Below are 72,089 nucleotides of genomic sequence, written 5' to 3'. Positions count from 1 at the left end.
TCGTATCGTCCTAGGTGCTTTTGTTGTGTCTCGCGAAGTCGTACTCGCGACCACGGTCACAGTCCACTCACGCTCTGAGTGACGTGTCGCGCGAGACACATTACATTAGTTATTACTACGCAGCTTTACTCTAACAGCCGTATTAATCTTGTTAACTGCTGCACTATTAAATACACGCTACGAAAAAAAGAAAAAAAAACAAAAGAAAGACACTCCATGAAGAAATTATCCGAATGGGACGGAAATCCGTAGATCTCATGTTTCAGGTACAGGTAAAGCAGAGATCACAGTTTCAGAAATACTAAATGATTTATTCAAGAGAAAGAGCATCAAAAATTGAGCAAGTCGGTCACGCATTGGTCCACTTCTGGTTCCCTGTGCAAGCACTTATTCGACTTGCGATTGTTTGACAGAGTTGTTGGATCTCCTCGTGCGGAGTATCGTGCCAGATTCTGTACAAGTCGAGCGTTAGACCGTCTAGATCCAGAGCAGGTTGGTGGGCCGTGACCTTAACCTCAAAGTGACCTTGCTGGCCAAGGAAGGGTTTGGAAAGAACGAAGACAAACAGTAGGAACTCTTTCCGTGTGTGGGTGGACAATATTCTGCTGTAATGTAAACCCAGAATAGATTGCTATGAACGGCAACAAAATGGAACATGAATATCGTCGACGTACTACGGTGCTGTGAAGGTACTGCGGATGACAACCAAAGTGGTCCTGTTACGAAATGAAATGGCGCCGCAGACCATCACTCCAGGTTGTCGGGCCAAATGGTGGCCGACAGTCACGTCTTCGGTCTGGAACCTCACTGACTGCAGTCCCACCTCTGAGTCACGATGAGCAGCAAAGGCATGTCTGGAGACACTTCGGACACCAGTGGCCTACCAACCTGAGTTGTGCGGTGCCTAACCGCACATGGCCAGAGTTTCTACAGCTTGTCTTCGTGCTTGCCGAACCCTACCTTGGCCAGCAAAGTCGGTGGATATCTCCCCAACTGAGAAAGTTGGGAGCATTATAGCCAGGGACCCCTAATCAGCTCTGGATTTTGACGAACTAAAGCGCCAATTGGACATAATTTGCCACGATTTCACTCATGAGTACTTCCAACAACTCTATCGACCAGTGCCAAGCCCTATAATTGCTTGCATAACGACCAGAGATGGACCAATGCGTTATTGACTTAGTTAATTTTTGAAGGTCTTTCTCGTAGAGTATAGGTCTAGAAAAGTGCCACCAGTCTCGTTCTGACCTGCGAGACCTTCAAGGACGTCGGTTACCCGCACCAACTCCTTTCACAAGCGCGCAACCGTGCCAGGCGTCGCTCTTCGTCTTGCTTGCCGAAGTACTGTACTTCTGCCTGGCTAAATGTGGCAGACCTTTCAGTGTGGCCGCGGATGTAACGTCTCGTGGGATTCAAGGACTTCGTACTGCCACAACCAATCAAGCGCTTCCAGTGAAAATTTCATCTTGAGACATCGTGATCGGACAGAAAACCACTCTTGGCCCTGCTCTCGTGTGGTGTTGTAGATCTGGTCCCTGTTTTCACATGGATGACGCAGGTTTTCAGTTCCAATATGCTGTTTCGTAAACGTGGGTAGGGTTGCTGCATGAATTTGGAGTAATATGCGCATTTCACGCGTATCACTTTCGTTTATTGTAGATCGTACCATAATTGAGTACTGTCTGTAGTTGCGTCATGTATACGCTAAAACTGTAACAAAAGGGAGCCTTCCTCAAGATAATTTCAGATCCGCGTGGCCAAGCAGGTGCCGATACCCATTTCTGATTATCACATTCGTGAACACCAGCAAATTCTCTGTCTCTCCGAGCTAAATGTTGGAAAGGCGATTTTATTCTATTATTTTTTGTCATGTTTTTTCACAGACATTATTCGTAATTATTGTATGATATTTTAGCCAAATATGTCATTAACCGCATGAGGTAATCTATCTTGTAAAGAACATTTTAGAGCATAAGAATCTTTCTAGCACAATTTGCATGGGTCTTCTCATTGTATTAAAATCTTACCTGCGTCTTAGCTGGCATCAAAATACTTGCGCTAGTGTTTGATTCTTCATGGTCCATTTTTGTTGCTTCACTTCACTAAGAAATGCGTTTACTTTACTTGACAACGCACTCTTCTGCTGCCTTTTCTAATATTTACAGTTAACAGGCAAGTCGATAAGTTGCAATTCACTGATGTACGCAGTTCGGATCAAATGGTTAAAATGGCTCTGAGCACTATGAGACTTAACTTCTGAGGTCATCAGTCCCCTAGAACTTAGAACTACTTAAACCTAACTAACCTAAGGACATGACACACATCCATGCCCGAGGCAGGATTCGAACCTGCGACCGTAGTGGTCACGAGGGTCCGCAGTTCGGATCAACGACATCGTTCGATCAGTCTCTTCAAGATACATTTCGACACTATATGTTAGGATTTTAAAGTTCATATTCTGAGCGCTTAATTTCTGAGTATACACTGAAAAACTTAGCCATGAATTAGTCATCACTGCGACACTAACTTGTTTCTGGCTTCTCTCTCGTATTATCAGCCCCAGCAGTATCTAGCATCGAAATTAGTCACGGAAAGCACAAAATAATAGTTAAAGCAGAAATAACTTTAATTGGGTCAATTTTATTCCCTCCATACGTTGCCAAACACCAGTTCTTGCTAACTGATGGCGCCACCTACTGACATCCCTTGCACGGAAATGTTCTTTAGAAATCTTATAGGCTTCCTTACCAGCAGAGCAACTTCATCCACCATTGCAGATCATTCACTCCGATCTTCGTACATTTAACACATCAACTCTGCCTTACAGAGCAAGCAGTTTCTGGAGTATGGATTTACATCCTGGCCTTTCAGTTAAGCATATTAAAGAACAGGCACCAGGTCGTTTCATTGTCCGTTTCCTGCTCCCCCTAATATCATTCCCCAGCGAAGAGCAGCCCCCAACAGGTGACAGAATACACCAGGGGTAAAATGAAAATGTCCGCCTTAAGCCAGCATAGTAAGCGCCGAGCACAGTCATTTTAAATGAATTATGGGGAGACCAATTCATCACTCCCCTTTCCGCAAAGCCACTTTCCTCTCGATACCAGAACTCTGCACTGGCGTCCTCAATTGCGAAGAGAGTGAGCCGCTGAGCGTGGCCAGGGCATATGTTACAGTATTACAATAAATTACAGATATGTTAAACACAGCAGTTGCTTACCTACAGTTCAGCGCCTCTTCTGTTGAATAAGGCTGTTCTTCGTGCTGACAGTATGAAAGTGCTTTGTCTAGGACGCAAAAGTCTCACAAACCACCAGGACCATTGAAACTGGGCCATAGATTCTTATATTATTACGTATCATATCCGAGACGGGTTGTCACTGCAGTAAATTATCCGACCTCGATTTTACATCAGAGTGTGGTTTTAGATGTGGTTCACAACACCAACGAAACATGCTCGTAGTTTTCTTGTAACTGAGACCAACGGCAAGTTTAAATGGGTTTCCATGCGAAAGGGGTCCAGTACTCCCCGTGTGCTGAAATTGCCATGTAGAAATGGTCTCATTTCTGTGACTATAATTTGGCCCTTGGAAGAAGTTTATCTGTGTTGGCATTAATTGTTAAGATTCTCGACTGTGCTAGGAAGAACCTTTCAAGCGCAACTGATAAGATCAGCATGGAGTACCCAGCGGAAAAAGAAATAAAGAACATTCTTCCTTCGCCGACAATGGAACATTTCCTTCGCGAAGTATGGGGTATAGGAACTGTGGATTAAGTGTGTGTTTCAACTGTGATTGTCTATCAGCTCCTGTATATTGTCTAAGGGTACAGACATATACGCTGCACGTTGCATATTGAATATACCCTTACCTGTCTTGCCCGATCCGGAGCAGCACTGATGGCAAAGGGATGCCGCATCATAGGAGATGTGTTCGATTTTGGCGCCTGCCTATTTTGGTGCATGGAAGTGAGTTTGTCTACTCTAGGCGAGCCTGCGGAGAAAGTCGTGAGTGCACCCTACGTGCCTGATCGCGCATCGAAGTAAGGAAAGTTTCGTGACAACAGTGATAGTTACATATTATTGTCAGCTCTGTACTAATCGAGGCAAGATAGAATATTAAGCAGTGATAGCAGTGATTCCTGTTCTACTTACAGGTAGTGTTTTACAGCTGCTGGATCTTCATGGTGTCTGTTCTTTCGAAGGAACAGACACTGTGCATTCAAATAATATTTAGTTAGCTGGTAGCACCCAACTACTCAATCGAGTGTGGGTGAGCTTAGTTATCAGGTCGATGGTGAGAGCTGTAACAGACCAAGATTATGGGATTCCTATAGTAATTATATTTTGCAGTGCTAACTACAGTTTAATGAAAAGTGCGATCTTATATCTTTTTTTATCAGTGTTCATTCTAATTGCTGGACTAACACGTTATACTGAAGTTTTTAAGAAATTTCTATTCTTTTGCAGATTACTTAGCAATGTATTGAGACATTGTTTCTTTCAATGCAAAAATCTTGGTCATGCAAATTAATTATCCTATAGGTTTCACTTTACATGAGATATTACAAATGCCACATGGATCTAACATTTTTCCAAATATAATTGACATAATATTCATGGAAATTTATTGTTTACTAAATAGAAAGCTATTATTGTGTTCACAGGCCTTCACTTTATCGTAAATAATTCAGAATTTTGTACAAGCTAAATATATAGTGTCCCTCATACATGCTATATTTAGGAATCCCAAAATTTCTATTTTGCAACTTTATAAGAAAACTTTTACTATTATTTTGTTTCTTTGACTTTTGCAAGATTTAAAATGTGTGTACATAAAATTATTAATAACACAAAACCGGATATTTAAATTTCTAATTTCATGCACAGAAGCTTCTAGAAGGTGCCGAAATCAGTATTGTTTTATATACAAACTGAAATTGGAGCCAAAGCACTCATTTCACTTAAGATACTTCCAGTTAACTCTCCATTTGTGAGTCGGTCAGATTACATATTACTGCGCATATAGAATGTTTCTTGTTACTATGAGAAACTGGGCACGTAAGTGTTCATTTTTTGTGCTAAATGTATGTGTGTGCGTGTGTGTGTGTGTGTGTGTCTGTGTGTCTGTGTCTTCTTACGTGAACCACGCTGCTTGTTAACAATCTTCTGATGATAAAAAAAGAAATAATGGCTGTTAAGTCAACTAAGTGCTTTAGTCTAATATAACCAAAAGCTCTAATGAAATGTATTTTAATCAAGATAAACACTCATTGTGCATTTTGTCTTCGAACATTAAAAAGACGATGCAGTATCAGTGATTTTCACTCTAAATAAATGTCTAATGTATTATTAGGCTACTCATAAGGGGTGTTACAGAGCGATGTGCGCAGTTTGTCACCAGCGTGTAATCTTGTGAATTAACGGCAGTTTCGTAGTTTTTGAAAGAACGTTAAACATCTTTACGGCGGTTACAACAAATATAGAAGTCATGGCTAACTCGTGTTACAGTGAAAGCGCGTAAGTGGTGCTGTGGTGTAAACGAAATTAAGACATCATAAGAATATTACCTCTGAATTCAAAGTACTCATTTTGAAACTTTACTCATTTCTAAGGACTGTTTCTTAATTTTGTGTGTCTTGAAAGGTATTTATGTTAAAAGTTTAACAGGAAAGGATTCACTTAGGCACACGATTAGAAACGTTAACAACGTGATACATGTACATTGAGAGGAAATCTGTTCAACAGCGCTGCTCAAAAATTTCTAGTGCACTACCCCTAACTACGACGGCAAAATATTCGGAAGTAACATTGAATAACAAAAAAAAAAAAAAAAAAAAAAAAAAAAAAAAAAAAAAAAAGAAAAGGTTCATATATGAAGGCAGTATCTGTTCCCGAAAGAACAGTTACCGTTGATGACCATGCAGCTTCGCTAGAATGAAATGGTAATTAAATGGACACCCTAGCTGCAAACAGGCGTTGATATACTTCATTGGGGACATGTTGAAAATCTGTGCCCCGACCTGGACTCGAATTCGGGATCTCCCGCTTACATGGCAGGCGCTCTATCAATCTGAGCCACCGAGGGCACAGAGGATAGTGCGCCTTCAGGGACTTATCCCGTGCACGCTCCCCGTGAGACCCACATTCCCAACATGTCCACACCACTACAGTCGTAGTGTGTCTAATAGATGTTTGCCCACATTTTCAACATGTCCCCAATAAAGTATATCAACGCCTGTTTGCAGCTAGGGTGTCCATTTAATTGTCATTTCATTCTAACGAAGCTGCATGGTCATCAATGGTAACTGTTCTTTCGGGAACAGATACTACCTTCATATATAGTTAGAATATGGCTTCCTGGCCATTGACCTTCTTGTGCGAACGCCCACGCTATGCCCTAATTCATACGGGACTTGGTAGATTAATCTGCCACGACTAATGAGTATGATGGGCAAACATCTATTAAACGCACTACGAGTTTAGTGGTGTGGACACGTTGGGAATATGGGTCTCACGGGGAGCGTGAAAGGTATACGTCCCTGCGGGCGCACTATCTTCTGCGCCCTCGGTGGCTCAGATGGACGCCGGCACGGTAGCCTAGCGTGTTCGGTCAGAGGGTTTAGCTCCCCTCTGTAATAAAAAACTGAGTGAGCGGATCAACGAACTGCCGGAGCGGATGTCATTTGACGTCCACCACGAACAAATTCAACGAACAATATAGAACAAAATGAGACCAACAAGAAAAAAAATGGATAGAGCTTCTGCCATGTAAGCAGGAGATCTCGGGTTCGAGTCCCGGTCGGGGCACACATTTTTAACAAGTCCCCATGCCTGTTTGCACCTAGGGTGTCCATTTAATTATCATTTCAAAAATGGTTCAAATGGCTCTGAGCACTATGGGACTGAGGTCATCAGTCCCATAGAACTTAGAACTACTTAAACCTGACTAACCTAAGGACATCACACACATCCATGCCTGAGGCAGGATTCGAACCTGCGACCGTAGTAGTCACGTGGTTCCGGACTGAAGCGCCTAGAACCGCTAGGCCACCGCGGCCAGCTCTTCGAATAACTAATAGCACGTAAAAAGCTTACAATTTCAGTATTGCGTTTGTATTGCTTAAGATGCGAGAACGGAGAGAGTAAAAACCAGTGCTAGCACAATAGTCTAGTAGCACCAAGAGGGCCGCAGAGCTTAACATTCCCACTCGACTGACTGATGACCGTCAATAGAGCCACGTGCCCCCACTTTGAGACATGATATAGAGGTTTAAAGGTAAGAGAGGGGGCAGTGTCAGGTTTAACGTCCAGTCGACACTGAGTCCATTAGAGACAGAGCACAGGCTGAGGTTGGAGCAGAAATGAGTTCGGTCTCCTTCAAAGAAAACATCACAGCATCCGCCCACAGATTACCTAAATATAGGTCACCCTATGGGGTGAAACCTGCCATCCTGCAGAATACAAGTCAAAGTGTAAACCTGGGACTTGTCCCCGATGTTTCACAAAGAGGCGGGTAGGTGTCAGTGATCGAGCAGGTGACCTGGTTTAAAAAATAGTTGTGTCCCACAGGGACAGTGCGTGGTTTCTGAGGTAGAATAAAGGGAATGAGAGAATACGAGCACTGAGAAATGATCATATTACACTATAACTCCAATACAGTGACTCCTTGATGAATTCCGGGTATAAGTCCTTGACAAGTCTGATAAAGCCAGGCAATTCAACTGTTTACAATTAACACATAAACTTAAGTGGTGAGGGCAGTCCTGAAGTATTACTTTCGTAAAAAAAAAAAAAAAAAAAAAAAGCCATGACTACGCTATGTCGACAATAGATTGATCTAGACTGGAGCTACACAACAATTCAGCAAGAACTCGTCTACCACTCCGTAAGAACTGGATGCAACTGCTGTCGGGCGGTCACTTTATCCTCGTGACCCACGGCGCTGATGTTCCTCAGCTCAGGGGGCGTGGTAGTCGGGCGGCTGGCTAGTGGTTGGGCGGCGCGGTTCACTGCCGCTGCCGCTATCGGACGATGGTGCAACTTTCATTGCCAAACTCTGAACCTGAACGATTGGCTCCTACGTGGTATCGACTGGCTACTATTCCACAATCAGTAATTCTTTCGTCCTACCCTGACAAAGGAAGATTATCTAATTATTCAGTTAATAGTAATTCTAGTCACGAATTCATGCAAGAGGGAAAATCAAAATCTGATGACGGCAATAATGGGTCTATTGCATGAATATTTACAACATCAGAAAACTTAAGAAGCAAAATTAAAGCATAATGTAAATTTTTCTTCCGGTATGTTGCTCAGATGCAGGACCGTTGGTTGGTCCTCGCTCACGAGCTGCAAGCAGAGCTATCGTTTTTTAGCATCGTTCGCACGAACGATCGCTGTCCTCTCGTTTGTATCTGAGTGGAAATCTTAATCTAGAGGCCCAGACGATTCTGTGACGCCGGCTGGAGTGGCCGAGCGGTTCTAGGCGCTACAGTCTGGAACCGCGCGACCGCTATGGTCGCAGGTTCGAATCCTGCCTCGGGCATGGATGTGTGAGATGTCCTTAGGTTTGTTAGGTTTAAGTAGTTCTAAGTTCTAGGGGACTGATGACCTCAGAAGTTAAGTCCCATAGTGCTCAGAGCCATTTGAACCATTTAATTCTGTGACGATTTCTCGACCACCGCTATCGGGTGAAGAAATGTAGCACCCCCCCACCCCCCTCCTCTAAAGGTCACATGAGCACTATACGTAGCTAGCAGTTTAGTCCAGTCAATGGTCGCTCAAAAGAGGTGTACAGAGTGCATGGATTGTGCAAAATTTTTTTTACATCAGGACTTTTTTAGGAAAAGTTAGGAGGTAAACACGCAAAAAATCTCTAAGGGTGGGAAGGGGACGTGAAAGGTCCTATTATTTGTCGTTTCTCTTATATCTTGGAAAGGAACTGTTGAAAAAACATGTGCCAGATAAAATGAAAGATTATTAAATATCCTATAAGATTGTTCTGATACATATTTGTCTAATTCCCAATGGTTCTCGACATATACGTTATTGAAAATCGATGATTTTCGAAAAAATCGTTTTTACCTCAGTTTTCTTTCTCAAAAATTTGCTTCAAGTGCCTCCCACGATTGTTTCTCAGAAACGTTTTCGGCGACGAAGTTGTATAGCATTAAATTTCCTTGTTTTTGATATGCACTTTAGCCACTTTATTTTTAAACACTCAGAAGATATAGAACTTCTGATATGTACCCTCAATTTCAATGAGTGTATTGAAGCCTGTTGCATTTGACTGCTGTAACTTGCTATCTTATGGAATAACAACACTCTGACAATGGAAATCAGGGAATTGCAATTAAGGCACAACTTGTTTTTTAGTGATTATGGCTTTATTATATTACTATGAATCACTTCATGAAAATATTTACATGGAATGATGGTAATTCAAAAATGAAAAAAAAAACCTGTGCGTTCAAGGCAACATCTTGGGTTTTTCGAGGCATAAGGGTCGATGCTCATCCGTCTTGGTCAGCTGTGGAGACGTCATAAGGGTCTTCGTTACCTCACGCCTGGGAAAGGGTTAACAATGGTGAGGCCCCTCTAAGCACAGCAAAGATCGGCATCCTGGCTTCTTCCAAAAGACCGGGTGGGGGGGAGGGGCTGCTTACTGACTTCCTTTCATTATCTTCAGTTCACGTAAAACGCCCGTCTAGCTTTGTAGAGACAATGTGAGACCTTAACTTTTCCCGGCGAATTCAATGTTCAAATAACTTACGGGTTTGCAGCCGGGTGACGTCGTTGACCACAGCCGATGTTTCGACAGGAGCACACGCTGCCATTCTCAAGGCTTGAGAATGGCAGGGTGTGCTCCTGTCGAAATATCGGAGGTGGTCGACGACGTCACGCGGCAGCAAACCCGTAAGTTATTTGAACTTTGTAGAGACAGTTTTTGTGTCGAAGTTATGCGTCGGTGTTTCGTAATTTTTTTTAATTTATGCAGTAATTCACAGTGCAGAACGCACAATAATTATTCCGACTTTTGGGTGTGACGAAACAATCACTGCACCGGGTGACGGTGTTTCCACAGTGACAAAAAAAGGAACAACATGACTCGTCAAAGCAAGCAGGGAAGAAGAGTTGGCAATAGTTCCTCTTTAGAGGGTTTGGACACCCTTCATATTCATACAGAATCTAGAAAAAATAACACCAGACCGCAATCCGTCAAGACTCATTCAAAGAGAGAGGTAACTTCACGTCTTGTGAACCACCTGAGGCTGCAACTTTGAGATCCATCAACTCAAATTCATTTGCAAAATAAAGTGTTTCTTTTGTGCCGAAAGTATTTAGGATGAGCACAAGAAGCCCAAGGAGTGGCTTAGGAAGCTATTTTCAGTTACAATCACAAAGGATAGGACAGAACTGACATACAAATACCGAGTTTGCATGATATTGGAGGTAGAAATGATCACTGGGGAGATGAAGTGATGGGTTGTCTTTCCTCCTTAAATGATTTAGTAGCAGAGGAGGCTATGCAACACGGTAAATTTCAGTTGGACTTTATGAGGCCATTATACCAGAAACCTTCAAAATCCACGTATGCTGAATGCATTTCATACGCAATGGAACAGGTTAATGATGGAGGGAAATAGTTCAAATGGTTCAAATGGCTCTGAGCACTATGGGACTTAACTTCTGTGGTCATCAGTCCCCTAGAACTTAGAACTACTTAAACCTAACTAACCTAAGGACATCACACACATCCATGCCCAAGGCAGGATTCGAACCTGCGACCGTAGCAGCCCCGCGGTTCCGGACTGCGCGCCTAGAACCACTAGACCACCGCGGCCGGCGAGGGAAATAGTATTATCAGTTTACTGTAAACGAAATTACGGACGCTATTATTGGATGTAAAACTGAGTGGAAAACTTTCTAAACCGAGTAGTTGAGGACGTAACACTTGGTATGGTAACAAGGAAAATAATGAGAAAGGACGAGTCAGCATTGACCAAAAAGCTGCTGAGATAATAAGGCAAGATATTTAGTGAAGTGTACAAATATGACACCCGGCAAGAGATATCTCCTTGAAGGATGCAGAATCCCCCCCCCCCCCGCAAAAAAAATCACTGTCTTTTTTGAGGAGGTACACAGAAAAAAACATAAAAACACTGAGAACTCAAGAAAGAAGTGTATTGCTATTGCAGATACCATCAAATCAGTTGTCAGGCCTTTTACCTCCTTGTCACCAATACTGACTGACATCTCACTTCTTTTCCACAGGAAATACGCCTCAACGAACTTGACTAATCAATTAGCAAGTCTTTTTTTACTACATTCATTTTAATGCTTGCGCCATTTTTTGTCTTCAATCTTCTGACTGGTGGGGCCCGCCATGAATTCCTCTCCTGTGCCAACCTCTTCATATTAGAGTGGCACTTGCAACCAAAGTCCTCTCTGTCTTCCTCTACAGTTTGTATCCTCTGCAGCTCCCTATGGTATCATGGAAATTATTCCTTGGCAGATGCCCTACTATTCTGTCTCTTCCTCTTGTCACTGATTTCATACATTCCTTTCCTCGCCGATTCTGCAAAGAACTTCCTCATTCGTTACATTATCGGTCTACCTGATTCTCAACATTCTTCTGTAGCACAACATCTCCAATGCATAGATTTTCTTCTGTTCCGATTCTCCCACAGTTCATGTTTCACTACCACACAATGCTGCGCTCCAAAGGTACACCAAAATCTACATGATTACTCTTCAATTCACATTTAAGTGCTTGGCAGAGGGTTCATCGAACCACAATCATGCTATCTCTCTACCATTCCACTTCCTAACAGCGCGCGGGAAAAACGAACACCTAAACCTTTCTGTTCGAGCTCTGATTTCTCTTATTTTATTTTGATGATCATTCCTACCTATGTAGGTTGGGCTCAACAAAATATTTTCCCATTCGGAAGAGAAAGTTGGTGACTGAAATTTCGTAAATAGATTTCGCCGCTACGAAAAGCGTCTTTGCTTTAATGACTTCCATCCCAACTCGCGTAGCATATCTGCCACACACTCTCCCCTATTACGTGATAATACAAAACGAGCTGCCCTTTTTTGTACCCTTTCGATGTCCTCCGTCAATCCCACCTGGTAAGGATCCCACACCACGCAGCAATATTCTAACAGAGGACGAACGAGTGTAGTGTAAGCTGTCTCTTAAGTGGACTTGTTGCATCTTCTAAGTGTCCTGCCAATGAAACGCAACCTTTGGCTCGCCTTCCCCACAATATTCTCTATGTGGTCTTTCCAACTGAAGTTGTTCGTAATTTTAACACCCAGATACTTAGTACAATTCTCAAGGTTGTCAATTCAACTATCTATCGAGTAATCGAATTCCAACGGGTTTCTTTTGGAACTCATGTGGATCACCTCACACTTTTCGTTATTTAGCGTCAACTGCCACCTGCCACACCATACAGAAATCTTTTCTAAATCGCTTTGCAACTGATACTGGTCTTCGGATGACCTTGCTAGACGGTAAATTACAGCATCATCTGCGAACAACCTAAGAGAACTGCTCAGATTGTCACCCAGGTCATTTACATAGATCAGGAAAAGAAGAGGTCCCAGGACGCTTCCCTGGGGAATACCTGATATCACTTCAATTTTACTCGATGATTTGCCGTCTATTACTACGAACTGCGACCTTCCTGACAGGAAATCACGAATCCAGTCGTACAACTGAGACGATACCCCATAGGCCCGCAGCTTGATTAGAAGTCGCTTGTGAGGAACGGTGTCAAAAGCTTTCCGGAAATCTAGAAATACGGAATCAACTTGAGATCCCCTGTCGATAGCGGCCATTACTTCGTGGGAATAAAGAGCTAGTTGCGTTGCACAAGAACGATGTTTTCTGAAACCATGCTGATTACGTATCAATAGATCGTTCCCTTCGAGGTGATTCATAATGTTTGAATACGATACATGCTCCAAAACCCTACTGCAAACCGTCGTCAATGATATAGTTCTGCAGTTCGATGTATTACTCCTACTACCCTTCTTAAACACTAGTGCGACCTGCGCGATTTTCCAATCTGTAGGTACAGATCTATCGGTGAGCGAGCGGCTGTATATGATAGCTAAGTAGGGAGCTGTTGTATCAACGTAATCTGAAAGGAACCTAATCGGTATACAATCTGGACCTGAAGACTTGCCCGTATCAAGCGACTTGAATTGCTTCGCAACCCCTAAGGTATCTACTTCTAAGAAACTCATGCTAGCAGCTGTTCGTGTTTCAAATTCTGGAATATTCCATTCGTCATCCCTGGTGAAGGAATTTCGGAAAACTGCGTTCAATAACTCCGCTTTAGCGGCACAGTCGTCGGCAACAGTACCATCGGCACTGCACAGCGAAGGTATCGACTGCGTCAAGCTATTGGCTTTACATTCTCAGAAACTTTTGCCTCAAATCAAGACCTACGTGTGATACTAGTAGACATATCATGTCCTCCTTGCTCCATCCGTCATTGGTTATTTCGCTGCCTACATAGAAGAATTACATAAATTCATCTGCGTAGTGACAGTCAATCCTGGTGTTAAATGGCTCGCTGTTCTTATTTCTGCTACTTCTCATCCATATTCTGTAGTCATCAGACTCTTCAGACCATTCAGCAGTCCTGTAAATCTTCCTCACTTTCACTGAGGATAGCAATATCATCCGCGAATCGTATCAGTGATATCTTTTCACCTATAATTTCAGTTCCACTCTTAAATCTTTCTTTTATTTCTATCACAGCTTCTTCTATATATAGACAGAGCAATAAGGGCGAAACACTACATCCCTGTCTTATACCCTTTTCAATCCGACCACTTTGTTCTTGCTCTTCCACTCTTGTCATGCCTTCTTGGCTCTTGTACATGTTGTACATTACCTGCCTGTCCCCATAGATTACTCCCCATTTTCCGCAGAATTTCAAACGTCTTGCACAATTGACGTTGTCGAGCGCTGTTTCCAGATAGCATATCCTACGAACATGTCTTGATTTTTCTTCATTCTTGCTGCCATTATCAATCGCATCGTCAGAATTGCCGCTCTGGGGCCTTTACCTTTCCTAAAGTCAAACTGATCTTCATCTAATACGTCTTCGATTTCCTTTGCCATTCTTCTGTATATTATTCTTGTCAGCAAATTGGATGCATGAGCTGTTAAGCTGAGTGTGCTACAATTTTAGCACTTGTCAGCCTTTGCAGACTTCAGAATTGTGTGATGATATTTTTCCGAAAGTCCGATGGTATGTCGCCAGACTCATACATTCTACACACCAATGCGAATTTTCGTTTTGTTGCCACTTTCCCCAACGATTATAGAAATTGTGATGGAATGTTGTCTATCCCAACTGTCTTCTTTGATCTTAAGACCCTTGATTTTAATTTCACTGAAGTGTGTGTTGACTTTTCTACTTGCTGACTCAGTCCTTCCCCCAATCATTTCTTTTTATTCACATTTTTCACGCTGCTATTTCGTCTTAATTTCCCTGCACTTTCTATTTATTTCATTCCTCAGTGACTTGTAGTTCTGTACTCCTGAATTTCTCTGAATATTTTTGTACTTTCTTTTTTCATCGATCAAGTGATGTATTCCCTCTGTCACCCGTGGTTTCCTCGCCTTTATAGTCTTTGTACGTACATTTTTCTTTCCAGCTTCCGTGATAGCTCCTTTAAGAGATGTCCATTCCTCTTCAACTCTACTGCATACTGAGCTATTCCTTATTGCAGTACCCATAGCCTTAGGCAACTACAAGCGTATGTCGTCATTCCTTAGTACATTTGCATCACACTTCTTTGCGTACTGATTTTTACTGACTAATTTCTTAAACTTCAGCCTACTCTTCATCATTACTACCTTGTGATCTGAGTCTGTATCTCCTCCTGGGTACGCCTTTAGTTAAGTATCTGGTTTCGGAATCTCTCTCTGGCCATGTAATCTAACTGAAATCTTCCCGTATCACCCGGCCTTTTCCAAGTATACCTCCTGAATCTTGACGTTCTTGGACAGACTATTGGCTATTACTATCTTAAATGTGTTACAGAACTGAATTAGTCTTTCTCTTCTCTCATTCCTTGCACTAAGCCCATATTCTCCCGTAGTCCTGTCTTCTACTACTTCCTTAGATTTTCATCTCCCCTTACGTACTGAATTAGCCATTCGGTATCCTCATATACCTTCTTTATCTCTTCATCCCAGGCTTGCGGCGTTGGAATCTGTACCTCAACTATCGTCGTCGGCGTAGTTTTGCTGTCGATCCTAACGAGGCCAACCATATTACTGAAGAGTTCACAGTAACACACTCTATGCCATACCTTCCTATTCATAACGAATCTCACTCCCGTCAGACCATCTTCTGCTACTGTTGACATTACCCTGTACTCATCCGACCAGAAATCCTTGCCTTCCTTCCATTTCACTTCAAAAACCCCCGCTATATCTAGACTAAGCCTTTTCAGATTTTCTAGCTTCACTACCATGTTCAAGCTTCTGACGTTCCACACCTCGACTCGTAAATCGGTATCCTTGCGTTGGTTATTAAATCTTTTCGTCATGGTGACCTCCTCCTTGGCAGTCCCTTCCCGGAGATCCAAATGGGGGACTATTCCGGAATATTTTGCCAATGGAAAGATCATCACTTTTTTATCTACAGGCCACATGACCTGTGAATACACGTTACTTGTTTTTAACGCAGTGACTCCCATTGCCTCTGAATCCTCATGCTATTGATCAGTGCTAATTATTCCGCCCTTAGGGGCAGTTTCCCACCGGAAGGACAATAGAGTGCACCATAGACAGGCTTAATGCGTTCCACGCTATGGATGGGATAAAATGTGTCATCCCATTTAAACAGTTTGAAAGAGTGCGACGCGTACATCTGCTGAAGCTGGAAAACTCGGAACTATTCCGCTAGAAAGATACAATGCGATGAAAAGAGGTGTACCAAATGTCTGTGGAACCCAATGATAGAGCAGAGGAGAGGTGTACATGCATAGTAGAACAAGAGGAAAAGAAAAGTATCCTTCCTTCTATACATGCGGCCTTGCGCCCTCTCCCCACACCCACACCCGTATCAGACTATTACACAGTTTATACGGCGCTGCACTTAGCAGGTAAGCTGAGTGACGAACTAGATCAAAATTATTTATTCGTAAATTTTGATCAAACCCTATACTGGAAATCTAGGGATTTTGTTGCAGCTGGCACGAATACATCACACTTTAGGCTGTCCAGTCGTGTTGTACATCTCGGCGGATTTCATGTGCTACCGTCATTTTTGTAAATGTGAAGTACCTAATGATGGGAACTTGTTTCAAGGAAGCTTTAATCTGTTGTGTCTAGACAAGACAGCCTAGACACAATGAGAGGAAGCCGAAAGGCACGCGCTAAGCTAAAGCAGGATGCGTGAGGTCTGAAACAGGATACGTAATGAATGCTATAAAGAAAAGTACGTAGCTTCTGGAATACTTAACTTTAATTCATCCTTTTGGTACATCTGGAGATTGTGGCGATACAAGTGAGACTCTTTAGATACATGCAATGTTACTAATGGCGCCTTGCTAGGTCGTAGCCATTGACTTAGCTGAAGGCTATTCTAACTATCGGCTCGGCAAAGGAGCGAGGCTTCGTCAGTATAGTCGCTAGCTACGTCGTCCGTACAATTGGGGCGAGTGCTAGTCCGTATCTCGAGACCTGCCTTGTGGTGGCGCTCGGTCTGCGATCACACAGTGGCGACATGCGGGTCCGACATGTACTAATGGACCGCGGCCGATTTAAAGCTACCACCTAGCAAGTGTGGTGTCTGGCGGTGACACCACATAATCTACTATTATTTTCCATAACCAGTGGACAAAATGCTGAATCGGCACGCCTTTGCAAGAGCAGTGCGGTTATTTGCCTGTTGAAAATACACTATTGGCCATTAAAATTGCTACACCACGAAGATGACGTGCTACAGACACGAAATTTAACCGACAGGAAGAACATGCTGTGATAGGCAAATGATTAGCCTTTCAGAGCATTCACACAAGGTTGTTGCCTGTGGCGACACCTACAACGCGCTGACATGAGGAAAACTTCCAACCGATTTCTCATACACAAACAGCAGTTGACCGGCGTTGCCTGGTGAAACGTTGTTGTGATGTCTCGTTTAAGGAGGAGAAATGCGTACCATCACGTTTACGACTTTAATAAAGGTCGAATTGTAGCCTATCGCGATTGCGGTTTATGGTACCGCGACATTGCTGCTCGCGTTGGTCGAGATCCAATGACTGTTAGCAGAATACGGAATCGGTGGGTTCAGGAGGGTAATACGGAACGCCGTGCTGGATCCCAACGGCCTCGTATCACTAGCAGTCGAGATGACAGGCATCTTATCCGCATGGCTGTAACGGATCGTGCAGCCACGTCTCGATCTCTGAGACAACAGATGGGGACGTTTACAAGACAACAACCATCTGTACGAACAGTTCAACGACGTATGCAGCAGCATGGACTATCAGCTCGGAGACCACGGCTGCGGTTACCCTTGACGCTGCATCACAGTCAGGAGCGCCTGCGTTGGTGTACTCTACGACGAACCTGGGTGCACGAATGGCAAAACGTCATTTTTTCGGATGAATCCAGGTTCTGTTTACTGCATCATGATGGTCGCATCCGTGTTGGGCGACATCGGAAGCATGTATTCGTCATCGCCATACTGGCGTATCACCCGGTGTGATGGTATGGGGTGCCATTGGTTACACGTCTCGATCACCTCGTGTTCGCATTGACGGCACTTTAAACAGTGGACGTTACGTTTCAGATGTGTTACGACCCGTGGCTCTACCCTTCATTCGATCCCATCGAAACCCCACATTTCAGTAGGATAATGCACCACCGCATGTTGCAGGTCCTGTACGAGCCTTTCTGGATACAGAAAATGTTCGACTGCTGTCCTGGCCAGCACATTCTCCAGATCTCTCACCAACTGAAAACATCTGGTCAATGGTGGCCGAGCAACTGGCTCGTCACAATACGCCAGTGACTACTCTTGATGAACTGTGGTATCGTGTTGAAGCTGCATGGGCAGCTGTACCTGTACACTCCATCCAAGCTCTGTTTGAATCAATGCCCAGGCGTATGATGGCCGTTGTTACGGCCAAAGGTGGTCGTTCTGGGTTCTGATTTCTCAGGATCTAAGTACCCAAATTGCGTGAAAATGTAATCACATGTCAGTTCTAGTATAATATATCTGTCCAATGAATACCCGTTTATGATCTGCATTTCTTCTTGGTGTAGCAAATTTAATGGCCAGTAGTGTAGCTTGTCAATGTAGCTTGTCAAACATAATATTAGACGAAGTCGAACTGTCGGAAGAAGAGCAGACATACATCATCAACCTTTTGTCAGATTTCCTCTGCGGCACTCTCTCCTTGAATTCTTTGAACCAAAACAAAAGACTCGAATCAGTGGCTATAAAATTTCGGGAGGCAATGGAGGGGATCAGAAACAATAAAAGCACTGCAATGCTATGGATCCAGTACTTCAAAATGGTGAATTCGATAAAGGAGTACATCCATGCAGCGTGGCCTGGTGATTTCCATTCTCATCTGAACTGCTGTAAGGGAATGATACCCTATTTGCACGGTGCTGGGCACTTCCCGTATACCAAGTCTTGCCATTTACATGTACAGGATGCGGAATGCCCTCTATTCTGTTAACACCAGAAGTACGAGAAGTTTGTTAACAGATGTTACTTTACTATGAGAAGAAATGAGCGGTTCTGTTCTGGCATGTGGTCAGACATGACCTGCCGGGGGCGGGGGGTAGCCTTGCGGTCTCAGGCAACTCCTCCCGTCGGAGGTTCGAGTCATCCCTTGGGTATGGGTGTGTGTGTTGTCCTTAGTGTAAGTTATTTTAAGTTAGATTAACTAGTGTGCAAGCTTATGGGTCGATGACCTCAGCGGTTTGGTCCCACAGAACTTACCACAAATTTTTCAGACATTACCATCAAGACAGCCTTGATGCAGTCATTCTGAACTCGAGGTGGCATGATCCATGGTAGAGGTATGACAGATAGTGCTCCCAATAAATTGGTAACTGGCTTGACTGCAACTCAGGACACATCTGCTTTACTTGAAGAATATTTTTGTGTTCCGTTTCGATCAAGCTAAGAGCACAATTCTTTTGGAGAAGCTCACCAAAGTGACACTGGCAAGCTTACACGATGGTTTGATAATCACCCTTCTTTCAGGATATCGAGAAAATCACTCAATAGCGACAGTAGATTTGGGAGATGATACAACCTTCTGTCAAGATGCAGATACAACTGGCAAATGAACAATGGCAAAGATGGGAAACTTGGAGTTCACAAATACCAAACTGTCACGGAAAGATCGCGCACTTCCTTTCTCCTCAATGAATTTGATAATCAAGACGGACAATGAAAAAAATGTCGTGGATCCATTCTTGCTTTATCAGTGAATCTAAACTATCAAGAAATCGGACGAGGATTTGAAGAATTATATGCACTAGCTTACTGCCCACTGATATTCTTCAATGAAAGTGGATTGAAGAAGTGCAGAAAGTCAGCACTGTACTCACTGTTTAACCTGAGTGATGAGGACACTGATTTAACTATCTTTGAATTTGTAGTTGATGGGGAACTCCTAGTAACAAAATTGGAACGGCTCACCAGGCCTTGTATAAATTCAAGGAAAACCCCAAGGTGAAACGATTAGCCGCCAAATCTAGCTTTATTCACAATATTTTTCATTGTTTTCAATTTCTCAAAATAAACATAATCTTAAGATTTTACGACGTCAAAACATACCGTAAATTCATATAAAACCTAGGAATCCGTGAACGGGAGTTGGGGCTAAACTCTCAACAAGACGAAGTTATTTACATACACGGTGACAATTATTGTACGATATAAAAAATCATAAATTAGTTACAAACTACGGCGTGCACACACTTAATTCAACTTTTAAACGTCACTAGAGATAATGAGATTTAGGTTACGACACGTTCGAATGCCTGCCGTCATTGGCGATGGTGTGACACAGACCAGTAGCGAAATTCTGCATGACCCGCTGAAGTGTCGGAACATCTAAGCTGTCGATGACCTGCTGAATGACTGTTTTCAGCTCAGCAAGGTGCGGTACACCTTGTTTAAAAACAAAACACACACACACACACACACACACACAAACACACACACACACACACACACACACACACAAAAATGAGTCACATGTGTTCATATCCGGAGTTCATGGCCGCTAATCGGGGGCCATGCCAGTGGGCTCTCAGTACCTCAGAGCCAGAATGCGATCCCTAAAATGCTCCTCCAGGACGTAAAACACTTTCCTACTTAGATGGGGTCGATCTTCGTCTTGCATGAACCACATGTTGTGGAAATAAGGGTTACTTTCGATAATGGGGATGACATCATCAGCATTCGGTGGTCACCGGGCCATCATGGAATATCGCTCCGATTTTTCCGTGACTGGACATTGCACATCACACAGTCAACCGTTGAGGGTGAAGAGACTTCTCGATTGCGGAATGCGGATTCTAAGTCACCTAAATGCGTCTGTTTTGCTTATTGACGAACCCCGCTAAACCAAATGACGCATGCGCGTACTAATTCCCATCGTGCCCCGCGGCCAACCATGCATTTTGCACGTCCTTACGCAAACTACACAGAAGTGATGGCGATTTTTTTTCATATATTTCAATAATGGTCACCTGTAATTCAAAATTTGTTAAATTCAGTTTTACACATTCTAAAAATGAATAATCAGCCCAAACAATAATCGAGCTTTGAGAACCTGTTGAATATGACTAGCTTCCTTACACGATTTCAGGTTTGTTAAGTTCAATTTTACAAACTTTACAAGATAGTGAATAATCAGCCTGATAAATATTAAATAGTAAGAATTCACAGCATGGGTAATTAATTTCAATTTTTAGAAAAAACAACTCCTGATGCCAAGTAAAATGCTGTGACATCACAGGCACAACATTTTCAGCACTGAATAATCAGGTGCAGAGGCCTTCAACATTGGACTTAGCGAATCCTCTATATAAAGTGGAGCCTCACCAGGGTGTTTCAAAACACTAAAATTAATCCTGAAGCGGGACAACGCTAAAACATAAACAACGTTTAATTACGGCATTGAAGTACCAATCATGAACTGACCACAGAAAGACTAAGTAGGCTGTAAGGGGAATGGCAATATAAGATACAGTAGTGGATACTGGTTACTGACACAAGAACTTAAATATAAATGCGGCGAGCAGGAAACAGGGGTGTGACGGGCACAAGCTATCACGCCAGGCACGGCGCCCACACGGCCGGACCGCCAAGAGGAAACTGCACCGCTGAAACTACGGCGCTAGGAGCGGTCCCGGCGTCCGGCCAACTCCGAACGTACACTCCTGGAAATGGAAAAAAGAACACATTGACACCGGTGTGTCAGACCCACCATACTTGCTCCGGACACTGCGAGAGGGCTGTACAAGCAATGATCACACGCACGGCACAGCGGACACACCAGGAACCGCGGTGTTGGCCGTCGAATGGCGCTAGCTGCGCAGCATTTGTGCACCGCCGCCGTCAGTGTCAGCCAGTTTGCCGTGGCATACGGAGCTCCATCGCAGTCTTTAACACTGGTAGCATGCCGCGACAGCGTGGACGTGAACCGTATGCGCAGTTGACGGACTTTGAGCGAGGGCGTATAGTGGGCATGCGGGAGACCGGGTGGACGTACCGCCGAATTGCTCAACACGTGGGGCGTGAGGTCTCCACAGTACATCGATGTTGTCGCCAGTGGTCGGCGGAAGGTGCACGTGCCCGTCGACCTGGGACCGGACCGCAGCGACGCGCGGATGCACGCCAAGACCGTAGGATCCTACGCAGTGCCGTAGGGGACCGCATCGCCACTTCCCAGCAAATTAGGGACACTGTTGCTCCTGGGGTATCGGCGAGGACCATTCGCAACCGTCTCCATGAAGCTGGGCTACGGTCCCGCACACCGTTAGGCCGTCTTCCGCTCACGCCCCAACATCGTGCAGCCCGCCTCCAGTTGTGTCGCGACAGGCGTGAATGGAGGGACGAATGGAGACGTGTCGTCTTCAGCGATGAGAATCGCTTCTGCCTTGGTGCCAATGATGGTCGTATGCGTGTTTGGCGCCGTGCAGGTGAGCGCCACAATCAGGACTGCATACGACCGAGGCACACAGGGCCAACACCCGGCATCATGGTGTGGGGAGCGATCTCCTACATTGGCCGTACACCACTGGTGATCGTCGAGGGGACACTGAATAGTGCACGGTACATCCAAACCGTCATCGAACCCATCGTTCTACCATTCCTAGACCGGCAAGGGAACTTGCTGTTCCAACAGGACAATGCACGTCCGCATGTATTCCGTGCCACCCAACGTGCTCTAGAAGGTGTAAGTCAACTACCCTGGCCAGCAAGATCTCCGGATCTGTCCCCCATTGAGCATGTTTGGGGCTGGATGAAGCGTCGTCTCACGCGGTCTGCACGTCCAGCACGAACGCTGGTCCAACTGAGGCGGCAGGTGGAAATGGCATGGCAAGCCGTTCCACAGGACTACATCCAGCATCTCTACGATCGTCTCCATGGGAGAATAGCAGCCTGCATTGCTGCGAAAGGTGGATATACACTGTACTAGTGCCGACATTGCGCATGCTCTGTTGCCTGTGTCTATGTGCCTGTGGTTCTGTCAGTGTGATCATGTGATGTATCTGACCCCAGGAATGTGTCAATAAAGTTTCCCCTTCCTGGGACAATGAATTCACGGTGTTCTTATTTCAATTTCCAGGAGTGTATTTACCACAGCGTAAACACAGATAAGCGGAGGCGGCGGTGTGCTCGCGGCGCCGACTGCTAAAGCAACTCTTAAGTATAGTTTATCGCTGGAGTGTGAGACATCCAAAATTCTAGTAATTACAACAATATTATGAACTCTGTCAATACAATGGAAAGCCCGCAATTAATAACAACAAAGGTAACTAAAATAATTTAGAAAATAAAGTTCAAGTACCACAGAATGAGAATGAAATAAGATTAGTATCTATAATTTTTGAAAACATTATCAGTGATCTTATATAATATTATTAAATATATATAATTATAAGCAGTCTTGATCGCAAATTTCGTTTATCGGAGGGACCGGGTTCAATCCTTAAGGATGATCTTCAGACTTTGAAATAACGTACGTACAGATAGAGGGATCCTTACAGTATCGTATATACACTGAAATACAATTACAAACTACATATACCCAGAATGGCAGGTGGACTTCCATGGAGCGGGCTGCGCCGATCCACGACGCTGAACTGACTGCTGAATGGATAGGCAGGGAGTGGTCTTGAATAGCACCAGTCCCGCTCACCGTTCTGTGTATGACATCAGTGTTGACCAATCAGAAGTACAGTGTGTACTATTAGCATAAAATGTATTACAATAGTCTATATTACTAAGATTTGAAGAAGTTACAGTTAAATACATCGCACAGTTGCTATGACATAGCTATTCGTCAAAAATATAAACTGTAGAAAATAATTAGCTTAAAATTAACTAAAGAGCCTGTATAGGCAGAGAGTGGCCAACCGGACGATACGGCGGCCATTTTTCTGCCAAACTGCGGACGGGACTTTTGAATGGCCAGTAGTGGAGTGCACACTCACCGAATCGAAAGCAAAAGACAATATGGCGAAATCATTCGCTAAATGCCTTTCTTTACAGCTATAATATACTCACAGTAGCCTACTACGTACAGCACAGGAAAATTTGATACAGTGGCTGTAAAAATTATTCGTTACTTGCATTTATCTCCTTTAACGTTCGCTTACTAGACATATTGCAATGAAAGTAACGTAAATAAAAAAAATATAGAGTATCGCATTTGTTTTGTATCGGACGTGCTGAAGATTTAACGTACCTCTATTACGTCAGATGAATGAAAGTCGTAAGCAGTTGTTTACTTGTGACACGCAAAAAGTGTGAGACGTATTAGTACTTCTTGTGACGTCATCAAACTCTTTGCATATCACAAGTAAACAACTGCTTACGACTTTCTTTCATATATATATATATATACGAGGGCGGTTCAGAAAGTAACCTCCGATTGGTCACAGTGCGGGTTGTGGGGGGAGTAGCGACGCCATCTGTGCGTTCACGCACTCAACAGGTCAGTCGGCATCAAGCCGTGGTCGAGTGAACGTCGTACCTGCGCTAGTTTAGTTTTTGTGGCAGTTTGAAATGTGTGCTGCAATAGAAAACCCCGCCAAATATGAAGTGCGTGCTGTCATAAGGTTTTTTACAGCCAAAGGATATTCTGCAGCAGCTATTCATCGTGAGCTTTGTGCCGTGTACAGACCAAGAGTTATGAGTGAAGGAGTTGTCCGTGAATGGGTACGTTTTTAAAAGTGGACGAGAAAACGATCATGATGAAGAGAGGAGTGGTAGACCATCATTGGTGACTGACGAACTCGTTCAGACAGTTGATGCAAAAGTTCGTGAAAATCGACGTTTCTCAATGTCGGAGTTGTCTACTGGTTTTCCACAGATTTCTAAGACTCTCTTGTACGAGATAGTGACAGCAAGATTGGGTTACCGTAAGTTCTGTGCACGATGGGTGCCCAAAATTCTTACCAACCACCACAAAACTCAAAGAATGGCCTCTGCGTTAGACTTTCTGTCACGTTATGAGGACGAAGGAGAACCATTGTTAAACAGAACCGATGACGAAACCTGGATTAAGTACGTGAACCCTGAGACAAAAGAACAATCAAAGATGTGGGCACATTCAAATTCGCCTACCAAACCAAGAAAAGCCTCGCAAGATTTTTCTGCCAGAAAACTGATGGCAACGGTGTTTTGGGATGCCAAAGGGTTGTTGTTGGTTGAATTCATGGAACGTGGTACGACCATTAATCAAGACGTGTACTGTGAAACAATAAAAAAGTTACGACGGGTTCAAAATGGCTCTGAGCACTATGGGACTCAACTGCTGAGGTCATTAGTCCCCTAGAACTTAGAACTAGTTAAACCTAACTAACCTAAGGACATCACAAACATCCATGCCCGAGGCAGGATTCGAACCTGCGACCGTAGCGGTCTTGCAGTTCCAGGCTGCAGCGCCTTTAACCGCACGGCCACTTCGGCCGGCAAAGTTACGACGGGCTATACAGAACAAACGCCGTGGTATGCTGACTTCCGGTATCGTTTTTTTGCACGATAACGCCCGTCCTCACTCTGCTCGCAGAACAACGGCCCTTCTTGAGTCCTTCAAGTGGGACGTTATCAACCATCCACCTTACAGCCCAGACCTGGCGCCAAGTGATTATCACCTCTTCATGCATTTGAAGAAATGGCTCGGGTCACAGCGGTTGGATGACGACGAAGAGCTCAAAGATGCGGTCACAGGCTGGCTCCAGGCACAAGCGGGTGATTTATATGCAGAAGGAATTTCAAAGCTTGTGAAGAGATACGATAAGTGCCTCAATCGCTATGGAGACTATGTAGAAAAATAGTGCAAAGATGTAGTTGTAAGATGTATGTATTAAAATATTTTTATTTAACTTGGTGTATTTTTTTAAATCAACCGGAGGTTACTTTCTGAACGGCCCTCGTGTATATATATATAATCCTAGATAACAAACGAAAAAGATTGCAAAAATCAGGTAATGTTAAATGTAGGCTGCTGTAATAACGACCAAATATAACAAGAAAACTACCGTATGCCATCGACCCCACAATAAGTAGGCCTATTAAAAACCGTCTTCAAGTGTATCTACAATTATGCACTACGAATAATATTTCAGCAACCACGACAAAATGACAGAAATCTGGGAAACTTCCTGCCCTAACAGCATTAATGAAACAGTTACAAAACTACAATCAGATTACCTGGAATTACTAACAGTGGCCTAGAAATCAAATGACATTCGTGGAAATCTTCAATACACTACTGTTAAAAAAACCTTATGACACTGAAGGACGTAATTATGACGTCTGCAGCTTAGCAAAATTCTTACACATTAGATACACAATCCCATTTTAATTCTATGTTTATAAGAATAATGTGTTATAATAATTTTACCACAGCCAATTTAGAGTTCTGTTTTCAAATTTAACTATGTATATTGCAAGATGTTTTATATGTAGCAAAAACCAAAAACGACTTCCTTCGCATAGATAAGAGTACTTGATTGGTTTCCGCAAGGCTCCTGTTTGATTTATGTCAGCCATGTTAACTGCGACTGCCCACTGCTTTCCTTTTTCTTCATTGCGTGGAAATGTTAACATGCGAAATCTACCTTCGCCTCTATTGGAACAACCAAATGCAGTAAATGCAGCACGAACGTCTGCGGAACGAATTACAGATGTCAAAAACAATATTTTTAGGAAGCGCGAGAGACGTTTGGCACCATTTTTCTGCCAAAGCTAATCAACCGATCACGGGCAACTTCACCTATGGCCACTCTCTCTGTATACAGGCACTCTAAAATAAACTAGTCTAGGCTGCTCTCTGTTATCACTTCCGTAAAATACGTGCTATTGGCAAAGATATATGGAATATCCTTAACGTCTATACAGGTTATCTTTGCTAGTAGCTTTTCTCTATCGCTATAGCAACCCTTGGCAGCTATTCCATATATCTTTGCCAATAGCAAGTATTTTACGGAACGGATAACAGTTTATTTTACGCTAATTATTTGCTACAGTTTATATTTTTGACGAATAGCTATGTCATAGCAACTGTACGATGTATTTAACTATAACTCTTCTTCAAATCTTAGTAATATAGACTATTGTGATACATTTTATGCTAATAGTAAACACTGTACTTCTGATTGGTCAACAATGATGTCATACACAGAACGGTGACGCGAGACTAGTGCTATTTAAGACCACTCCCTGCCTATCCATTTAGCAGTCAGTTCAGCATCGTGGGTCGACGCATGGAAGTCCGCCTGCCGTTCTGGGTATATGTAGTTTGTAATTATATTTCAGTGTATATACGACACTGTAAGGACCCCTCTATCTGTACGTGTACTCGTATTATTTCAGTCTGAAGATGATCCTTAAGGATTGAATCCGGTCACTCCGATAAAAGAAATTTTCCATCAATACTGTTTTTTTAATTATATATATAATTAGACAAGTATCTGCTGAGGCCTGGGACAGACCCAAAATCTGAATCGCTGATTACAATTTGTCACAAGCACCTAGATAGCCACATCCAACCAAGGTGTACTACGCCCATTATACAGGCCCACTACAACCCGCATATAAAGTGACAATATACCTTCATGGGGGTCAAAGTGTAACAATAGATAAAAAAAATTAAATCAATGCAGTACATGGGGTACGACACCATACCTGCAAATTTTTTCTTCAATTAAATTCAGGGTTCCTTAATACCAAAGACAGGGTTTAAAATCTCATTTGTCTGTCCAGGTTTTAAATGTCCAGTCACATTGGCGTGAACAGACCATACAGTAAATCAAATGTTAATTCTGTTATCTCTTATACCTATGGACTATTCAGAAGAAGCTCATTGGACCGTAGCAGACGGCAAAATCGTCATAGCTACTAAAGAATGGTAAACGAAAACTCTAGCTTTAAGCCTCATTCGCACCGGAAAAGCAGCAAGAAGATGAACCTTCCAGCGCCAGGACCCACACAACTGGTTCTTCTCCTCGGCCATGTTGCAGGGAAACAACAACAACAACAACAAGAGCAACAATAACAACAGCAGAAGCTACAACGCCTCCCAAGCAACCAATCACACGACGAGCAAATCCACACACGAAAGCTCGCCGTCGACAAAGCCCAACGCGGCTCTGCGCATGCCCAGCAGGACTCATTCGCCACAAACGCCATCTGTCCGCCCATTGGACTTCTTGCGGGCGAAGATCAACCTGATCGAGCCGCCATGGCTCCAAACTTGTTTGACACAAAGAGACATCTGTATCAACCATTTGTGATGGTTATGTTAGATTTCTGAATGCTCGTTATCGTGGGAAATATTGTACAATCGTTTTTGACAGGTACACTGACAAATCTGGGAACACAAAAGTAGCTGGATAACGATCGACTCAGTAGATGTGTGGATATCAATGTCAGTTGAGATAGTGAAATTAGTCAGACAAGAGGATTTCTTTTCCAACTGTCATAATAAGCATTAAATGATAATCCTGCTGATGATGCAGAGCAGTGAAATGGGATAAATACTTCCAAGCTCCAGGTGATGTTGAAGCCGATAGTGTGAGGACAGTTATCAACAAATCGGAAAAGTCCTCGCTTGCTGTTATTGAAGAGGACATCGACTTTGCTGTCCTCTTTGTAGCCAAACCCAACTGATCGCGACGTTCTGCTGGTAAAACCTCGAAGAGTAAAGGTCAGGACGAGCATTTATTCGCCACTACAGCTGCAGCAGAAGTTGAAAATGATGGAAAATGCCCATTTGTTACTTTTACATGCATTCACGGGCTGTGATACAACATCCGCAGTGCATCACAAGAGTAGAGCGGATTTTGTCAATGTACCAGATGTCCAAAACCGTACAACATGCAGCCTTCGGTTCTTTTTTCCCTGATTCCATTGAGACAGCTGTGATCGTGAGTACTCTCTCATGGTACGGCGCACCACGCACAGAAAAATCCCTGAACGAGTTCCGCAACGAATCGTTAATGAAAGCAGCTGGGAACAGGAAGCCTTTTCTCTCAACTCTTCCTCCAATTGAAGCAGCATGCATCCCTTACGTACCACCAAGCACAACTGTGGTTAGTGAAACAACTTAATGGTGGGGCGCCGGACTGCAGCTGGGAGAAGCTGAATGACCAACTAGTTCCGAAATTCTCAGAGTTGGATGCTGTTCCTGATGAAATCTTGAAGATGATTTTTTTCGATGCAATAAATGATGTGACAGTAGCGGATGTGGTTGTAGAAAAGCATCGTTAAACTGCTCTGTCAGATGTCCGAATTGCAAGAGCAATTGCAGCAACACAGTCGCAATATTAATTAGGAAGAAGTCGACGGCGACGACACCGATACTCTACAAATTTCGTCTCCACTGCTGACGAAACTAAGTGAGCCTCAACCCTTCCGCCTCGAAAAAATCAAATTGGTGCCTTGAATGCACATTTTTTTCATTTTTTAATGTCCATAATTCGATGTAAATACTTTCATTACATGATTTAGAATAATATAATAAAAGTTATAATTATTAAAAATGTTGTGTTTCAATTGCAGTTACCTTATTTCCATTGTTAGTGTGTTGTTATTCATTATGGTAGCAAGCTACAGCAGTTAAACGCAACAGGCTTCAGCACAGTCATTTCTATTGGAACATCGAAAATGAGGGTACATTTTAGAAATTCTATAACTTCTGACTGTTTGAAGATAAAGTGGCAAAAGTACATACCAAATTGAAGGAAATTTAATGCTCTACAATTCGTTTCTGACAAATTTTCTGAGAAATGATCGCTGAAGCACTCAAGCAAATAACTGACAAAAAGAGTGAGTAAAAATGATTTATTCGAAAATCATTGATTTTCAATAATGGAAATCTCGAAAACCGTTGGGAATTCGATAAATATGTAATGTATAAATTTTACTGGAAATTTAACTAGCTCTCATTTTATCCTGCACTTTTTTTTCTGCAGTGCATTGTTTCCAAGATACAAGAGAAAAATCAAATAATGGACATTTCCAACCCTACCCTGCCTTTAGCTCACCTCCCAGGGGTTAACTTCTCTTAACCAAGTACTGAAGTCAAAACTTCTCGCATATTCCGCGCACTCTACGATGCATTCATTGACTGGAGTACTACCAGTGTAGCAGAGCACATGTGGCGAACCCATGTGGATTTTTTAGGATGGAGAAATTCCTTCACATGAGAGAAAAGACGCGTTCTGAGTCCAGACAAGGCAACATTCGTCTTAGTAGATCGGAGAAAGAAAATGTTAATATAATACACCGAAGTGATAAACGTCGTGGGTAGCGCTATGCACACATACGAGGGGCGTTCAGAAAGTAAGTTCCGATCGGTTGCGAAATGGAAACGACTATGAAAATCCGATAAAGCTTTGCACAGATGTGTTGGGTAGTGTCTCTAGTATAACCCCAGTTAGCATCACGTCGCTCTTCTCATTTCTGAGCTCGCAGTGAGTGCGTAAAGATGTCTAGAAAATAGTGTCTGCCGCCAAGTACGAGGGCCTGGTGAGAAATTTCGCCTGAAGCTCTGCAGCTAACATTACATAACTGTCGTGCTGTTTCGTCTTCACGACAATTCTCAACCGCATTCTGCAGGGGCAATGAAGATGCTCCTGCATCGGTTTCAAGTGGAAATGTTAGATTACCCACAATACAGTCCGCAATTGTCTCCCCCTGAGTTTCATCTCTGGTCACATGAACCGCTGTCTTTGAAGACAACATTTTGACACAGACAACGAGGTGTAGGCCAGCGTGGAGAATTGGCGGAAAGCACTGGCGGCTGCCTTCTATGATGAGGCTATTGAAAAGTTGGTACAACGCTATGACAAAAGTCTAAGTCAGAACGGCGACTACGTAGAGAAGTAGCTGAAAGGTGTAGCTAATTGTTACAAGTAAAACATTTCTGATGTTCACTGTGGTTTCAATTTGGCAATCAATCGGAGCTTACTTTCTGAACAGGCCTCGTACAAAGAGGGCAGTAGTATCACGTACGTAAGATACACAAGGGTAATGTATTTGCGGAGCTGTCATTTGTACTCAGGTGCTGCATGTGAAAAGGTTTCAGACGTGACTTCGGCCGCAGACTCTGAACGCGAAATGGTACTTGGAGCTGGACGCAAGCGACATTCGATTTCGGAAATCGTTAGGGAATCAATATTCCGAGATCAGAGAGTGCCGAGAATACCAAACGTCAGGCATTACTTCTCAGTATGGACAACGCAGTGGCCGACGGCCTTCACTTAACGACTGAAACCAGCACCGTTTGCGTAGAGTTGTCAGTGTTAACAGACAAACAACACTGCGTGAAATAACCACAGAAATCAATGTAGGACGTACGACGAACGTATCCGTTAAGAAAATTCAGCGTGAATTTTAATTCCACTCCTGAACCTTTCTTTTATTTCCATCACTGCCTCCTCGATCTACAGATAGAATAGTAGGGGCGAAAGGCTACGTCCTTGCTTTACACCCTTTTTAATACGAGCACTTCGTTCTTGGTCGTATACTCTCATTATTCCCCCCACGTTCTTTTACATATTGTGTATTTCTCGTCTCTCCCTATAGCTTATCCTAATATTTCTTATAATTTCGAATATCTTGCACCATTTTACATTGTCGAACGCTTTTTCCCCCAGGAAGACAAATTCTATGAACGTATCTTGATTTTTCTTCAGTCATACTTCCACTATCACCGCAACGCCAGAACTGCCTCTCCGGTGCCTTTTCCTTTCTTACAGCCAAATTGGTCAAAATGTAACACATCCTCAGTTGTCTTTTCCGTTCTTTTGCATATTATTCTTGTCAGCAACTTGGATGCATGAGCTGTTAAGCTGATTGTGCAATACTTCTCGCACTTGTTAGCTCTTGCAGTCTTCGGAATTATGTGGATGATATTTTTCCGAAAGTCAGACGGTATGTCGCCAGAATCATATATACGTCATCAAAAGTATCCGGACACACACACAAAAACATACGTTTTTCTTATTACGTGCATTGTGCTGCCATCTATTGCGAGGTACTCGATATCAGCGACCTCAGTAGCCATTAGACATCGTGAGAGAGCAGAATGGGGCGCTCCGGGGGAACTCACGGATTTCCAACGTGGTCAGGTGACTGAGTGTCACTTGTGTCATACGTCTGTACTCGAGATTTTCCACACTCCTAAACATCCCTGGGTCCACTGTTTCCGACGTGATAGTGAAGTGGAAAAGTGAAGAGGCAGACATCCATCCAGAGAATGACACAGGAATTCCAAACTGTATCAAACTGTATCTGTTATTACTTTTATGTTGTAATTTCATGTACTGACACGTTCCATGACCTTGGAGATTTGCTCCTCAATTTGATACTACGGAACTTGACGTGTAAATATTTGTGAATAAATAAATAAACATACGTTTTTGATATTAGGTGCATTGTGCTGCCACCTGCTGCCAGGTACTCCACACCAGAGACCTCGGAAGTCATTAGACATCGTGAGAGAGCAGAATGGTGCGCTCCGCGGAACTCACTGACCTCGAACGTAGTCAGGTGATTAGGTGCCACTTGTGTCATACGTCTATACGCGAGATTTCCACACTCCTAAACATCCCTAGCTCCACTGCTTTCGATGTGATAGTGAAGTGGAAACGTGAACAGACAGGTACAGCATAAAAGCGTACAGTGCTATGACAGTTAGGCGGGAGGTGAGAAAACTTGGATTTCACGGTCGAGCGGCCGCTCATAAGCCACACATCGCGCCGGTAAATGCCAAACGACGCCTCACTTGGTGTAAGGAGCGTAAACATTGGACGACTGAACAGTGGAAAAACGTTGTGTGGAGTGACGAATCACAGTACACAAGGTGGCAATCCGATGGCAGGGTGTGAGTATGCCGAATACTCGGCGAAAGTCATCTGCCAGCGTGTGTAGTGCCAACGGTAAAACTCGGAGGCGGTAGTGTTATGGTGTGGTCGTGTTTTCACGGAGGGGGCTCACACTCCTTGTCGTTTAGCGTGCCACTATCACAGCACAGGCCTAAAGTGATGTTTTAAGCACTTTCTTGCTTCCCACTGTTGTAGAGCAATTCGTGGATGGCGATTGTATCTTTCAACACGATCGAGCACATGTTCATATTTCAAGTCCTCAGGCGGAGTGGTTACACGACAATAACATCCCTGTAATGGACTCGCCTGCACAGAGTCCTGATCTGAATCCTACAGAACATCTTTGGGATGTTTTGGAACGCCGACTTCGTGCCAGGCCCCCCTGACAGACGTCGATATTTCTCCTCAGTGCAGCACTCCGTGAAGAATGGGCTGCCATTCCCAAAGTAACTTTCCACCACCTGATTGAGCGAGAGCGGAAGCTGTCATCAAGGCTAAGGGTGGGCCAACACCGTATTGAATCCCAGCATTACGGATGGAGGACGCCACCAACTTGTAAGTCATTTTCAGCCAGGTGTCCGAATACTTTTTATCGCATAGTGTATTCTACACACCAACGTGAATAGTCACTTTGTTACCACTTCCCCAATGATTTCAGAAATTCTGCTGGAATGTTATCTATCCTTTGTGCCTTATTTGATCTTAAGTTCTCTAAAGCTCTTTTCAATACTAATTCTAATAGTGGACCCATATTTCTTCGAAATCGACTCCTGCTTCTTCTTCTATCACCTCAGGCAAATCTCTCCCTCATAGAGGCCTTCGATGTACCCTTTCCACCTTTGGGATGTTTTGGAACGCCCACTTCGTGCCAGGCCCCACCGACAGACATCGATATTTCTCCTCAGTGCAGCACTCCGTGAAGAATGGGCTCTACTCTGCATTTAGCAGTTGAATCCCGGTAGTAATCTTAATGTTACCACCCGTACTTCTAATTTACCTGATTTAGAATCTCTGTCTCACAATGATGTAATCTCACTGAAATCTTGCCGTATCACCCGGCTGTTTCCGATTATACCTCCTCCTCTTGTGACTCTTGAACAGAGTATTCACTATTATCAGCTGTATTTTATTACAGAATTCAATTGGTGTTTCTCCTCTCTCATTCCTTGCCGGCCGCGGTGGTCTCGCGGTTCTCGGCGCTCAGTCCGGAACCGTGCGACTGCTACTGTCGCAGGTTCGAATCCTGCCTCGGGCATGGATGTGTGTGATGTCCTTAGGTTAGGTAGGTTTAAGTAGTTCTAAGTTCTAGGGGACTGATGACCACAGATGTTAAGTCCCATTGTGCTCAGAGCCATTCTCTCATTCCTTGTCCCAAGCCTATATTCTCCTGAAACTCTTTTACTCCTTCCCCCACGACTGCGTTCCATTCCCCCATCATTAGATTTTCATCTCTCTTTAACGTACTGTACTACCATTTTAGTATCGTCATATACTTTCTCTATCTCTTCATTTTCAGCCTGCGACGTCGCATGTATATCCGAACTGTCGCAAGTCGGTGTTGTTTTGCTGTCGATTCATATAAGAACACCATAGCACTGAAGTTTTCACAGTAACACAGCCTCTGCCCTACCTTCCTGTTCATAACGAGTCCTACTCATATTATACCACTTTCTGCGGTTGATGACTATACTCATCTGACCATAAATCCTTGTCTTCTTTCCATTTCACTTCACTGAGCCCTACTGTATCTAGATTAAGCCGTTGCTTTACACTTTTCAGATGTTCTAGCTTCCCTACTACTTTCAAGCTTCTGATGTTCCTCGCCCCGACTCGTAGAACGTTATCCTTTCGTTGTTTGTTCAATCTTTTTCTCGTGATCACCTCCTCCTTGGCAGTCTCCTCCCGGAGATCCGAATGAGGGACAATTCCGGAATCTTTTGCCAATGGAGAGATCATCATGACACTTTTTCAGTTACAGGTCACATCTTCTGTGGATAGGCTTTAAGTGTCTTTAATGCAGTGTTTTCCATTGGCTTCTACATCCTCATCCCACTGATCACTGCTGATTCTTCCGTCTTTAGGAGCAGTTTCCCATACCAAAGACTGTTGGTAGAATGAGGGTGACCTGTTATGTCGGAAGTCTTTGGGATTTAGGACGTTTTGATTGATAACCAAAGACGCTTCCCCTAGACCGTGGTGCAAGATTTATTGGACGTCATTGAGAGGTCAGTTCGTGCGCAAAATCCTGCACGAGCATCTCGTTCGCAATTATGGACGGTTATAGAGACAGAGTGGTTCATATGTCTGCAGAGGACTTCCTGCGACACTTTAAGTCATGGCACGTCGAACTGCTGCAGTACGCTATGAAAAAGGAAGTCTGACACGATATTAGGAGGTATCTCATGATGTCTGGCATGTCATTATGTTAGGTAACTGTAGGAGCGTCTATGGAAAGTTCTGAAACTAGTCTCGCTTATAAATAGTAATAATGGCCACATAGTAATAGGGGCAGCATGCTAGCTGAAACAGAATGTCAATAGCCTAATTTCCGACTGGGATGTAATTGCAAAGACAGGTTGAACGCCCGTGCTAGATGCATTTTTATGGCAACAAAAAATACCATAATTTGTAATGAGTTTGTAACAGATTCCAAACGCCAAATATTTTGGGTGAAAACATGTATTAAAGGAAGAGCATACTTGGCCATCGGATGCTTTCATGGATCCCCTGCCTCAGCAGCAGAATTGGTGGATCATCTGAGGGAAAACTTGAAGAATACTTCGCTTAAATATCCTGGACATGTTGTAATTCAGTTGGAGATTTTAGCTTACTGTTAAAGCGGCTGAATACAGCTGTAAATGGGAAAACAAATAAAGCAGTAAGTTCTTTCTGTTTAGCAAGAGCGGCAAGAGACACATTTCAGATTATCTTAAAGGGCAAAATGAAAATTTCATTCCCAACACTGACAAGGCTAGGAATCAATAGGAAAAGTTCAAGGCCATCGTGTAATACGCCTTACGCAGGTGTGTGTGATTAAAACTGTGATGGAACAGACCCACCTTAGTTCGACAACCGTATCAGAAACCTGCTACGAATTCATAGACATCTTCACTGTAAGTTTAAACGTGGACAAAGTCTCACAGACAAACAAAAACCAAACGAAGCGAGAATTTGCGTAAGGACTGCCGCGTGTGAAGTGTTCAGTGGAATCAGATTAAAATTCTGTCTACCAACTTGGCAAAATCATAAGAACTTCTGGTTGTAAGTTAAATCAGTAGCCATCTACTCAGACACATTACTACCGAAATCGTATTGAAATGGAGGACGACACAAAAAAGGCCAAAATACTAAGCGTCTTTTCCAAAATAGTTTCACAGAGGAAGATCACACTGTAGTCGCACGAGTAGCAAAATGAGTGATACCGAAACAAGTGACCATGGGGTAGAAAGCAACTGAAACCGCTGAGTAGAGGGAACTCCAATGGATTTGACGAGATACCAGTACGATTCTGCATAGAGAATGCGTAAGAACTTGCCCATCTTTTAACAGTAGTGTACTGAAGGTCTTTGGAAGAGATAAGTGTTCCTTCGGATTGGTAAAAAGCACAGGTCATTCATTTTTTCAAGTGTGATCGCCGGCCTTTGTGGCCGATCGGTTTTAGGCGCTTCAGTCCGGAACCGAGCTGCTGCTACGGTCGCAGGTTCGAATCCTGCCTCGGGCAAGGATGTGTGTGATGTCCTTAAGTTAGTTAGGTTTAAGTAGTTCTAAGTCTAGGGGACTGATGACCTGAGGTGTTAAGTACCATAGTGCTTAGAGCCATTTGAACCATTTGAAGCGTGGTCTTCAAGCAGATGCTCAAAACTATGAGCGTCTACCTCTGACGTCGATATGTTGTAGAATTTTGGACCATGTTTTATAATCGCCTATTATGACGTTTCTGGAGACTGAAAATCTCCACTGCAAGAACGAACGTGGGTTCCGAAGACAAGACCGTCTGCAACCCAGCTTGCTCTGTCCCTTCACGAACTCAGATAGTAATAGATACAGGCGCCCAGCCCGATACCGTGTGCCTTAACTTCAGGAAGGCGATGGATATTGTTCCGCACTGCTGTCTTATGAACAAAATAGAAGCGTACAGAATACCATGTACCGACTTTGTGACTGGATTGAAGAGTCTCTAGTAAACAGAACACAGCACGTCATTCTGAACGGAGTGGGCGTGCCCCAGGGGTGAGTTATAGGACCATTACTTTTCACAATATATATAAATGACTATCAGTAACATGATGTTTTTCGCGGGTGAGACTGTTATATACAGAGAAGACGCAACGCTAGAAAATTGTAGGGAAATGCAGAAAGACTTGCAAGGTATCGACGCTTGCTGCAGGGCGTCGTAGTTGGCCCTCAACATAAAAGAATTTAGAGGAATGCGAATGCATAAAGATCCTCTATCGTATGATTACACGACTGCAGAACTATCACTGGAAGCAGTTACTTCCAGAAAAAAGTACGTAACATCAATTAAATCGTGGAAGGGGGGGGGGGGGGGGCAGATGCCGGACCGAGACTTATTGGAGGAATCCTCAGGAAATGTAGAGCATCAACAACGGAAATCCGTACAAATTACGGAAATGGATTTATTTCACACATCTCCTTCTAAACGTCAAGACCGATCTGAACCAACCTTGGTACACATATCACTATCTGTAATGAATCCTGGTGAGGGTAAGAAACACCCACGTATCAAAGAGGTGGCGGTGGGAGTCAAAAAGCAGTGTAGCCCATTGTTTAGTCAGCCACCCAGTGTTTGTGAAGGAGAGCACTTAGAATCTTGCAACGAACTTTAGGCGTAATTTCAAACCTTAGAAACTTTTTCTGGCTGACAACCCCTAGGAAACGATGAAAGGTGCGGGCTTTCAAATAAAACAAGGCACCCACAGACTCAGGGTTGCAATATTAAAAGTTTTGTCTGGTTTCGTTGACTAGGGGTTGGGATACGTAGTTGCCGCATTACAGGCCAAATACTGCTGAGTCTACAGTATACGATAAGAATACACACATAAATCGAATGGTCGAAGGTTTCTATCACTCGGCAATTGCGAATTATGAAAGTAACATATAAATTTATAAATGAAAGATTGCAATTGAATAAAATCTGCAGGTACTATCTTAACGAATTTAAATGATGAGTGCGATAGTAGAAGTACTTTTGAGAATGCGGTATATTTCTACAAAACACATATGGTGTCGATGGTCCAGCAATTAAATAAAATATGAGTCGAATAACAGGGAAACAATAGATTCCTACTGCACGATAATTAGTTATAAACAACAACAAAGTTCGCGAGATATTCACTTATAAACGCTCACCGCGTCGTCACTGTAGAAGCCACGGAAATCTCACAAGTGCGCAAGTCAGCACTACGAAATATTTCTGTCTGCCGCGACTACGCGCAAACCGCTTCACATTCTCCAGTCCCTCTCGCGACTGTCCTGTCCGCGTCCAGCACTCACCCCCGTGTCCTGTCCCGTACCCCACGCACTCTTCACCCGAACTCGCTTCCATCCAGTCTCCCCATTCACGAGGTCTGTGTTTGGCTAGAGCGCTCGCGCCATGTCTCCATGCCATCGCACCCACACAGACAGAATTAAACACATTCGAAGTACAGGATTTACATTTAAATAACTTGAAATTATATAAATATTCCTAAGGCTTGGCCATAAACACGCTCTAACACACATTATTAGATATATAAACAAATTAAATAAACATACACCAAATCAATAGAACTTTTAGGCCAGTAGCCTAATGTCTCTGTGCTTTCTATAACACAGTGACCTGCCGGTGTGGCCGAGAGGTTCTAGGCGCTTCAGTCTGGAACCGCGTGACCTCTACTGTCGCAGGTGCGAATCCTGCCTCGGGCATGGGTGCGTGTGTGTGTCCTTAGGTTAGTTAGGTTTAAGTAGTTCTAAGTTCTAGGGGATGATGACCTCAGATGTTAAGTTCCATAGTGCTCAGAACCATTTGAACAATATAACACAGTAAATATTTAACCAATTTCTTCATGAATAGTATATATCGGATGTACACAAATAAATGAATAAATATATTTATAAGCATGCTGTTGCCGTTTATTCGTGTAACTATGGATTACTTAAGGCCTGACCCCATCGATAGTAATGGGGCACTTTGACCTCCAATAACTCATGTACTATTCAAGTTACATGCCAGTAATTTATACCAATTTAGGTTTACCCTAATAACTTTCTAAAGACACGGCGATTGATAAAATCGGATGAAGCGTTTATATTTTGTAAATTCGTTGCTGAGTGTTATTTGTATAATTTACTGTCAGGTACTAAACTTTAAACTAATAAAGATATTGAAAATCTGATAACACCATCAGAATCGTAGTGCAAATAATAGTAATGTACATGTTTCTTTTCGAGGTATCATGATTTATCTGGCTACTATTAGGTACTACATGAACTGTGAAATGTCTGCCATTAATGTTTCACAAAGTCCGCCATCTTTGGCACTCCCGGCATAGACATCTCCATCGCTGACACAAAAGCACCGTCCTCGTCACAACGGAATTCCCAGTCACGCGGCTGGACCATGCGCTGAGGCTACCCCTGTCGTCCGGCTAACGTTTGGAACCACGTGTTTGCTAACGAGCTCGGCCTTGTCGCGCGGCCGGAGCGGTGGCCGCCGATTCTGAACTTAGAATATTTCCAGGGCGCCGCAACTCGTCCATTACCTCATAAAGGAAATAATCGCTTACTAGACTACTGGCCATTAAATTTGCTACACCAAGAAGAAATGCATATGACAAACGGGTAATCATTGGACAAATTATACTAGAATTGACATGTGATTACATTTTCACGCAATTTGAGTGCATAGATCCTGAGAAATCAGTACCCAGAACAACCACCTCTGGCCGTAAAAACGGCCTTGATACGCCTGGGCATTGAGTCAAACAGAGTCTGGATGGCGTGTACAGCTACAGCTGCCCATGCAGTTTCAACACGATACCACAGTTCATCAAGAGTAGTAACTGGCGTATTGTGACGAGCCAGTTACTGGGCCACCATTGACCAGACGTTTTCAGTTGGTGAGAGATCTGGAGAATGTGCTCGCCAGGGCAGCAGTCCAACATTTTCTGTATCCAGAAGGACCCGTACAGGACCTGCAACATGCGGTGGTGCATTATCCTGCTTATATGTAAGGTTTCGCAGGGTTCGAATGAAGGGTAAAGCCACGGGTCGTAACACATCTGAAATGTAACTGTTCAAAGTGCCGTCAATGCGAAAAAGACGTGACTGAGACGTGTAACCAATGGCACCCTATACCATCACGCCGGGTGATACGCCAGTACGGCGATCACGAATACACGCTTCAAATGTGCGTTCACCGCGACGTTGCCGAACACGGATGCGACCGTCAAGATGCTATAAACAGAAACTGGATTCATGCGAAAAAATGACGTTTTGCCATTCGTGCACCCAGGTTCGTCGTTGAGTACGACATCGCAGGCGCTCCTGTCTGTGATGGAGCGTCAAGGGTAACCGCAGCCATGGTCTTCGAGTTGATAGTCCATGCTGCCGCAAACGTCGTCGAACTGTTCGTGCAGATGATTGTTGCCTTGCAAACGTCCCCCATCTGTTGACTCAGGGATCGGGACGTGGCTGCACGATCCGTTACAGCCATGCGGATAAGATGCCTGTGATTTCGACTGCTAGTAATACGAGGCCGTTGGGATCCAGCACGGCGTTCCGTATTACCCTTCTGAACCCACCGATTCCATATTCTGCTAACAGTCATTGGATCTCGACTACCGCGAGCAGCAATGACGCGATACGTTAAACCGCAATCGTGATAGGCTACTATCCGACCTTTACCTAATTCGGAAACGTGATGGTACGCATTTATCCTCCTTGCACGAGGCATCACAACAACGTTTCACCAGGCAACGCGGGTCAACTGCTGTTTGTGTATGAGAAATCGGCTGGAAACTTTCTTCATGTCAGCACGTTGTAGGTGTCACCACCGGCGCCAACCTTGTGTGAATGCTCTGAAAAGGTAATCATTTGCATATCACAGCATATTCTTCCTGTCGGTTAAATTTCGCGTCTGTAGGACGTCATCTTCGTGGTGTAGCCATTTTAATGGCCAGTAGTGTACATTTTCGTTGTTAGTGGAGTAAAACTGGCGTATGAAGAACGGCGTTTTAGTTTGTTACTTCTTTACTACTAACTGTATTCGTGACTTATCAAGCACAGTACAGCAGCGATTCTGCTTGGCATGGATTCTACAAGTCCTGATAGGTTTCCAGAAGTTGTGGCACGAGATGTCACCAAATTCCCGCAAATTACGGGACGGGTGGGTACGCAACTGGCGTCCGATATGTGTTCGAGTGGGTACAGATCAGTGGCATTTGGTAAGTAAGACGTCAATGAGAGTTCATTGTCATCCTCCTCAAACCACTGCAGCATTATTCTGGCCTTGTGCCGCGTAGAGTTATCCTCTTGGATGATGTCATCGCTATCAAAGAAAACTTCAGACATGAAGGTATGTAGGTGGTCTGCAATAATATCCTCGTAGTATACTACTGTTATGGTGTCTTCGAGTGCTACCATAGGTTTACAAAAGCCCAATTCAGTGTACTCGTGGCCTAATGGTGCTCTCACTGGCCTGCTTCTGTGGCGCCATGCAAGCAGCCATTCCCCTGGATGACGGCGTGTAAGGACTCAACCATCGACACGGTAGAACAAGAAATGCGATTCATTCGACAGGCGACACGTTTCCATTGATCCACAGTGAAAACTCAGTGATGCTGTACCGACAGCAATCGTAACTGACGATGTCATTGGGTCAACAGAAGAATATGTGTGATGTGGAGCTCCATGTTCAAAAGTGGTCTCTGGACAATGTGCACCGAAACTCTTGTGCCTGCGCCAGAATTGTACGCTGTTGTTAGATCTGCCACAGATTGGTTCTTATCCTAGATTACACAGTGGGAGATCCTCCGTGCCAGCCGGAGTGGCCGAGCGGTTCTAGACGCTACAGTTTGGAACCGCGCGACCGCTCCGTTCGCAGGTGCCATTGGTTACACGTCTCGGCCACCTCTTGTTCGCATTGACGGCACTTTGAACAGTGAACGTTACATTTCAGATGTGTTAGGACCCGTGGCTCTAGCCTTCATTCGATTCCTGCACAACCCTACATTTCAGCGGGATAATGCACGACCGCATGTTGCAGGTCCTGTACGGACCTTTCTGGATACAGAAAATGTTTGATTGCTGGCCTGGCCAGCACATTCTCAATATCTCTCACCAATTGAAAACGTCTGGTCAATGGTGGCCGAGCAACTGGCTCGTCACAATACGTCAGTCACTACTCTTGATGAACTGTGGTACCGTGTAGAAGCTGTATGGGCAGCTGTACCTGTACACGCCATCAGCTCGGAGACCATGGCTGCGGTTACCCTTGACGCCCCATTACAGACAGGAGCGCCTGCGATGGTGTACTCAACGACGAACCCGTGTGCACGGCCCAGGCGTATCAAGGCCGTTATTACGGTCAGAGGTGGGTACTGATTTGTCAGGATCGATGCACCCAACTTGCGTGAAAATGTAATCACATATCAGTTCTAGCATAATATATTTGTCCAATGATTACCCGTTTATCACCTGCAATTCTCCTTGGTGTAGCAATTTTAATGGCCAGTAGTGTAGTTTCTTAATTCTGATACTGTATTTCGACTTTTTATAGTGCAGATTGCATCTCCCATACTTATTTTCTCCCAGCTAAGGGAAATGACGTTGTGCTGTCGTTCCTTTCTTGTGTGAACGCACGACCATGTGATACGGACGTCAGCACCTGTTTCGTTCCGTTCTGTAGATGTCCAGTGTGAATTGAACTTAAGCAGTGTCAATGTAAACATAAGCGAAAGAAAAAATTAACTGTTTTCCCACACAATTCAGTGACTATGGAGGCCCAGCCCCTGCAGTTTCTGCAAACACAAAGGACGACAGCTCTCTCTGCTGACTCGTTTCAGAAGTGCCAATTCCTTTCCGCTGATTGACTCTATTCAGCAACGGAAGGGGATCACGGCGCCCTTTCCGCGCCTCTCCTTGTACAAAAACACCGCACTTCGCGCTGCGACAATGCTCGTCCGAGCGACAGACTGGAGAGAAAATTTAATTAAGAGTGTCGCCGGCGCGCGCTTCATATTCTATTGGCGCCACCCTATCGCCAGTAAAGTAACTCGGCGTCGGAGTCGGCGGCCTCGTCACGTCCGGCTGACGGCGGGCGTTTCGTCAGACGAGCGACTCCTCCTCCTCGGCAGCATGCAGATAAGGAGCTGCGCGCGGTGTAGGGTCGACGCCGGCAGAGCGGGCGAGTAATTCTCCGGCCGGTGATAAGAGGCCGGGACGCCTTACGGTCTCGATGGGCGTGGCTACGGCGTCGGCGATGGAGCACTGGGACGTCGAGGCCTCTGCCACCCATTGTTCCTAGGCGTCGGCGCTCTCAGATAGCGAACGCGTCGCCAACTCGCACAGCAAGTGTCAATAGCGCGCCGTATCGCGATGGTGTGCCTGGGCGTCAGACGTTCCGAGCTGGTGTGATGCTGACAACTTCCCTCGCCTCCTCGCACAGTCAGACCGCAGCGCCAGCCACCTCCTTCACTTAATTTACTTGCACTACAGGAAACTTCAGGCAGCTTTCTTGAAAGAGACGCTGACGCTACTTCTTGCTCTTTGAGGTATTTCGTACTGTCCTACCTATCGTAATACACTTGAAAGTCTACTGTGAAATTTTTCTCGCTATTACTTCTCGATAAGCTGATCAAGACTGACGTACATCTTTACCTGAGTTCAGGTTCAGTGTACGTGCACGAAATGAGGATAAGATACAAAAGGAAAACTCACTTTACAGATGGATGGAAACATTGGAAGTGGAGTAAATGGGAATTAAGCAATTTAGCTATTGCTAAGTCCCGTTATTTATATTGTCCTGAGACCTAGTGGGAGATGTCATGGACTTCATCGAAACAGATGTTATGTAGATATTAGACAGAAGATAGTGAAAGGGAATTTACAATTTTTAAAAAAATTGTGGTTTTCAGGAGTGTCCATTACAATGTACAGTGAGTCTTGGTGTGGAATAAGTAAGGATTAGAAAGAAAGTGCAAAATGTAAAAAAAGTACTTTCTTGATACTTTATTTGACAAAATACAGTCTTATTAGGCACATATCACTTGTGTCACACACTGATTATAAGCTTTTAAAAAAATACCTAAATTGTGACAATTTTATTTCTCATAATATTAAGAGAACCAGTTGTTCTGAGATGTTAGGCAGAGGAAAGCCGAACAGCCTCGGCACTTTGATTTAGTTTTCTTCATGCAGCCAGAGTTCTTACACACCATGCTATTTTTCCATTCAGTCGGTTCTGGTGAATGAACTACAGTAGATGAGCGTGATTGTGAAGGCAATATTATTCGCATTTTGGGATTTTCGTCGTCGTTCTGTTCTTCAGAATGGTGTTCCTCCTAGCCGGCCGCGGTGGCAGAGTGGTTCTAGGCGCTTCAGTCCGGAACCGCTCGACTGCTACGGTCGCAGGTTCGAATCCTGCCTCGGGCATGGATGTGCGTGATGTCCTTAGATTAGTAGGTTTAAGTAGTTTTAAGTCTAGGGGACTGATGACCTGACATGTTAAGTCCCATAGTACTCAGAGCCATTTGAATCATTTGTTCCTCCTGGCCACTTAACAAATGCTCTGCAGTTCTTAGTCTGAAATCAAGATACTGCAGGATACTCTTCTATGCCTCCTCATTCTTAACTAAGTCAATGCTGTACTGAATTCAGCTATTTGCTGTTCCCAGTTCTATAAAGTGATAAACAGCTTCTACTGTCCGCTTTCTGGTTCTTGTTCAGAGCCAGTAAAAACTCAATATCCTAGCAATATGGTGTATTACACCCAAGTTTGTGTTGTATTTACATAGTTCCTATTTTACTTTACATATAACAAATAATAATAATTATAATGTGTCAGATGATATTATTTAGCAACAGAGACAAAAACGAATGTATTGACAGCGAAGATAGTCACCACTGACGCTTAGGAACCAGTGCTCGAAAATTTGGCACACTGTCCCATCGTCCACTACAGTCGACATTGCTATTTTGTAAACAAAATTAAAAAAACATGTCATACTACCAAACCTTATTACACAGAAAGGCATATAAACGACCCTTGACGGGTATTGTCTACAATAGCTACATAGTTTCATGTAATATGTTTCGCAAAACACACAGTAGTGAAGGAGTACTGACCTGCTATGGTAGCACGTCGTAAACAAAGCTACTACTTGGCCCCAGGTGATCGCAGTGGGCGTTTCTTCCGCCAGATGGCTACATCATACTCTCCATTCAAATGGATCACAGGTATTGCAACATAAAATGTAGAATATTTCACAACAGGACAAGATATCCTGTGTCCTTTATAACTGCGATGAGGTTTCAGGAGGATACGAAGACTATAAGGAAAAATCCGCTGGCAGTTGTCGTGTAACTTTAACTTTTGAAGGAAAACTAACTCTCGCGAGGTCTCAATGTTCTCCAGTGGAGAACTCTAACTTTTCCGCTCTCATTACAGAATTGAGAATAGACAGAATATGAGTTTCTACTCGTTCCCTTTCGTGTGCTGTTGTGTAAATTGTCAGACTGAATTCTGAACTATTTTGAGCTGGCGAATGTTTCTTGCATTCTGATCACGAAATGGACTTACTTTTTGGCGCATCTTGGATGACTATTTAGCTCGGGGATTCTGCTACCATTCTCGTAACGCTCTCACCGTTACTTTACTGCAGTTTCTGTTCGTATTATAACTGGTTATCGTAGGACCACTTTGCATGTATTTGAGATTTATTTTCTTAGCTGAGCACTACTCAACAGAATTTTCTGTCGTTTGCATCAATTACAGACGTCCGAATAGTACCGTTTTTATAAATTTCTTATTTGTCTTTTATTCCGTTTTTGTGTTACTTAATAATTCGCAAGTCTAGACGTTCCATAGACGGTTTTACTGCGGGATGAAGTAAAGGTTATCATTTACAGCGTGTTAGGCACTGGGCGTTAAAGCATATGTGAGTGGCTCTTTTTTAAACAGAGCCGTACATAGCCCAGTTTCCTAAAGTGAGAGCAACATCAGTTAGGGTTGAAACTTGCTTGCTCTTTTTAGACGCTGATTAGGGAAGCTACTGAGCACACAATCCGTCACGTAACGTCGCAGTCGGAGACTAGCAGCAGCCGGACTAGTGATTAACATCGCTTATGTAGGCTGCTGTAACATCGTAACGCAAACACATGAGTTTGGTGTAGGGCCGTGTCGGGAAGCATGGACTGCTGATGGATGGCGTCACACTATATCCTGCGATGAATCGCGGTTCTGCCTTATAACGGATGAACATCGTTGGCGAGTATGATGTCTATATGGAGAGAGATCCGCTGCGTGCAATATTCCGGAGAGGCACAGTGCGATTACTCCAGACGCCGCTAAGAGGGAAGCCATTTAGAGAACTTTGATCACATATATACATCATGTGTTACCTCTCATGTGACAGTATCGTGATGCCATTTTTCAATAGGACAACGCTCGTCCAACCATAATACATGTCTCTATGAACTGTGTGCGTGACATTCAATAACTCCCACGGCCAGTAAGGTCTCCAGATCAGTCGCCGGTGAGAGGTTCTAGTTGACTCTGAGTACTATGGGACTTAACATCTGAGGTCATCAGTCCCCTAGACCTAGAACTACTTAAACCTAACTAACCTAAGGACATCACACACTTCCACGCCCGAGGCAGGATTCGAACCTGCGACCGCAGCAGCATCGCGGTTCCGGACTGAAGCGCCTAGAAGCTCTCGGCCACAACGGCCGGCCGGTGAGACGTGCTTATGGGGCCTGAAGATTGCTTACTGAATTGCCGAAACTGTAAGCAAAAATAAAATAAAATAACGTCTTAATTTGCACGATTGTTTGACGAATTTCTTTTTTAAATAAGTCACAACATACGTAGGCGAGCTTGCGTCAAGAGAGGATACCTTCACAAACCGAATCACTGTGTGCATCCAGGCTAAAGAGAGCGCAATATCATACTGCTTAAAAAGATGGTTATATTCTATCTACCAACAAAAAAGCCATTTCAGTCGTTTAAAACTGATTTAACGGTTACATTTAACGTCCATTCGTTTGCTAAAGTGGTAAAAATAAAGTTCTATACGCAGAGTAGCCAACTTACACCCGAAAGTGTGTGCGATATCACTGTGTTACATATGAAAGCCAAAATTAAAACAACCGAATGCTTTCGGCTAGCAGAATATCAAGAAGGTTCAAATGGCTCTGAGCACTATGGGACTTAACTGCTACGGTCATCAGTCCCCTAGAACTTAAAACTACTTAAACCTAGCTAACCTAGGGACAGCACACAACACCCAGCCATCACGAGGCAGAGAAAATCCCTGACCCCGCCGGGAATCGAACCCGGGAACCCGGGCGTGGGAAGCGAGAACGCTACCGCACGACCACGAGATGCGGGCCAATAGCAAGAAGGAATGGAGCTATTTATTACGGCCATACGAAAGATCATTTATAGGAAACAGGTTAGATATGTATTACGACTGCTCACCAACTTATACAGCGTAAGTTCTTTGGATACGCGGAACGAAATACGAGAACAAAGATGATGAAGCAGGTGACGGAGATCGAAACAGCTGCTCTGAGGTATATACTGATAGGCTGTTTCATTTGTTATGGCATTAAAATGCAGGATTGTGGCTGGAAGAACAAAATGTGTGCTTTGTGACGAAGCTGTGCGGGTTGCGTGAAAAGGAACGAAGCTGTGTGGGTTCTGCCAATGTTGACGAAGATGCGCGGGTTCTGCTAATGTAGCTGAAGCCGTGTGGCTTCTGCGAATGCTGACAGCATCCCAACGCCGCTCTCCTATCCTTGAAAGTGGGCAACACGACGGTAAAAGATGTTTCTACCCAAAGTCACCACCGCGTTCCTCCTCACGGTCGCTATACTGAAATGTGTTGACCGGTGCCTTTGATGTGCTGTGCTCTGCTGTGGCACACTCAGCCACATGCTCCTGTTGCACCAACAGCATGCGTACCTATGATTAATTGGTATCTACAGGGCTGCGGAAAAGAGACATATCGAAATCACTCTTGCAGGGTTCTTCAAAAAATGTTCGTCTGTTGAGACGAAAAGCACTATGGGTAAACGTGGGCTACTCTGTTCATAGTTTATGATCATTCGTAAGATAAGTTTATAAGATAATTTTAATTGATTCCGCGTTCCAAGGAGAATTCGTATCCATTACTTAAGTATTATAATAGCTGCAATTTTACAACTTCCCAGTATGTTTCGTCCTGATATGTACAGCTCACAATCCCTGCGTGAGACTCAGTTTCTCTTCACGAGGGCGCGTGCGTAACGAAGCAGAGAAATGTAGTCCCCACTGCGCGACAAAGAAGCGAATGTTCACCTACTCGTGGAATATACCCTTTCTCTTTGTTTGACATTTCACAAGAAAGGATCAGTTCCGCACGCGCTCACATTTTCCGAAATAAGCCCTTGCGCAATTAGTATTAACCTCCATCACGCGACACACGAACTCTGAAGTCAGTTTATAACCCTTCATTCACGTATTGCAAACAGAGGACAGGTATTCGATATCTCGATGTAATGTCCTTCAGCATAGCTGCAAACCGTTTTCAAGTGACTTTACAGGTCTTGGAACACAAGCTATTAACAATCCGTTAACGGGCATGTCTCAGCACTCAGTATCTTTTTACCCATAACTCATACCTGTAAAATCTAGCTTCACGCTCCCAGAGGTAGCACAACATATATGCATATAAGCAGCAGACAGTGATATAGCTGTACCCTCACAGTCAACGTCTTTATTGAATAATGACTCTGACTTTGAATTTCATCTTATGTTGTGCTCTTACATCAACGAGCTCTTACAATAGGGTGTGGAAAGCACTCCATGTGGGTTGTGGCGTAACTCTCTCATCATTTACCTACCACCCATTCACGATGTGAATGAAAAATGTAGTGGAAGAGAAGAAAACACTCGGTTAACAAATCTCGAAACAACCGAAGGTGTCAACAACCCTTCCTGGTACCTAAAGGCCACTAATCCTCCAAGAAGTACACAAAAATTATCTTCCAAATGCGATATTAGGTAATTTTTTTTTCATGTGGTGGTCCTCCAGCATGTTATGGTACTAAAATCGTCCCAACTCCACAGTGATTTGGCTCTCAATCGTGAATTAGTTTATCCCTAGACAAGAATCCTTAGAAAGTAAATTTTTAGGCCTATTCAAGAGTAAATTGTTCTGTTGTTCATTCGAAAACAGATTTTCTAGTTGCACTGCAGCAAACACCTAAGCTTCTGCAGTCATTTCACAGGGATTCAAGTTCGTTGTTGTCTGAGACTAGATTTCTGTAACACTTTTCGTCTGGGCATACCAGCTGAAGCAGACGCTACTTAGGCGTATTCGATTCTCAGTACAGTTATACATTCGTATTCTGAAAAATGCATGTCCGCAGCTCGTGGTCGTGCGGTAGCGTTCTCGCTTCCCGCGCCCGGGTTCCCGGGTTCGATTCCCGGCGGGGTCAGGGATTTTCTCTGCCTCGTGATGACTGGGTGTTGTGTGATGTCCTTAGGTTCGTTAGGTTTAAGTAGTTCTAAGCCCTAGGGGACTGATGACCATAGATGTTAAGTCCCATAGTGCTCAGAGCCATTTTTTGAAAAATGCACTTTTGCTAACTACGCTTCTTTTCATTTTTGTTGCCCAAGTAGGTATGATATTTTTCAAGCTCTAGAAACCACAGCCCCAAGCGATGAATCACTAAACGTTTCACATTTATCTTTCTGGTCGTATCAGCTTGAAACCTTCAAGTTTAAAGTCTTCTGATTGGTTCCAAAGCAATTAAGCCTCCATTTGTTACCTTCGGCCTTAATGTTATGTAGATATATTTACAGTTTTCATAGAACAGGAACAGGGACTCTAAGAAATATCTTCTAGAAGTAGTGCTACAAAGGCAGTCTGATGGCCACAACAGTACTACTATTATTAAGATTATTCGTATGTTTGTTCTATTTTTAATTTACACGTTTAGTTCCATAGGACCAAATTGAGGAGAAAATCTCCAAGGTCATGGAAAGCATCAGTAAATGAAATTACAACATTAAAGGAATAACCGGTAAAATAAAATGTTTATCAACCAAAAAAAGACAAGCCGTAAGTTTAAGTAAATGCAGTCAACAATATAACACAGGAATCAGCTTAATTTTGCAAGAAACTCTTCGACAGAATAGAAGGAGTGATCCATAAGGAAAGTCTCCAGTTTCTATTTGAAAGCCCACGGATTACTGCCAAGATTTTTGAATTCTTGTGGTAGCTTACTGAAAATGGATACAGCAGTATACTGCACACCTTCCAGCACAAGAGTCAAGGAAGTGCGATCCAAACGCAGATTGTATTTCTGCCTATTAGTAACTGAGTGAAAGCTGCTAATTCTTGGTAATAAGCTGATATTGCCTAGAAGAAACGACAGTAAAGAACATATGTATCGAAAGGCTGATGTCAGAATACCCAGACTAATGAACATGGGGCGACAAGAGGTTCGCTAACCTACACACCTTATTGCCCGAACTGCCCGTTTCTGAGCCAAAAATTTTCCTCTGAGAATGGGAAGTGTTATTCCAAAATATAATACCATACGACACAAGCGAATGAAAATAAGCTTAGTAGACTAATTTTAGTGTCGAACGATAACGTACTTGGCCTTGCCGCAATGGTAACACCGGATCCTGTCAGATCGCCGAAGTTAAGCGCTGTCGGGCTGGGCTAGCACTTGGCTGGGTGCCTATCCAGTCTGCTTACCGCTGTTGACAAGCGAGGTGTACTCAGCCCTTGAGAGGCAAACTGAGACGCTACTTGATTGAGAAGTAGCGGCTCCGGTCTCGGAAACTGACATACGGCCGTGAGAGCGGTGTGCTAACCACACGCCCCTCCATATCCGCATCAAGTGACGCCTGTGGGATGAGAATGACACGGCGGCCTGTCGGTACTACTGGGCCTTCTAGAGCCTGTGCATGGAGTTTACGATCGCTTCCTTCAGATACCGTTCGAATACTAAAAATGACAGTATTAAGCCCTTCGAACCAGATCCTGAACATGGGCTTTCCAAAACACTTTACTATCTACAGGGTGTTTCAAAAATGACCGGTATATTTGAAACGGCAATAAAAACTAAACGAGCAGCGATAGAATTACACCGTTTGTTGCAATATGCTTGGGACAACAGTACATTTTCAGGCGGACAAACTTCCGAAATTACAGTAGTTACAATTTTCAACAACAGTGATGTGATGTGAAAGATATAGAAGACAACGCAGTCTGTGGGTGCGCCATTCTGTACGTCGTCTTTCTGCTGTAAGCGTGTGCTGTTCACAAAGTGCAAGTGTGCTGTAGACAACATGGTTTATTCCTTAGAACAGAGGATTTTTCTGGTGTTGGAATTCCACCGCCTAGAACACAGTGTTGTTGCAACAAGACGAAGTTTTAAACGGAGGTTTAATGTAACCAAAGGACCGAAAAGCGATACAATAAAGGATCAGTTTGAAAAATTTCAACGGACTGGGAACGTGACGGATGAACATGCTGGAAAGGTAGGGCGACCGCGTACGGCAACCACAGAGGGCAACGCGCAGCTAGTGCAGCAGGTGATCCAACAGCGGCCTCGGGTTTCCATTTGCCGTGTTGCAGCTGCGGTCCAAATGACGCCAACGTCCACGTATCGTCTCATGCGCCAGAGTTTACACCTCTATCCATACAAAATTCAAACGCAGCAACCCCTCAGCGCCGCTCCCATTGCTGCACGAGAGACATTCGCTAACGATATAGTGCACAGGATTGATGACAGCGATATGCATGTGGGCAGCATTTGGTTTACTGACGAAGCTTATTTTTACCTGGACGGCTTCGTCAATAAACAGAACTGGCGCATATGCGGAACCGAAAAGCCCCATGTTGCAGTCCCATCGTCCCTGCATCCTCAAAAAGTACTGGTCTGGGCCGCCATTTCTTCCAAAGGAATCATTGGCCCATTTTTCAGATCCGAAACGATTACTGCATCACGCTATCTGGACATTCTTCGTGAATTTGTGGCGGTACAAACTGCCTTAAACGACACTGCGAACACCTCGTGGTTTATGCAAGATGGTGCCCGGCCACATCGCACGGCCGACGTCTTTAATTTCCTGAATGAATATTTCGATGATCGTGTGATTGCTTTGGGCTATCCGAAACATACAGGAGGCGGCGTGGATTGGCCTCCCTATTCGCCAGACATGAACCCCTGTGACTTCTTTCTGTGGGGACACTTGAAAGACCAGGTGTACCGCCAGAATCCAGAAACAATTGAACAGTTGAAGCAGTACATCTCATCTGCATGTGAAGCCATTCCGCCAGACACGTTGTCAAAGGTTTCGGGTTATTTCATTCAGAGACTACGCCATATTATTGCTACGCATAGTGGATATGTGGAAAATATCGTACTATAGAGTTTCCCAGACCGCAGCGCCATCTGTTGTTGAAAATTGTAACTACTGTAATTTCGAAAGTTTGTCTGCCTGAAAATGTACTGTTGTCCCAAGCATATTGCAACAAACGGTGTATTTCTATCGCTGCTCGTTTAGTTTTTATTGCCGTTTCAAATATACCGGTCATTTTTGAAAGACCCTGTATCTGAACACCTAGAAATTTGAACTGTTCAGTTTCACTAATCATATGCTCATTCTGTGAAATTAAAACGTCAAGTTGTATTGAATTGTGTGTTAGAAACTGTAAACACTGAGTCTTACTGTGATTTAGCGTTAGTTTATTTTCTACAAGGCGAGAACTTATATCATGCACTGTACTATTTGAAACAGAGCCAATATTGCACACAACATCCTTTACTACCCTGCTAGTTTCATCAGTAAACAGAAATATTTTAGAATTACCTGTAATACTAGAGGGCATATCATTTATATAAATAAGGAACAGAAGTGGCCCCAACACTGATCCCTGGGGGACTGTGAATAATGACATTCTGCTGCCTTATTAAAGCAAGAAGTGTGAGTTAACGAGAATTTCGCTCTCGTTTAAGTGTATAGCCGAAAGAGACAGCCTTCCAGGAATTGTGAAACGAATCCTGTCGTCCAGGAACGTGTACCACAAAGAGCGCAGATTCCCCACGAGATGGGGAAATTCACAGGCATCTATTGTGCTGAATGAGATCAGGCTGGTCAGGCCTAAGCGCTGTAGTGTGCGAGTGAGACAGACGAGAACCTACGTCATAGGAAAACGTAGGAGCTGTTTGTGACCAGGGAGACGTAGCAGTGTTAAAAATGCGAACCTAAGATCGGCCGTAAAGAGAAGCATTTATGGAAACTATTTAATTATGTAGTCATTCAGGGAATGAAGTTACAAAAATTTTAAACTACCATCTTTATTAAATTTCATGGTGATCCCAATAAAACTAGAATATTGATCATATCTATAATAGTTTACGATTTACTGTTAAAGTGAAATTAACAAGTCTTGTAACAAAGATCTCCTTACTAAAATCTGAACGCTTTGGGCGATCTTAACAATCGACATTTCATATAAAATCGCATCATTTAAATGAAAGATGTTGTAGATATAAATTCTGTAACCTCACTTGTTTAAAAGATACAGTAAATTTAAATTATTAGTATTTTCGGTTGAGCATCAAATCATCATTTCCTCCACACAAAAGACATTGAACGATGACAGCAGGATACCTTATTGAATCATTAGGTAATAGAACATTTGTTGTAAAGTTTAGTGCATAATAGTTACTTTTGTTCTTTATTTATCTATCAGAAAACACATTGGTGCAGGGCTACTGGTCGTAAGGTTCAAAGTTAAGAAGGAAATTGTATTGGTTTTATGTACAAGAATTTATCGTTTATTATGTAATGGACATTATTGTTAGTTTATTTAGAGCGCGGAAGTGGACAAGCTTTGAAAATTTAAATATGATAAAATGTAAAACAACGTAGAATAAGCTGTAGCCAATTAGATGGACGGCTTCAGGGAAGGGAACTGCATTAGTCAGTTGAACGACGATGTTCGGTATGCGGGAGACACGGCCGGAGCGGGGCAGAGGGACAGTGCTGGTGGAGACGGTCGGTCTTTAGGTAGCTAGGAAGTGAAACGACTTAGAAAATTTCACGTTTTGTGGTATCGCGGGACTTAGTCTCTGAGCGGTAAGCACCCGAGCGCTTGGTGTGAACTCTAACTTTCCGCGTAGTAAACGAGGTGGAGTATGGGGCTTGTAATTCACGATGAGATTGTGAATGATAGATCTGTGTCAAATGAATAAGCGCTCGAGTGTAACAGTAGTCTACATTCGAACACTTTCACCATTAGTTTGCTTTATGAATAAACATTATTCTAACCAAATCACAACTATGTGGTCTACATCATTTATGGGTCGTTAATTTAGCTACCAATATTATTATTACTGTTATTATACGTTATATTAACTATGTATGTTTCATACAACTTTGGAAACTTGCCATCAGCCAGACAATGTAACCAAAGGGTCACAAGTGTCTAGACGAGTATGAGCCAAGACATTTCGACGAAGAGGAACCGCATGTGAGCCTGAACATCTTTGGAATGTTAGCTTGCAGAGGTGAACCAATTGTGAGCTACTCCCCGTATTCCATTATTATTCAACTTTTGGAGCAGTATTTCGTGATCCACACAACATCGCCTTAGTTAAATCACAAAATATGCCTGCCTATCTTTCGAGGCCGTTTGTTGAATCAATCGAGTACCTCACAGAGAAAAGAGAATATAGAATTTTCAGTTGTTAAACCACCTCTAAAGCCGAAGTGTACATTTGACAGCAAATTATGTGATGTAAGGTGATCAATTATCCTTACATACACAGACTTTTCAATAACGTTAGCAAACACTGATGGCATAGGAATACGTCTAAAATTGTCTACATGATTGCATTATCTCTTTCTCCTTTTTTATAAAGCGGCTTTACTGCTGAGCACTTTAATTGTTCAGAAAACTGACCATTCTTAAAGGAAAAATTTCAAATATGGCTAAGTGCAGTAATTTAGTATTCTGCTAGGCATTCCATCATATCCATGAGAGTCCTCAGTCTTCAGATATTTAGTTATTGACTCAATCTCCCCTTGTCAATTTCACTAAGAAGTATTTCAGACATCACTCTCGGAAAGGCATGTCCCAAGAGAGTTATTTAATTCCCCATAGAAACTAAGTTTTTATTTAACTCACCAGCGGTGCTTCGAAAATGATTGTTAAATTCTGTACATATATCTGACTTATCAGTAACAGAAATATTTTTGCTACGAACTGACTTTATATGGTCGACCTTGTGCTGTTGAGCTGACACTTCCTTCACAACTGGCCATATGCCGGCCGTTGTGGTCAAGCGGTTCTAGGCACTTCATTCCGGAATCGCGCTGCTGCTACGGTCGCAGGTTCGAAACCTACCTCGGGCATGGATGTGTGTGATGTCCTTAAGTTAGTTAGGTTTAAGTAGTTCTAAGTCTAGGGGAGTGATGACCTCAGATGTTAAGTCCCATACTGCTTAGAGCCATTTGAATCATATGGTTCTAATTTTATCCTGTGAATTAGCTATTCTATTTGCGTACCACATACTCTTTGCCTTCCTAATAACATTTTGAAGCACCTTACGATACCGTTTGTAATGGGCTACTGTAGCTTGATTATGACTATTTCGAACATTTTGATATAGTTCCCACTTTGTCCTACATCTTATCCTACTAGTCAGCCACCCAGGGTGTCTTTTACTGCTAGTAGCCTGGTTCGAACTCTTAATGGAAAGCAACTCTCGTAGAAAAAGAAAAATGTGTTATAGAAAGCATCATATTTGTCATCTATATTATCGGCACTATAAACATCCTGCAGCTCTTGTTCCTTAACGAGGTTTAAAAATCTCTTTTGTCGTTGGATTAGCTTTCCTACAAAGTTTGTAATTATGTTTAACAGTTGTATCAGTACAAAAGCCTTTTAGTGTTAAAATTTGAGCATTGTGGTCTGATAGTCCATTCACCCTTTTACTAAAATAATGCCCAACTAGTAATGAAGAATGAATAAAAATATTTTGTGAGGGTGTGCTACTGTTCCTGTGCACCGAGGTTTGAAAAAACACAGTCTGAATCGGACCATGTGAGCTTTAACAACATCGTTTTTCTTGCACAGTCATGTAAAAAATTTATATTGAAGCCACTAAATGTAACTAATTTTTGATACTTCCTATAAAGTGAACCAAGAACCCTCTCTCGCTTGAGCAGCAATGCTCTGAAGTAAGAGTTAGGTGACATACAAACAGCAACAATTAGAAGTTTAGTTTCACCAAACTTCAACTGCCCCTGCACAACATTCACATACCTCTCCAGTGCAGTGCCGTGATACACCTACGGATTAAAATGGAATACTGTTTTTTACGTATATGAGAAAGAACATGAGAAATGTGTTATGCAAAGCATCATATTTGTCATCTATATTATCGGAACTGTAAACATTCTGCAACTTTTGTTCCTTAACGAGGTTTAAAAAACTCTTTATTCGTTGGATTAGCTTTTCTACATAGTTTGTAATTATGTGTAACTCCTTTACTCTATAAAGAACTCCTTGAAAAACACGCAGCTAATCTCTATCCTGGTAAAGGAAGCCTCTGAATTGCCAAACTATTTAAGTGGTGCCGCGATAAACCAATAATGCCAGGGCCAACATCTATAAGCACTTCATTAACTTTATCTCTAATACCTCTGATATTTTGATGAAATACGCTAATTTCTTCTCTACTGGGGTACCTGACCTCCACTGAAGGTGACTCCTTTGTTAGAGAGACTTCCTTTAAGCAGGCATACCTATCAGATGATTTCCATGTAAAAAAGGTGGAGGTCCAACACCAACTACTACAAGAATTTTCCCATGAGTGATCCCACCACCACCCACTACACAGTCACCTATAAGATTTGCCAGCCTCCCGTTCCAGTACCTATTGAGGTGCAGGCCATGCCTAGTGAAACGCAAAATTTGTACCCTCTGTTATAGTCGCCAGGACGCAATTGCTGCAGTAGCTGCAACTTGTAAGCTTCGTATGCAGGCGTCGTTTCAGAGCAAGCCACACAGTGTTTTCAGGAAGTTGAAGCTCCTGGCCTGCGCGTCTTGTGGTCGTCGAGGGCTGCATGTGAACGCATCTCGGATACGCCCGACATTTTCATCAGACGCGCTCTTCCCTTTGCAAATGCAACTAATTCCAAGAAATTTGTATGCCGGTCATAAATAAATTTGCTTGTGGTTCTTGCTGAAACGGAATGCACGTTGCACTTGAACAATGGACTGACCTCGCGCAAATTCCAACACACGAAATGTTACTCTTGTGAGCTAGTCGCAGTGGCTCTATAAAGAAACAGCAGAGCAGCTATGTCAAAACTTTAAACCTTCCTCTATGCAGTGACATGCGAAATGTGTTTCTTTCCTTTACATTTGTCTGTAATAAACAGCTGAAATCTGTTGTTTGTCTTTGAACCACCCAGTAGTGAAAGTGGAGCTGGCCTCGTGTCGAAGTTTGGTCTTAAAAACACAGAACTCTTATAGCCATTATCATATTCGAGATGGCACGCCGTTGCCTTACCTCCACCTTTGAATTGACCTACAAAGCCAGCTTAGACTTGGAATTTTTCACATAAACAAGCGTTTATTCAAGCACATACGTTGAATATGATCCCTTTCCATTGAAAAATTTCCTATGGAAAGTGTAAGTGACCTTCGCAATTGATATGTGTAGCACTATGTGTAACTAAATACGTCATTCTCTTCGAACGCTGGATGAAATACGGGTTTGAAAAAGCCTCAGGCAGGCCGTAGACAGGAATACACAGTGCCAATTAGTTGCTTAGGACAACAATGCAGTACAGGTCTCGGTAACTAGACGCGGACCAACAGTTTATTAAGTGATGTATCTGTGAAGCTGTTTCCAGGCTGGGGAGCTAATTTGTGTAATGATCTGTCATTTGTTTTACTTAATTAAAACAGTGCGGAAAATTATAATGTAACAGACTTATTAAACTGATAAATGACGTTTGCAGTTTTCAAGGAATGAGGCGCATCATGTACAGGAAACGAATGAAGCTTAATTATAATTGCTCTCATTTGCATGAAAATAATCCAGCTTTGGACCAGAGCTATGTTAATAATAATGAAGTTTTGTGATATAAACATTAATATATTACTTTAATTCAATTACAGTTTCAAAGTAACTTTTCCGGGTATTTAACGGTTATGACTTTGAGATAAATGGCGCTGGTATATACTTTTTTATTGCATTTGAAAACTGTTTTATAGTAAAATATTTGACTGTTGACTTCGCTGTTCCTATAGGCAGGTGAATCAAGTAGGCCACGTCACATCTGCAGTTATGGATCACGCGGCTTGGGAAAAGATGTTATTGACGAGTCCAGGCCAGCAAAAAGTATTCCATCTCACAGATAAGTCATATCTCTCGATTCACGGCTAACCTTTATTGATACCACCATGCTCGCTGGCGCTGCTTTTCACCTTTCGACCTCATCCCTTCCCTTCTTTCACAACAGTTCGAATATTATGTTGCGTGGCACAGGCACACCTGTCAGACTCCCAGGCGAACTTCCGGTAACAAGTCGGAGAAACGAAATAGTAAACAACCTCCACTAGGAACTACATAGCCCCGGAAGGCAAGTCTGCTCCCGTCATCAGCACTCATTTGATTAGTAAATGGCAGAAATTGGTTGTGTCTCAATCGTCACTGCAGACAATGCTGGATTCCTGCACTTGCCACGAGCGTTCGTTTACTGAGTAACGCCTGTCTGCTACACTTGGCTTTCGAACGATAACTTTACTCCATAGGCCCGACGGCTATGTGTATAAGTTTAGAGCGTTGCACTCGTTCACCAATGGAGTACGGCAATCGCTGGTAAGCAGATTCAGTGACAAATAGCTTATCCTGAGCAATGAGGTTTAACGACCTTCATTGCTTTCATTGTAACAGCATAATGTGGTAACCTCTATCAATACATGTCTTTTTTACCAAAACTTCTGCAGTAATAGGGAATTCACTGATGACAGTACAAAAATACCTAAACGTGTCTGGGTGAAACAGAAAATAGACTAAAACAAAACAAAAAAGAAATCGTTTGCGACTTGTATTAAAAATAGGATTTTTTTTTAAAAAAAGCAAAAAATGTATACTCATCTAACAAGATGTTTTTTTGTTTTTTTTCTTTTTAATTTAATTTTAGTTATTTCTGTTTTGTGCTGACATATTCTTATTTCTACGTTCATATACATATACAGATACATGTATACATGGTGGTTCATTGATCGTGACGGGCCAAATATCTCACGAAATAAGAATGGAACGAAAAAGCTACAAAAAACGAAACTTGTCTAGCTTGAAAGGGAAACCAGGTGGCGCTATGGTTGGCCCGCTAGATGGCTCTGCCATAGGTCAAACGGATAACAACTGCGTTTTTTAAAATAGGAACCCCGATTTTTTATTACATATTCGTGTAGTACGTAAAGAAATACGAATGTTTTAGTTGGACCACTTTTTTCGCTTTGTGATAGATGATGCTGTAATAGTCACAAACATATGGCTCACAATTTTGACGAACAGTTGGTAGCAGGTAGGTTTTTTAAATTAAAATACAGAACGTAGGTACGTTTGAACATTTTATTTCGGTTGTTCCAATGTGATACATGTACCATTGTGAACATACCATTTCTGAGAACGCATGCTGTTACAGCGTGATTACCTGTAAATACCACATTAACGCAATAAATGCTCAAAATGATGTCCGTCAACGTCAATGATTTGGCAATACGTGTAACGACATTTCTCTCAACTGCGAGTAGTTCGCCTTCCGTAATGTTCGCACATGCATTGACAATGCGCTGACGCATGTTGTCAGGCGATGTCGGTGGATCACGATAGCAAATATCCTTCAACTTCCCCCACGGAAAGAAATCCGGGGACGTCAGATGCGGTGAACGTGCGGGCCATGGAATGGTGCTTCAACGATCAATCCTCCTGTGAGGAAATTTGCTATTCAATACCGCTTCAACCGCACGCGAGCTATGTGCCGGACATCCATCATGTTGGAAGTACATCGCCATTCTGCCATGCAGTGAAACATCTTGTAGTAACATCGGTAGAACATTACATAGGAAATCAGCACACATTGCACCATTTATATTGTCATCGATAAAATGGGGGCCAATTATCCTTCCTCGCATAATGCCTCACCATACATTATCCCGCCAAGATCGCTGATGTTCCAGTTTTCGCAGCCATCGTGGATTTGCCGTTGCCCAATAGTGCATATTGTGCCGGTTTACGTTACCGCTGTTTGTGAATGAGGCTTCGTCGCTAAATAGAAAGCGTGCAAAAAATCTGTCATCGTCCCGTAATTTCTCTTGTGCCCAGTTGCAAAACTCTACACGACGTTCAAAGTCGTCGCCATGCAATTCCTGGTTCATAGAAATATGGTACGGGTGCAATCGATGTTGATGTAGCATTCTCAACATCGACGTTTATGAGATTCCCGATTCCCGCGCAATTTGTCTGCTCCTGATGTGCGGATTAGCCGCGACAGCAGCTAAAACACCTACTTGGGCATCATCATTTGATGCAGGTCGTGGTTGACGTTTCACATGTGGCTGAACACTTCCTGTTTCCTTAAGTGACGTAACTAACCGGCGAACGGTCCGGATACCGAGCAGCATACATACATAGCATACATAGCACACGCCCTACGGGCATTTTGATCACAATAGCCATACATCAACACGATATCGATCTTTTCCACAATTGGTAAACGGCCCATATTAACACGGGGAATGTATCACGAAGCAAACGCCGCCCGAACTGGCGGAATGTTACGTGATACCACGTACTCAAACGTTTGTGACTATTATAACGCCATCTTTCACAAAGCGAAATAACTAGTCCAACTAAAACATTCACATTTCTTTACGTACTACACGAATATGTAATAAAAAATGGGAGTTCCTAATTTTAAAAAAAAACGCAGTTGATATCCGTTTGACCTATGGCAGTGCCATCTAGCGGGCCAACCATAGCGCCATCTGGTTTGCCCCTTCAAGCTAGGCAAGTTTCGTTCTTTGCAGTTTTTTCGTTTGATGCTTATTTCGTGAGATATCTGAGACGGTCACTATCAGTGGACCATCCTGTATATGTATATGTCAGCTGAAACGTAAATAACTAACATTAAAGAGAAAAAACAAGAAATCGTTGATGAGCTGTACCACAGATACTATCAACGATTTGTGTCGAGAAAACGCCCGGATGAGAGTAGAAATGTGGAAGGAACTAAAAAATAATCTATCAGACTGGACGAAAACGTAGAGTGAGTGCATTATAACACTTAATTCGTATTCGTTTTCTGTGAATATGCGGCAGAAATTGTCTGTCTCCCGTTGTCATAGTACACCGTGATTTTCTAGCTATACCCAACATCTGAAATGATCGGAAGCACTCGCTGGTTAATGGAACAAATTGCTATCATGAAGGACCCAGCTGCCCTAGTGGCTCGTGATGGATCCTTTATTTTCACTTTCCGTTTGGTTGTGAGTGGGCTGTTGAGTAACCGTATATCAAACTATAATCATCGTCCAGCGCATTCAGCTCTCTTCTCCCCTAAAACAACGTATATTTCAGCTTACTCATTTGTTTCTGATCGCTAATTTGTTTGATTTTTTACACTGTTATACATGCTCGAGGTGTTAACTCATTCTTCTTCCGTGGCTTGCTCTCGTACTTGAATTTCATTAATCAATTTGAATTTTGTTCTTTTCTACAGTTTATGACTTTTGTCCCTGAAGGATTCTGTGTAGTGAGTATTGGTATTCCACTGCTATCAGCCACCTTGTATTGCGTTATACACTGATCAGCCAGAACGTTATGACGACCTTCCTAATAGCCGGTATGCTCAGCTTCGGCACGGATAACAGCGGCGACGCGTCGTAGCGAGGAAGCAGTGATGCCTTGGTAGGTCGCAGGAGGGATTTGGCACCTCATTCGCACATGCAAGTCACCTACTTCCCGTACATTCCGGAGAGGAAGGCAATGAGTTCTGGCGTGTGTCTGTCTGGCGGTCATTTCTCGCCAGGTAATGCTGCTATCGCCTGGACGGGTTTATACCGAAAGTAGATCGGTGGCAATAATAATCTGGCTGATCAGTGTGTATTAAATCGTTGGTATGTGTGTGGAGTATGTTGCACGCTTTGTGCTATGTCGAATGGCGGAGCTGTTTTCGCCAGCACCAGAGATCATGTTCAGTGGTGTCTGTAATACTGACGCCGCTAGGGACGACTACGATGAACACTGATGGACACTACTGCTGCCGCGGCTGAGTTGGTGCTCTGAGCACTATGGGACTTAACATCCGAGGTCATCAGCCCACTAGACTTAGAACTACTTAAACCTAACTAACCTAAGGACATCACACACATCCATGCCCGAGGCAGGATTCGAATCTGCAACCGTAACAGCAGCGCGGTTCCGGACTGATGCGCCTAGAACCCCTCGGCCACAACGGCCGGCTGGGCTGGGGAAAGGCGAGGCAATGGCCAGTCTGCTGTATCATTGGGAAAAGCAGCATCTCCCGGAAGATGTGCGTCGTCAGTGCCGGCGACACGTCGACAACGGTCCGCGGGGGCCACGAAAGTCTGTGGCGGCAGTTGAGACATGTTGAAGAGCGTCAAGGAGCCGCTGCGCAGGATGGTACCAGATGTGGAAACGGTCAGGCGGGCGGGGCTGCAGTTTGGACAACAACTAGCTGCGGCGGTTGCTGTCTTTTCCGGTCGGACACACAGCCTTGCATTGGAGACGAGGGAACGGTTTCACTAGATCGTAAGAAGAACAGCTTGAGTGCTTCTACATTCAGTGGTGGCACTGTGGTGGCCTAGTGTTTGAGGCGGTGCACAGTGTTATGTGTGAACGTGCTTCTGAGTGTTGCGAATTCCTGAACAGAAGCATGTGCTGAGTACTGGTTTGTCTGTGTTTATAGCACAAAGAGCGTGTAACAGTGTGTGTTGTGTAACCGAACAGGTCTCATTGGTCAGTACACAGTTGTGCAACAGAGCGGGTCTCATTGATTAGTCCACACCACGGGCTTGATTAAGCAAATTATATAAAGATGTTTTTGTGTTCTGTGACGTCTGTCAATCTATTGTTGTCAGTGATATTAAGAATTCATTCTGTACTGGTTTATGAAAGGTGTATTGTTCAAATGGCTCTGAGCACTATGGGACTTACCTGCTGAGGTCATCAGTCCCCTAGAACTTAGAACTACTTAAACAAAACTAACCTAAGGACAGCACACACATCCATGCCCGAGGCAGGATTCGAATCTGCGACCGTAGCGGTTGGGTTGGGTTGTTTGTGGGAAGAGACCAAACTGCGAGGTCATCGGTCTCGTCGGATCAGGGAAGGACGGGGAAGGAAGTCGGCCGTGCCCTTTAAGAGGAACCATCCCGGCATTTGCCTGGAGTGATTTAGGGAAATACGGAAAACCTAAATCAGGATGGCCGGACGCGGGATTGAACCGTCGTCCTCCCGAATGCGAGTACAGTGTCCGTAGCGGTCTTTGCGGTTCCAGACTGTAGTGCCTAGAACCCCGGCGGGAAAAGGTGTATTGTTTTTACTACGACAGTGCATCAGGTATTGTCAATGGTTTTCAGAATTGATTCTGTACTAAGTCATAAACCACACGTACCAATTGTAGTACTGGGGAACACCAAGGTCATGACGTAAAATACGAACGTTAATCTGACTGACAATGTTGTTAAAGTGAGAGAGTATTAGAGGGAACTGTAGAGGGTAAAAAGTGTAATGGAAGGCAGAGATCGAATATCTCCAACAAAAATACATAAAGACGCTGGATGTAATTGGTACTCTAAGATGGACAGGTTGGTTCAGGAGAGGAAATCGTGGCTGGCAGCGTCAATCCAGTCAGAGGAATGATGACGTAAAACAAAAGTGAGACATACGCTACTGTAACGTGTGCACTTACTCAGTAGGTGTCGAATACGCCTTCGTCATTAAATGTACCCCCACTGAAAAGATTAAGGTCTGGCGGATGTGGAGAGTACACTACTGGATCTCCTCGACGTAAACGTGGCTCTTTAAAGATTTCTGTTACGTACTGTTGCACGTGACTTAGAAGCTCGTGTCATAAAGTGTCATTTATAAACCACATTCGTTGCCTTTCTGCGAAGGTAACGTTCTCCTTACCGTGAACCATGGAGCTTGCAGAGGTGGGGTGACTTGCCTGCATCCGATACAAATAGCCTTACCGTAGGTGCAGCCACAATGGTGGGGTATGTGTGGAGAGGCCAGAGGACCTGTGATTCCTGAAAAACACAGTAAACTTTTCAGTAGTGGCAGGAGCAAAAGTCGGCTGGTTGATTGACTAATCTGGGCTTGTAACATTAGTCAACATGTTTTGAAGGACATCATGTTTCCGCCAGTGACTGTTATAAGTTTTTATTACATTATTGCAATTTCGGCCTGAGGCCACTATCAAATGCTGATATTATGGCCGAAATAGCAACAGTGTAATAAAAACTTATGGCAGTCACTGACGGAAAGATAATGTCCTTCGAAAATTTTTTTTATGACTGTGAATGCCAGCTACAACAAGTTTATTAGTCTACAGGGCCTTGCTACGCTGGTACTGCAAACAGCTCAGAACAAGGGGAAACTACAGCAAAAAAATGTTCAAATGTGTGTGAAACCTTATGGGACTTAACTGCTAAGGTCATCAGTCCCTAAGCTTACACACTACTTAACCTAAATTTTGCTAAGGACAAACACACACACCCATGCCCGATAGAGGACTCGAACCTCCGCCAGGACCAGCCGTACAGTCTATGACTGCAGTTCCTTAGACCGCTCGGCTAATCCCGCGCGGCGAAACTACAGCAGTTATTTTCCTGGGGACATGCAGTTCAGCTGTATTGTCATATGACTGTGGCATCCTCTTGAGTAAAATATTCCGGAGACAAAATAGGGTCCCACTCAGATCTGAGGGTGTGGATAACTTAGGACGTCATGAGGACAAACAAAACAGTAATTCTATGGCTCAGCGCGTGTAATGTTAGATCAGTTAATAGGGTGGATAGGGTAGAAAATTTAAAAATGAAAATGTGATGGTTGAAGTTAGATATAGTGGAAACTGCTTAAGAGCGATGGCAAAAAGAACAGGACTTCTGGTCTGTTGGCAAGGAGATGTAATTACATAATCAAATAGGAATAATGCGCGAGTAGCCCTAATATTCAACATGCAAACAAAACTGATGAGCATCGTAAACGTATTATCGAAGTCATGATAGACACAAAGCCAACATACACCACAGTAGTACAGGTTTATGCCCACTATCACTGAAAATTATGAAGAGATTGGTAGAATGTTTAATAAGATAAAGGAAATTATTCCGATAGTTAAGGGAGAGGAAAATTTAATTTCTCTTACGCACTGGAGGTCGACAATAGGGATAGGAAGAGAGGGAGAAATAGGAAAATATGGTAATATGAAAGGACTGACAGAGAAATTTTGTGCTGAACATAATTTAGTCGTCGCAAAAAGTTCGCTTAAGAAAGATGTGCGTACGTTCTATACGTGAAAGAGAGATGGAAACACTAAGATTTCAGACTGATTGTACACACATCAAAAATGGTTCAAATGGCTCTGAGCACTATGGGACTTAACTGCTGTGGTCATCAGTCCCCTAGAACTTAGAACTACTTAAACCTAACCAGCATAAGGATATCACAAACATCCATGCCCGAGGCAGGATTCGAACCTGCGACCGTAGCGGTCGCACGGTTCCAGACTGTAGCGCCTAGAACCGCTCGACCACCCCGGCCGGCTGTATACACATCAAAAAAAGTTTTGCATCAGCCTGGTTCCCAGAACTCGGGAAGACAGACGTTGACCGTGGATACTGTATGACGAACACAGTCCCTTTGACTGTTCAGAGATGTTACTAAATCCGCCAAAAGATGTAAACAGCCATGCATGAGCACCGTCTATTAGACGGAGGGGGTCCGATAGCTGATCAGTTCCAGTCATTCCACCAGCTCGTGTTGTCTGTAGTTCAACATGCCTAGACAGTCAATACTGCGGTCCGATCGCGTCCACATTGTTACTTTGTGCCAGGAACGGCTCTGAACAAGGGAAGCATCCAGGCGTCTCGGAGTGAAGCAAAGCGATGTTGTTCGGAATGGAGGAGAGACAGAGAGACATGTCGATGACATGCCTCACGCAGGCTGCCCAAGGGCTACTAGTGCAGTGGATTACCGCAACCTACGAATTATGGCTCGCAGGAACCCTGAAAGCAACGGCACCATGTTGAATAATGCTTTTCGTGCAGCTACAGGAAGTCTTGTTATGACTCAAACTGCGCGCAATAGGCTGCATGATGCGCATCTTCATTCCCGACATCCGTGGCGAGGTCCATCTTTGCAACCACAACACCATGCAGAGCGGTACAAATGGGCCCAACAACATGCCAAATGGACCGCTCAGGATTGGCATCACATTCTCTTCACCGAAGAGTGTCGCATATGCCTTCAACCAGACAATCATTGGAGACGTGTCTGGAGGCAACGCGGTCACGCTGAACGCCTTACACACACTGTTTAGCGAGTGCAGAAAGGTGAAGGTTCCCTGCTGTTTTGGGATCGCATTATGTGGGGTCGACGTACGCCGCTGTTGGTCATGGAAGGCGCTGTACCGGATGTACGATACATGAATGCCATCCTCCGATCGATAGTGCAACCATATGGGCAGCATTTAGGCAAGGTATTCTTCTTCATGGACGACAATTCGTGCTCCCATCGCGCACATTTTGTGAATGACTTCATTCACGATAACGACAACGCTCGGCTGGATTGGCCAGTATGTTCTCCACACATGAACCCTATCGAACATGTCTGGGATAGATTGAAAAGGGCTGTTTATGGACGACGTGACCCAGCAACCGCTCAGAGGAATCTACGCCGTATCGCCGTTGAGGAGTGGGACAATCTGGACCAACAGTGCCTTGATGAACTTGTGGATAGTATGCCAGGATGAATACAGGCATGCATCAATGCAAGAGGACGTGCTACTGGGTTTTAGAGGCACCGGTGTATACAGAAATCTGGACCACCAACTCAGGAGGTCTCACTTTATGGTGGTACAACATGCAATGTGTGGTTTTCATGAGCAATACAAAGGGCGGAAATGGTGTTTGTGTTGATCTCTATTCCAATTTTCTATACAGGTCCTGGAACTCTCAGACCGCAGGTGATGCAAAACTTTTTTTATGTATGTATAATGCTAAGGCAGATCATTCGGAAACAGATTTTAAACTGTTTCTAGGGGCAGATGTGAAATATGAACATATTTTATTGGTGAAATGTAAATGTCGTGTGACTATGGCCTCCTGTCGGGTAGGATGTTCGCCGGCTGCAAGTCTTTCGATTTGACGCCACTTCGGCGAGCTGCGCGTCGATGGGGATGAAATGATGATAATTAGGACAACACCCAGTCGCTGAGCGGAGAAAATCTCCGACCCAGCCGGGAATCGTACCCGGGCCCTTAGGATTGACATTCTGTCGCGCTGACCACTCACCTACCTGGGGCGGACGGTTATTGGTTATGAATTGTAAATTAAGACTTGAGAAATTGCAAGAAGACAGTAAATCAAGCAACTGAGACATGTTAAAAATACAAAGGCAAGAATTACTGAGAATTTGGGGGGTAGCATGCTGTAACGTTCGAGTGAATGAGGGAAAAAGAATGTAATTTTGAGACACGAAATTGTGACGGCAGCAGAGAATCAATTAGCTACAAAGATAAGGCCTACTATAAATCCGTCTACATCAGGGGCACTGTTGAATTTAATTGATAAAACGAGAAAATATAAATTACAGTAAATGAAGGAGGTCAGATGGAATAAAACGATGATAAATGAGATTGACAAAAGTAACGGCTAAGCAATAATTGCTAGAGGACAAATGCAAGACTGTAATAGTGTGTGTAGCTAGGGAAGGATAGGCACCACCTATATGGAGATCGAAGGGTGCTTTGGGGAAGAAAGAAGCAACAGTACGAGCATTAAGAGTTCAGATGGAAAACCAGTACCAAGCAAAGAAGATGAAGATGAAGTGGAAGATTTGATACTGGAAAAGAATTTGGCAGTGTACTGAGACATCTAAGTCGAAACAAGGCCCCTGGAATGAACGGTATTCCCGCATAATTCTTGATGTCCGTGGGATTGCCATCTATGAGAAAAATATGCCACTTGGTAGATGTACAAGACCGGTGAAATGGATTCTGATTTCAAGAATAATGTAAAAATTCCATTTCCGAAGAAAGCAGGTGGTGACATGTGTGAATACACTGCATGACAGAAAAAAATAAGTCGCCCCTATGGAGAGGCGGGCGGGAACAGTTGGAGACGCGAGGCAACTAAATGAAGCTTCACAGCTAGGTAGAAGTTGTATCTGATGTTATTTTGGTGATTACAGAATAGAGTAAAATTTACGAAGAACTTGTCAGTATGAGACCACTTACCAGTATAACGATGCACTCCCTTTCACCTGGATGTATGCACGGATTCAGTTGGGAAGGATCCATGAAAATGTTGTATCCTCCCCTGATGCAAGCTGGTCCACAGCCGTGATAACAGGTACCTGATAGCCTGGTTCTACACATTTTCTATCGGGGACAGAAATGGAGATTTTGCTGGCCAATAGGGTATCTCAACATCGCGCAGAGTGTTCGAAGAGGCTATGCGCCATGTACGGACTTGCATTATCCAGTTCAGAGATGGCACAACGGTACTGTCACATGAGAGGTAACACAAGAGGACTCGAGATACCCGAGACGCACCGCTGTGTCGTCAAAGCCCCCTCTAGCCCTATCATACCCAATGGTTGGGCTCACTATGACGCCAGAAGTAACATCGATTTGCATTTCGAAAACGCTGGAAGAGCGGGATGACTCGCCAGATCGCTGCCGTACTCGCCTATGATGGTCGTCCTGGGTAGTGGAGAATTGCGATTCATCGCTGAACATAATGCGACGACATTCGACGGCTGTCCATGATTCCCAGTGTCGACAACACTCGAAACGCAGTCGACCTTGTTGTGGTGTTAACGGCAGCCTGCACTTAGATATAACTGCTTAGTACAGCTGCAGCTAGCGTCCGACAAATGTTGCGGCACGGCACAGAACTTTGTAGAGAGTCTATTACTGGTATGGCAAGCGCAGCTGTGAAGGTGTTACGATGTGCTTGGTGCACAATACGGCGATCATTCGTTGTGGTGGTGGTTAGTCGTGGTAGACTTGAATTTTGACAGTGAGTATGCATACCCACACTCCCATTTCAATGTACTACACATTTGGATATATAGGCAAAATGGGCAATGAGGCTCCTTTCAAACTCTGCCATGTGCCGATAGCCCTGTCTCATATACCTAGCATCTCTGCGTCCTCCACAGTGGTAACTGTTACCTGACGCTGTACATGCGCCTTATGTACCTCAGCAGGCGAATAACACGCTTAACACACTAATGCTCTCTAGTGGCCAATCTATACATCACAGTGAATTGCAACTCTATTCATCTACATACGCGCCGATAGTGTGTACACGTGTGTAAAGTTACGTTGACACGCGACCATGTCTTCTCAGTGTTCTTCTTCTTTCGTCAAGCAACGTATAAACACTTTTAGTAAATCTTTATTTAGGAGGGGGCGGGCAGTCATGACCATCTGAAACATTTCACTCTTGAGTTTATAGTACAGAAGAAAGGCTTGGGACATTACTATTGCGAAAACTTTTCGCAGTGTGTCACAGCAAATAAAAATACTGATTATTATGCAATTCCATGACAGGCAAGAGAAACGCCTAAAAACGGCAAACCTAAGCAAAAAATGTAGATAAATGAAATTAATGATTACAGACAAAAGATGTAAATTATGTATTCACGAAATTATCAGGTTATCACCTTAAATATTAAGCTACTGAAGCGGCTGCCGATGTCATTGTTAGACAGAAATTGACCGACCAACAAAACTTCTTTACTAAATAAAACATACATAGGAAATGAAAAGAAATGATCGCTGACTCGATCTCAGGGTGGTTCTCCTCGGCGACAGTGATTAGGTAACGAAAGAACACGTATTGTTATGCGTAGATATGTCGTTATGTCGGCTAGGTCGCATAAAATGTCACACAGAAGGTGAAGAATGATTTTATTGATGATACTGTGAGGTAACGGGCGAGTTGTGGCGTCCTAAAAATATCCAAAGTTCGGAGTTGGCATGGCTGCACAGGCAGCTCTGCAAGACGAGGGCTCTTCAGCAACCGCGTGGTGCCGAACATTGGCCGGAGCAAGAGGTGTAGACGCAGCGCGTGGCCCAGGCCGACCGTGTGGCTGGAAAGTCCATGTTGACGCTGTGTCGAGGAAGGTGCTTTGTGTTGATGAATGTGATTTGTATGCCGGGAGTGCCAAAGATGGCGGACTTTGTGAAACCATAATGGCAGACATTTCACAGTTCATGTAGAAATTAATAATAGCCAGAGGAATCATGATACCTTAAAAAGAAACATGTAGATTACCATTATTTGCATGACAATTCTGATGGTGTAATCAGATTTTCAATATCTTTATTTGTTTAAAGTTTAGTATCTGACTGTAAATTATACAAGTAACACCCAGCAACGAATTTCCAAAATCTAAAGGGTTCATCATTTATAGCTGTAGAAAGCTATTAGTGTAAACCTAAATTGGTATGAATTACAGGGATGTAACTTGAATACAAGTTACATGCCTGTAATTTACATCAATTTAGGTTTATACTAATAGCTTTCTACAGACACATAGATAAACAAAATAGGACATGAGTTATTGTTGGTCAAAGTGGCTGATTACTATGGATCGCGTCAGCCCATAAGTACTCCACAGTTACAGGAAAAAACGGTAGCAGCATGCTTATAAATATATTTATTCATCTATGTCTTTGTTTATATCCGATATATATGCTATTGATGAAGAAATTGGTCAAATATTTACCGTGTTTTAGAAAGCACAGAGACATTAAGCTACTGGCCTACTTTGGTTTCTGTTCCTTTGATATATGTTTATTTGATTTGTTTATGTATTTAATAATGTGTGTTAGAGCGTCTTTATGGACCAGCCGTGGGAATATTTACTTAATTTCCAGTTATTTAGGTGTAAATCCAGTATTTCGTATGTGTTTTAATATGTTTGTGAGTGTGCGTTGCATTGGAGACATGGCGGGAGCGGTCTAGCCAATCACAGCGCTCGTTACTGTGGTAGGCGACTAACGAAGTCAATGGAGAGACTGGATGGAAGTAGGCGAGGGGCATCAGGTTGCACGGGACAGGGTGTGCTGGACGGGAAGGCGCGACGGATGGTCGCAGGAAATACTTGGAGAGTGTTGAGCAGTTTGCGCGTGGTCACGCTTTTGAGATTTCCGTAGCATCTACAGTGAAGACGTAGTTTGCGTTTATAAGTGAATATCTCGTGAGCTATGTTGTTGTTCATAACTAATTACGTGAAGTAGGGATCTATAGTTTCCATGTTATTTTATTTAATTACTGGACCATCGACACCAATAAGTGTTTTGCAGAAATATACCAAATTTTCAAAAGTACTTCTACTATCGTACTCATCATTTAAAATTTTTAAAAGTAGTACCTGCAGATTTTAGTTAATTGCAATCTTTCATTTATAAATTTCTATGTTACATTCAAAATTCGCAATTTCCGAGTGTTAGGAACCTTCGACCATTCGATTCATGTATATATTTATATTGTATACTATCAGCAGTATTTGGCTTGTAATGCGTCAACTACGTATCCCAGCCCCTAGACAACGAACCAACCAAAACTTTTAATATTTCATCTCTGGGTCTGGGGGTACGTAGTTGAGGACCACCATTAAATTTCTTTGGAAGTCCGCAATACACTGACTCGTTTCGGAATTATTTCCGTCTTCAGAATCCCATGTGCAAAGACTGTTACCAGATGTTTTCGTAACATGGAATGAGAGATTCCATGTTACGAACACTTCTGGTAACGGTCTCATCTTTGTGTAACCTTTGCACTTGAAATTTTGAAGGCGAAAATAATTCCGAAGCGTGTCACTGTATGATCAATAAAGTCGTTCTTCGCCAACTGTATGACCTTT

The sequence above is a fragment of the Schistocerca piceifrons genome, chromosome 4, assembly GCF_021461385.2.
Source record: "Schistocerca piceifrons isolate TAMUIC-IGC-003096 chromosome 4, iqSchPice1.1, whole genome shotgun sequence".
Classification (NCBI taxonomy): domain Eukaryota; kingdom Metazoa; phylum Arthropoda; class Insecta; order Orthoptera; family Acrididae; genus Schistocerca; species Schistocerca piceifrons.
The sequence above is the reverse complement of the archived record's forward strand: the minus strand, read 5'-3'. Positions refer to the sequence as shown.